The sequence below is a fragment of the Halichoeres trimaculatus genome, unplaced genomic scaffold, assembly GCF_033239565.1.
Source record: "Halichoeres trimaculatus isolate MK-OKI-2021-1 unplaced genomic scaffold, fHalTri1.1 fHalTri1_scaffold_12, whole genome shotgun sequence".
In the NCBI taxonomy this organism is placed as follows: domain Eukaryota; kingdom Metazoa; phylum Chordata; class Actinopteri; order Labriformes; family Labridae; genus Halichoeres; species Halichoeres trimaculatus.
In genome coordinates, this window is record NW_027437190.1 from 26,214,952 (window position 1) to 26,287,040 (window position 72,089).

General features: G+C 40.1%; 2 protein-coding genes across 3 annotated transcripts; one reads left to right on the forward strand and one right to left on the reverse strand.

Annotated features, from left to right (window-relative positions):
* Window positions 1-12,742: 12,742 nt before the first annotated feature.
* On the reverse strand, window positions 12,743-44,145 carry fhl3a (four and a half LIM domains 3a). 2 transcript variants are annotated; one of them, XM_074683400.1, is made up of 6 exons: window positions 43,930-44,145; window positions 18,765-18,937; window positions 17,724-17,898; window positions 14,345-14,514; window positions 14,063-14,249; window positions 12,743-13,900 (listed from the first exon to the last, which is right to left on the reverse strand). In XM_074683400.1, the coding sequence occupies exons 2-6, from the start codon at window positions 18,918-18,920 to the stop codon at window positions 13,749-13,751; spliced, it is 840 nt and encodes a 279-aa protein (XP_074539501.1). In that variant the 5' UTR covers window positions 18,921-18,937; window positions 43,930-44,145; the 3' UTR covers window positions 12,743-13,748. The 2 variants fall into 2 exon arrangements, with proteins under 2 accessions (XP_074539501.1, XP_074539500.1); XM_074683399.1 differs by lacking the exon at window positions 43,930-44,145 and adding an exon at window positions 31,940-32,079.
* Window positions 44,146-49,362: 5,217 nt separating this feature from the next.
* utp11 (UTP11 small subunit processome component) lies at window positions 49,363-51,845 on the forward strand. The gene is made up of 8 exons (XM_074683772.1): window positions 49,363-49,586; window positions 49,752-49,813; window positions 49,928-50,030; window positions 50,132-50,251; window positions 50,860-50,953; window positions 51,080-51,210; window positions 51,362-51,472; window positions 51,579-51,845. Exons 1-8 carry the CDS (start codon window positions 49,527-49,529, stop codon window positions 51,660-51,662), a joined length of 765 nt encoding a protein of 254 aa, XP_074539873.1. The 5' UTR covers window positions 49,363-49,526; the 3' UTR covers window positions 51,663-51,845.
* Window positions 51,846-72,089: the final 20,244 nt, after the last annotated feature.

A 72,089-nucleotide genomic window follows, 5' to 3' on the forward strand; every position in this document is an offset into this window, starting at 1 on the left:
TACTGATCTTAATGAGCTGGCGACAAAAGACAAAGTTAAAAACTGTTAGATCTTTTTTTAATTAATATTCTATTACCCTTTAAGATTGCTTTGTTTATTCAAAGGTCAACATAAGATTAAATTTGTGGTAAATAAAGGCTTTTTTTTATCCAAAAGTCAAGAATTAATTTCTACTAGAAAACAGACTAAGGGATAGACTCAGCTGTTTCAGCTTTCTCAAAGTCACTCTTCTGTATCTAAGATTCTTGGTGTGTGTATTGATGGTGTTTTCTGAGACAACAAGCATGTTTCTTCCATTGTTCAGTTTAGCTTCTTAGTTTATGGTTACAGCCAATGGAAAGGCAGAGTCTTAAGGCAGATATAATTCTTAATTCGTGGTCTTTTTGAATCTCTTTAAATCTGACTTCACTTAACCCAGTGATTCTTTCAAACAGTAAATGCAGTAGAAAATATTACTTTATTAGAGACAGGTTAGTAACACATGTTTAGAAAAAAAAAAAGAAGGGAGGCATTCAAGAGAGGTTGAGTCCCTCAGAAGTAAAGATAGGAAGAGGTTCACTACTATATGAGAGACTGCACAAATCACCATGAGGAAGATTATTATAAAAGCTGTGACAGAATTTAAGTATTTCATTATCTTCATAAGACACAATAATCAAAAAAATTCAGAGAATCTGGAGAAATCTCTGTCCATAAGGACATAAGGTCAAAAACCAATACTAGTGATTTTAAGGCCTTGGAGTGGCGCTAGTAGAATTAAAAACACATAAGACTCTGCAATGGAAATCACTGCATGGGCTGTTAGGATTAAAAGTCTCCTCCACATGGTAGTATGTATACAGCATTACAAATATGAAAACAAAACAAATCAAAAACAAAACAAAACATGAAAACCCACAGCCATTTAAAGAAAATTACTCAACAGGGATTAGCACGTGAACAAGGTGCATTATGGGGAAAGACATTTTTCCAAAGTTTTCATCAGTCACAACCTCAGAGTACAATGGTCAGCATCAAATTACAGAATTAGATCTGGTACTGAGAAAAGAGCACAGAATTAAGCACAGAATGGCTTTGTAAATAAAAAAAAATTCCAGCTCTGTTGTTTCTGAATTTTTAGTGACTTCCAACACATAAAATCATAAAGAATCCCATCATTAGACAGGGAAAAAGTAATTATAATTATCAAGCAAAGGGCTGTTAGATACTTTTAATCAAGACTAAAGTAAATGAAGAAACATAAACTACATAGTCTCTTATAATAGAGTATATACTTTTGTGTACTATATAACTTTATTTATGCTCTTTTTTTTAACTATTTGAACCAATATTTGGCAATAAATCTGATTCTGATTTTGATTGTCTTACTAAAACTAATCAAAGAGTTACAGTGCAACATAATTTTCAGAAATTACATTTTACTTGCTTGAAAAATCTGTTCAACCCAGCTGACCAGTGTGTGAATTTATTTGGAAATGTCCAAATTTTAATTTTCTAAGTGAAAATTAGAAATTTTCAGAGATCTGACCTCTAAACTTTCTAACCCTGGTCTCTTTGTTTTTGTTCAGTGGTGTCTGACTCATGTTGCCTGTGAGAGAACTCTGTCAATTACCACAAATTTCCCGCTCTCATGTTTTCCAGTTCCATTTTAATGCACAGCATCACTGACATAATTCTTGTAGAGATCCTCCTAAGATGTTCTGTCATCGGCTGGGTGAATGAGAGGTCTGGGCTACATGAGGTCACTGGAGTCTCCAGCTGAGTCACCACTGACCGCCAGCAGCATCTAACTGGACTCTACCCCTCCCAGTTTTGTTGTTTCCAGCTCTTTAAACATCAGCCTTCAGAGATGTCCTGTCAGCAGTCCCACTGATCCATGATAAATCCCATTTCCAAACTCCACAACCATCTTCTCCCTATGGCTTGAGATCTGAGAGGTTTATTCTGGAAATCCACAAAGAGAAAATGTCCTTTTCAATTCGACAATATTCCAATGAATTGTACATCAGCGCTGACAAGCTGGCATGTTTTTATCAGCAGCAGATATCTACGAAAGATGGGCTGTTAAAATAACAAAACTATTTTGTGTTTCATTTTCTGTGAAGCCAGAAGTCTGTGTGAATCTGCTTAGTGTTGGTAAAAGACATAGTTCGCTCACATTAAAATCAAAACTCAGGCATCAGGATGGTGTTATGGGTCCAAATTCAACTAATTTGGCTCCAGGGCTAATGCCATATGTTCACAAAGTATGAAATATTCACATAAATTTCTGGGGTGTCATTTAAAAGCTCTGCAGCTGAATCTGTATTTGATGTTTACTGTTTAAAGAAGCTTAGAACAATAGAATATAACTGGGAGAAACATTGACTCATGCAATTCTTTTTATCATAAGTAGATGGAAAACCTGGGCTATGCATGGGACAAGCGGCTAATTTAATGACGTTAAGTTGTTATTTACAAAGCTTAATTTAAGCCAGTTGTGTCCTAACCTGAGGAAATGGTCAAAGAATCCTGATACAGGAGATGATTGTTTGTCAGTGGTAGAAATGATAGTTGACATACACTGCCCCCTTATGGAAGAAAGCAATACTGCATAAAAGAAAAACTAGTGTGAAAAAGACACTTAATAAAACTGTCTGTGCGGTAAATTTCGAGGAACTGATAAAAACCAGTTGGGCAGAGGATTACTAGTGCACTTCTTTGATACCACTGCAATTGAAAGAGAAAGGATCAAAATGCATAAACTCCAAATGTTTTAAAAAAGTATTAAACCATTAACGTATTTACAGTAGAATTCAACATTGAGTATATTTTTATTTTCTTTTAGATTTCGATGATATTATGATTGCTATTTGTTTTAACTGTAAAATGCTGTTTAATTGCCTAGTGCTGCATCTGCAGATAACTGCAATGAAAGACATGACCACAAGAGGGAGCTATTGACGTATAAAACACATGATCCCCATCCTGAAATCAAACCCTAGAATACAGTTGAGTGAGTCCCTATTATCATCTGTAACTAATGCTGAGGATTTCCTGAATTATTCACTGGATCATTTAAAGGCATGATCAAGAAAACTAGAAACAGAGCTTTTTAAAGTCCTTAGTCAGACAGTTTTTGGGGAAGGAGAATAGAAGTACTGCCAAGGATGTTGGGCCTTTTGAAAAAGTACAAATAATTTGATAATAGAGAAAAATATTACTAATGTTCTAATATTTTTGGACCCTCTGAATAATCCTAACTCTTCTCTCCCAGACACTGCCACTGCAGCAAGCTTTAAAGCCAAAATAGGAAAAACAATAAAAAGACAATAATGGATTGAACCATAACAATCTTTGTTGGTTCCGTCCATAATTGCTTTGAAATTTTATGGTTTCGTAGGTTTTTTTCCCCTTTCACTGTGTGTCAAACAAAAGAGGTCTCAAACCAAATCTCAGTCACAAAAAGCTGCTTTTACTGCCCACATGTTTTTCCATCTCTGACACTTGGCTTCTGTTGTGTCCTTGTTGAACTTCTGATGATAGATGTGTGTCTGTAGTTCTCTGCCTTGACTATCATTTTGCACATGCCTTTGGAGGTTCCCTTGTAAGCCGTTTTGCTCATGGGGGTGTGTGAAAAATGTATATGTTGCAGAAATATACATAAAGCTCTTTGCACTGATAAGGCATTTCACACTCAAAACACCACCTTCTTGATATCTCAGACATAATCTTGCTCATTTGCCTTGCCAAAGTCCTTTCATATAACAGATATCAGATGTTCAATCACAAGGCACTTGTTTTTCTTTCATTCCATCCAAACCCAACTTTACTGAGATTACGTGTGGCCAGGCAGAGAATTTGTAATCTGCCCTGTCTTTGGTCTCCTTCCTTCTTCTGCCTGCTAAAGAAGGGGATAAAAGGCACATTGAGTGGCTGGCACCTTTCCCTTTTAGATTCTTTCAGTTAGGGTCCCCAGCTCTTTATGGTTTGCCCATTTGTTTTGGATTATTTGGGTTAATAAAGCCTGTGGAGTTAAATGTCTATTCGTGGTGTCCTTTATTTTATGTCAAAGACTTCCTTGAGCCTTTTTGTTAATAGTTGTATTTAGGTTGAAAAAGTCTTTCATATGATCTTACCTTAGAAAAGAATCATATTTAGACTCGATAAAAGGAGCTAGCCAGATCACCTGCTTCTCTTCACTGCTAAATCTTCTTGACGTTTTAAATTACAGTCAATCATGGTCAATCCACTCCTCAAACTTTTGCATTCCAAACAACTCATCTCCAAACAACTGTTCCAGAGGAGCGGCTCAGCTGCCAGCAGTACAGGATTGTAGTTACGCTGCACTGACCCAAGAAGGAAACAAATGCTGCTGCAGGGACATGACTTTAAGTGGTTATTAAAAGGTGCATGCAATCTCAGCGAACACACTGCACATTATTAACCCTTATCTTGCCTTGGTTTCATCATAGAAGTCTTATTCAAACACATACTCAAGCAGAAATATTTAATCAACACGTTCCAATCTACCTAAAACAGGAAGATCTGTAGCGTTTTAAGTTCAAACAAAGCATTTTTGTCACCACTGGAATCTGACTAATGTTAAAGATAAAAATCTGTGTAAATAAAAAAAAACTAGCACCATTGGCTTCAAAGAAAATTCTGGAGCAAGAAAGAAAGAAAGAAAGAAAGAAAGAAAGAAAGAAAGAAAGAAAAAATGTTCTTGCTTTCCAGCAAGGAAAGGATGGAAGCTAAGATAATAATCTGCTGAAACAAATTCTCTTTCCTGTTCAGGGACATAGAACGAGGTTTAGTACAAAAAGTTCATTGTTGCCTTCATATTTTCATGTTTTTTCAACCAAGCGAATAACAAGAAAGGCAAATTCACAACCACATCGAGACAAAAATGCGACAAATATCCCACTGTTAAAAGGATTTTCATGTTTAAATGGCTTTGTGAGAATTTATCGCATTCCTACGTTCCCACATTAATAGACTGTTCAGTTCCAAAACCACATCAAACCATTAGAAGTGTTAAAACGGCCATAGAGTAAACAAACAGCATCCTAACACATTTAGAAGTGTAGAATGTCTGAAATGCATTGTGGGTGTAAAAATTCATGTCCTCTTTAAACACCTACAGAACATTATCTTCACATAGAAACATTGTGGAGCCTCAACAACTTTTTTGTTATTATTAATATTATCTGTTTCAGTTGAAAAATGTTAGAAACCAGTTGTCTGTAATAGGTATACTGGATAGAATACTGAACAGGGTACCAGCCAGAGTTGAAGTCTCCATCACTCATACTCAAGAAAAGAAGGATTTAAATAAACCTTGGATCAGAGTGGTGGACACGTCTGACCCTGACCTCTGGAAAAACAAGGCCTTGTTTTCCTGCTGAGAGCGCTCATTACACGACAGTAGAGGAGCTTCCCACAAACAACACAACTCCTTGACCTCAGCTGGGAATGAATGGAGAGGATGAGAGCTCGGGGCCAAGCCACAGAGACAGAGTCAAAACCCTGCCAGCGAGCACCAGCCTCCAGAGTGTCAGCTTGGGACACAGATGTATGTTTTTCTCTTTCCTCATCTACAGGGCAGGGAGACGATACAAGTGAGCAGCTACAGCTGCTGTGCTGTGGAGTCATTATGTGGTTGTACTTCATTACTTCAGCCACTCTGGTGTACGCTTCTAAAATCAACTAGAACAAGTGTAACAAATTGAACTTATGAAATATGATACAGCTAAAATTCAATAACTGGATGATTATGTGGATGATTATGTTAGTCTCTGATCCAGTTTGAACTACATTAGCATGCATCAGCCTTTCAAAAAAAAGGAGAAAAAAAAAGAACTTGTATAATCATTTCCCAAACTACAGTAGGCACATTCACATCAACTTTACACACCTCTAAACATCACCTTATTTAAGTGGCAGTCTGCAGAGAACTGTAGCCCGTGCATGCTGTTTCTTCATGCTGTTCCTCATTTAAGGGGTTGAGCTGACCAGCTAGTTCACGTACTTGTAACTCATTCAACCCCAATTTTAAAAAAAACTCTAAACTATCTCTTTAACAAAGTTGTTAATGATATGGATTTTTAATCATTTTCCTGATATCAAAAACTGTATTAGGAAAACTGTATACTTGCAAACCCTGCCACTAGCAGGGTATATCATGCGACCATGGCAACCAACCATTAATGCTAGCTGGAAACATAGACTGTATGAAAGCTGTTTGTAATGTCTTGTGTGTCTGGTGCATAATTCTGAAGGTTATTATGACAGAAGCCATATTGGAAATGTTGACTCAGGGGGCGGGTTTTGAGCCTCCTCACTAACAGCTGTGCAAGACTTCAGCTTGCCATACGCTAAGTAGTAGCATTTAGGAATAACCTATATTAGTGCTAATAATCTCATTCTAAAGCATAGATCAAGATCAGCCATATATCTAAAAGGGACACTTTTTAAAGATCACAAAAGCCCTGTTTCCACCAAACAGTCTGGTTTAGATCAGTACGGTTTGGTACGGGTTTTGCTCGGTTAAGCTTAGCCCAGCGTTTCCCTAGCCAACTGTGCCCCCTTGTGGTAGGCTGTGTGTAAGCTGGATGCCAAAAGCCGCTTCAGTAACATAATAGTGTGATGCCATAGCAGTGCAACACAGTGTACCCTGCTCACAAATCCACCAAAGAAGAAAAATGCTACACAGTAAACCAAAAGCAACAATGCAAGACATCCAGCATTATGTCCTCTTTGTGATTGCCATGTGGCTCTTTGATACAAAGTGCAATCCAGGTTTGTTTCGGAAATACTGTGTGCCGCCAGGAGAAATGCAGCTGCTGTCGCACAGTAAATGACAATTATTTGGGGGTCTGTCCCAGGATAAGTCAGTGGAAACGCCGTAAAATACGTGCTGTGTCGAAATGAACCAAACAGAACCGCTTGGTGGAAACAGGGCTTTGAAAACTCCTCACAGCCCCTTTAACGTTTCAGTATATGAGTTCTGCCTTAAAGAGCTGGCTCTATACCTTACTTTCACTCTGACTCAGCATCACCCCACTCTCTGTAGTAAACATGTAGTTAAGTAGTCACTGAGGTATGCTGAATTACCATTGACAGTATAATCTCCCAGACATTTGGGGTTAACCCACGTCTGCTGAGGTTACAGAATACAGTCGTGACTGCGGTGGATGAGAGCATTTTGTCAAGTGAACACCTAAACGCTGAACTGCATGATGACACAGGCTGGAGGAGATGGAAGAAAACATGGAAATATAGGCTACGGTAGTTCCCACTCATTTGAAAAAAAAAAAAAAACCTATTTCCTTTCAAACACTCTAACCCTGTCTGCACACAGTAAACATATAACACAATGCATACTTATTAAATAAAAAATAATGTCCTTGGATTGCCTCTGTGAAATCTTAAGAAAAATGTTCTGAGTTTTTATAACCACAACATGACTTTCTATCCTGAACTACCATGTGGTCAAACACCTCACTTTCTTTGAAGAATTCCAGCGAGAATGTTCAATTTCAGTCCAAGATTATTCTACAAACACCACTTCATAGAAACAAAGTTATTGTCCAACTTAAATTTAACTTTTCCCTGTAATTGATTTTGCTTTTTTTCAGTGACTCATTCTCTGAAAAGAAAACAAAAATGTTATTCTCAGGTTTTATTTTTCAGCCTGTTTCTTTTTTTTTTTTTACTTTCAATAGTTGAGCTGCAGACTTACGTACTTCCACTTGATAAAGAGATCATACGAAGCTCTGCCAGAGTCCCCTGTGGGTGCCTCGTTCATGGTACTAATGTATGGGAATGACAAGTTGGGGTCTATTTTTGGACATACACAGTGATTGAAACATCCTCAGGAATGCTCCAACAGCTCTTATGACTTCCTCATATATCTACAAGGACAGATTATCCAATACACAATATACTTTCTGTCAGGTTTGTAATTCTAAGACACAGACATATGGGACAGTTGGATCAGATTTATTTTGAAGTGACGTTAATGCCTTACGTGTAAGTCTTTGTGGAAAAGAAGGATCTTGGAACAGGGCAGACTGAGGCAAACAGCTAATAATCTGAGATGAGTTGTGATCTCAAGAACTAACCAAGGGTTAGTTTCAAATGCTACATGAAGATAAACTCAAAATTTCATTAAAGATGTTCCCAGCAATCCCATCACTTCTAGAGCTGAACACTCTAGTGGAGAATGATTGTGTTATGACAAAGAGTAATTTTGTTAACATATCAAAGTCCTAGACTTTAGTCTTGCATTAAAAATTCTAACACACAGCAAAACTTTAAGTCTTTGGATAGAAAATCAAAATACATTCAATGCAGGCTAGTAGCCTATGTTAAAATTAGAGTCTGCAGGATTTTCCTAAACAAACTAAAATGTCAACTTTTTCAGTAATAATCCTGCTCAATCGTCTCCTATGGGCCTCTATGCATGTGTGTCAGTGTCTGTGTCTGCCTCAACCCCCTCCTCTGCCTGAATGTTGATGTTTTGGTTGTATTGGGACATGTCTGGTTGGAGAGTATGTGTGGCTACATCAGCCAGTTACAGAGCACCCAGCGTGCAAGTGACTTTACGTGCTGATAACTGTGAGTAGAAGCTATTTAGAGCAGCTACGTTAGTGGACGTAGCCCGGAGGAAGAAAGACACAACTAAAGTGAACCAAAACGCTAAACAGGTAAAGCTTTTTCCTAAACAAGGGTGAAGCTTGGCTCGACTTTCACTTGCTTTACCTGTGATTAGCTTGTGCTAGCATGCCAAGTCTGGTGCACGGCTCTCGAGTCTGTCCCACGTAGTAACCCAATGCTACAGGTGGTTGCTGGGCTAGTGAGTGTGCTCACGTAGTCATGGTTGGAGGCAGCGCTGCCTCTGGCACTAATCCAAGGAGGAGGAGCCCAATTTGAATGTTGTGTTTACTAACAAGTAACAAAATTCCAGCTGACCCTACCTTTAACTCATATTTCTGGTTGACTTATACCTTTGGCCATCAGACAATGATCACAAGCAAACTCAAAACCTCAACTTTTGGAAGTGCTTCAGCCATATGGTAATCTAAATCCAGAGATGACATTTTTGTTGTTGCATTTTAAGTTACAGAAATGTAAAAAAGTCAAATATCCAGCAACAGTAAAAGGAACAACTTTATGGGGGACAATGTGATTCAGCTTGTGGCATTCAGCAGGGTCATAGTTTGTAGGAATAATGTCAGAAACATTCAATCTTTTGCATCCACGTTGATGTGCACTGTCCGCGTGCCAGTGCTCGTGCATGTAGTGAACCGTGCTGAAGCCTACCTGTTTGAAGCATGCCAGAGCAAAGAAGTTAATTGTGCTTAAGCACGGTACACTTGCGGAAACTTTAGACTTTCCTATTCTTCGTCTTTCTGTGCAGCTTGGAGGTAGGTAAAGTTGTGCCTGGATCTTTTGCATCTGGTCACCAAATTTGACATACAGTACATTAAAACACAGAGGAAAGTAGCGATATAATATACTGGTGCTTGCTGCCTCTGATTTCTTAACTACTGTTCACTTCACAAAACTTGTTAAAACACAAAAGAAAGCTATTGAAACACATCACCATACACACGCCACATTACTCACCACATGTTTATTTGCAAATAGGTAATAACCAGGTGGGACAGTTGACACAGTCTTCCCTCTATCCAAATGAACTGGTTGCTAAGGATTAGGAACAACGCCAGAAATAAATTTATCTAAGAAAAAAAACAATGAGTAATTTTCATTGTATCAGGCCAAATATTTTCTTTATCCTCTCATCTTGTTAACTGAATCTGATTAGGTGTATCTCTCTGGATACAAGACAGTTTAAAAGGCCAACGATAGCATCATCTGGCTGAGTCACACTTTGCTGTACTCGTCTAGACATCAAGCAGGACATGATCTCAAAGCGCTGTAACATTCACCACTGCTGGATTAAGTGTCTGTGATTACCACGATGTTTTGTAAATGGAAAGCAGCAGGATGATCATGCAGTCATCATTTCTGGTATAAAGTCATTAGGGTTTAAAGCAGTTAAAAGAGAGCTGCTTACAAAGTGAATGATCATGGGACTGATTAGATTTTGATGTATTATGTTTTGTAAGAAAACATTTTACATAAAAGCTCTGTGTGTATGATATAATAGGAGAAATTGATTCACTTAACCTTTATTACTATTATTATAGTTACAGTTCAATTCATAGTTCACTGAAATGATTATAAGAATAGTTTAAAACAAACTATACTTTGGTAGTAGATTACAGTTACAGTGCTGAGAGTGAATCACAATACAAGGTCATAAACTCAAGCACTGGTCCATAGTATCACATCTGTCATTTAACATGGAACAAAAAGCTTTAAGAGAAAAGAGTTCAGACAGATTCAGATCCGTCTGTAGAGCATTCTACGTGGAAGGAGCAGCAAAACTGAATGCTTTTTTTCCAGTTTCAGTCCTGACACAAGGAACAAGTAAATGAACGATTTCCCAAGAGCGCAAGACATACAGGCTTTCAGTTCTTTGAAGACAAGTGCATAGGTATGAAGGAACCTAGCCAAGAAGAGCCTTGTAAAGACAGTCAGCCAGTGAGTGTACCTGGGAGCACTCTAAGAAGGACAGCCTGATCTGACATAGAGCTCACAGTGATGAGTTAGAGGACTACAACCAGAAACAAACCTTGGAGCACAGTGACAAACAACATTCAAAGACTGCAAACATTTGGCTGAATTTTTAGCTCTGAGCAAGAAGAAGGAATTACTTCTGTCAAAAAAGCTTACTAACTAGCTAACTTGCTTTGCTTATGTTGTTCATGTTATCTTCAAAGGAATAGTTCCATGTTTTTAGCTGAAGCTGTCACGTACAGAACATCATCATAATCAAGCAATCTTAAGAAGGTTGCAGATACAAGAAGATATTGCGCTCTAAGTGAGAAGCAGGAATTATATCTGTAAAAGAAGCTTACTTTCATCAAGAGATTAGGGACCAATTTGACACAGTGTGCTCAGAGGTAAGTAAGGATTTGTATCTGGTTAAATAAAGGTTGAATAAATAAAAATGTCTATAATTACTTGAGTATTAAGTTGTAGTTTTTTGTTGCTTTAGATTGAACTTTTTATACTAACAGAAGTTTTTCAACTTCACCACTAGTGCTCACTACATTTCAAGCACTGGTCCTTTAAATTGTCACACACATTTTCCTTACATTGAATATGAGTAAATCGATCGTGTGGATCTCAGTAAATGTATCAGATACATTTCCATTGATGGTTAGTTGCTACAGCTAACTTGCTTTGCTGATACTCTTCATGTTAAAGGAATAGTTCTATGTTTTTTTCTTCCTAAGTACCACATATAGGCCACAGATTAACACAAGTGGAAACTGCATGATTCACTTGAACACCCTAAATTGCAGCATGACTCCTGTATGACCCAAGGTTTTTTCTTTTTTACCTTCATATATTGTTCATCATTTACAAAGATTGCTGAATCTAAATTAGGAAGCTTTTTGTCCCTCAAGTAAGGCTCCTATTTATGATTCACTTCAGGATTGTTGATGGTTTTAGATACTCTCTCAGGATGAAGTTTTATAACTTTAAAGAGCCAGTAATGATCAAAAAGTTTTCAAGTTAAGAGTCTAGATAAAAGTCCCAGTGCTTTTGCATTAATAGTTGATGTTTTATTTAAGTTTTTAGCCAAAGCAGCAAAATGATATTTTTCTATGAAACAACACTGTGAGGGCTGTTTGTTCAGCTGTTTATACACTGTAAGTGAAAGGTCAGGGTTACTATGACATGTCCTGCTAGGAGTAACAAAGACAAGATTCAAATACGAAGAAAAGAGTGTGACAGACGTTTTTTTTATAAACACTTGAAATGTCAGTTAAAGTTGGACCTCTTGTACAGGATATGTACCATATGATACAGTAACATCCCCAGAGCTCTTCCTCTGACCCTTCCTCTGAGCTGTCACCTCTCCACCCGCCTCCTCTTTCCAATAAATCCGGAGGGGGCCGTGTGTGGAGCTGACCCCCTAGTGAAAGTGCCATGGAGCAACTCCAGATGTGAACATCCTCCCTCTCTTTCTCTCCTCTCTTTCTCTCCCACACTCTTTTCTCTCCCACTTCCACCACCAGTAACCCCCTCACTCCCTCCCTCCTTCCCTCCCTCCCCCATGCAGCTACGAGTTTTCCATTTCCTTTTTTGGTGAAAAAATCTCAGAGGCAGGGAGGAGGACTTTTCACCAATGCCGACAGGAGAGTGTGTTTGGCAGTCTGTGTACTTCATCAAGGCAATGAAATGGTCGACTCAGCATAAACAATAGTGCATGTGTGTATGTGTGAACACGTAGACACACACAAACGCAAATACAGACACCTATATGCTAAACCTGCAGACACACAAATGCTTTTTAATCTCTTTCATTGCACACGCATGCTTTCTTTCTCTCACACTCATACACTTTCATTCCCTTCCCCCTGTGCACCCACTCATACACACACACGCATACACACACACTGATCTTTCCTAGAAAGACTCTTTTTAACACACTAGTTTTTTCTGGCTTAGACAAAAGACACAAGTCTACAGAAAACTATGACCTCATAAACCAGAGCCAGATCATTTAACACAAACACCAAGCATGAAAAAAAAATCAAGCCAAAAAGTGCAAAGAAAAGATCAATCAGTGTGAATTTATTAAGACTTCACAAATAAAACTAAACATGTAGCATTAAGCCAAATCTTTTTGAAAGTGTCTGACAGTAAGTTCATACTGTTATCGCCTTATTTCTCATGTTAAATGTATGTATGCCAACTCTGACTCACCAGCATCAAAGCTGTAATAATGACTTTTTTTAAAGTTTTCACAAAAATTTTACAAGAAAAGAAAAAAAAATACACAAAAAAAACAGCGTTTACAGCAATGAATTAAGTAAAACCATGGCAAAGACATGCATACTCCTGCAATACACAACTACAGTATTTCATTTCAGCTTCTTTTGGGTTATAAATGCGGCTCTTTGAGCAACAGTGAAAAAAACAAGATTAATTACAACATATGAAAAAGAAAGAAATCAAAAGAAAACTTAAAGTAAAAGTATGTGTCATTGCAAAGTTTAAAAAAGCAGATACATGACATAAAAAGTGGTCTGTGTGCCATGATTTTTAAAAAGTGTGTTATTATGTGCTCATAACATGGGTATCCAAAGTGCAAATGACTCCACTGATCAAAACTACCACAAACTGACTAAGCCACTGAAACATTAGAAAACTTTTAAAATGATCTTTGTTTTAACTTGTTTAACTGTAAGAAAAATCTTGAAATGAAAGCATAAAGGCACAGTACCTCCACCACACTGAAAAACACAGTAATGTTCACATACTGTACAGTATCAGTATTCTGTGATGAAACTTTTATCAAAAGTTTTAGGGATTTTCTTTTGGCAAAGTGACTAGCAGTTTGCATTTCTTTGGTTCAATAGCACATAAAATTAAGGCAATGTTACTTTTAAGGCACTTGATAAACTTTGTTTCAGAGAAGAAATCTTTGGTGGTTGATTCAGACAACGCAGCATCAAAACAGGATATTTAGTGAAAATCTGACCCACGGAGGGTCTGTGAGTGATCCATCTCTTTATATAAAAACAACCTGAGAGGCAGCATCTGTTCGCCTGTGTCACCTTCCTCGGTAATGACTTAGGGGGTTCTTGAAATGCTGTGACAAAGGGGGAAAAATGGCAGGTCTATAGGTTGCTGTTGCACTCGCGACACAAGATCCTGTCACCGTCTGGGAAGAAGCCGGCGCCAACCAGAGACACGGAGCACTGGGAGCAGGTGAAGCACGGCTGGTGCCACTGGCGGTCCTCGAATGAGATGTACTTCCCTCCTCCAAAACCTGGAGAAAGAGGAACATGATGGGGTTAGACAGCGTGTTCAACTTTAGAGAGCTGACTTTGAAGTTGGGATCGAAAACATTAACTAAAAGCTTAACTGTACATAACATGAATTGAATATTAGTTGAATTTAAGACTAATAAAGCTTGATTGAGTAATCTTGCCTGTGATTGGCTTAGTGCAGGCCTCGCACTTTTTCGCGTACAGACTGCCAAAGCACTTGAGACAGTACGGGCTATCATCTCTGGAGGTGAAATGTTGACCTGCCAGCTGCGTCTTACAGCTGGTGCACACAAAACACTCCTTATGCCACGGCTCGTCCCGATAGGTCACACCACCTTTGGCCAGGGTCTGAAAATGACACAGGTCAAAGGTCATTTGGAGATCTTTTCCCATAGATGCAGGAAAGATCATTTCTTTTGCTGTGATTTGGTAGCTTCACTGACCTTTTTACAGCGTGTGCAGCGAGGGGCGAACTTGTCCTCGTAGCACTGCACACAGTAGTGTTCATCTTTGTCGGGGATGAAGGACTTTGAACCGATCGGCTGCTCGCAGCTGTGACAGATGAAGCAACTTTCATGCCAGGTAGAGCCTGAATACTCCAACTTCCTTGAACCTGGCAGAGAAAATGTAAAAGCAAGTGAAGTTAAGAAAATAGAAGGCATAAAATAATACAAAGTATAAGAGAGATCAGAGAGACCTAACTATTTTGCATACTGTTTATCAGATTTTGCATTTTTTAGGCAATTTATAACAAAGTGCAACCCCTAAACTGCATGAGGGCATATAAAACTCTTTTCTTTCATTTTTAAATTTATTTGAAACCATGACACCACAGGCCACAGACGTCTCCCCCACTGCTGACAGTGGCGACAGGCCTTACAGAGAGGGATAACACTATTTTCCCCCTGCATGTCCCCAAACAATCCATCTTCTTTCCCTCGACTGTTGAGGTTTTTATGATACTGCTTGCTTTATTCTATGGTGATGCAGTGGTTTGTGTGGAGCCAACATTTCGCACTGCTGCTGTCTGCGGCTCGCTAACATTTCAGTGCCTCACACAGAGTTCGCAAATCAAAAACTGCAGAAATCCTCTACAAAAACATTTCAGTTTTTATAAGCTGATAGGACGCAAAGGGACTCAAAGGGCAATATTAGAAGTTAGTTTTCAGTATCTGCACTGGAAAGCTCACACTGACAATATAGTTTGAGGGTGAAATTTGATTTGGCTGAATAGTAACAGGAACAAAGAACATTTTGCCTAGAGTAAAATTGTATTACTTTCATATTCAAATGTAGCTCATCTTCCAAATTTGAATACCTCAGTCCTTAGGCAAATATGTCCGCTACATTGTGGGATGTTGTAAACATGCTTTGAGTTATTCTTTTCTACAGTGTGAACTTGGGGTCAACCAACATTGTTTTTTTCAGAGCCAATACTTAAACCAATCTTTGAAACCAAGATGCATTTCTGGTGAGAATCAAACTCTCAAAAAGAGACAGACTGATAGGTGGAAACAGCCTTAAAGGGACAGCTACACCTGCAGCAGTGGCAGCAGCTGGTCACTCAAGGAGGGGAAGCTCTTTTTTTTTCCGGCCTACATCACAAATTTGTTTATTTATTTAAACATAACCAGGTGATTTTTTTCCAGGGATTTTACCAGTGTTCTCTCAACGCTCGTCGTTTTTAAGAAAAGTAAACTCGCTGGGGATTGATAAAGCCTCCAGATCAGTCCAGAACAACTGAGAAGGTGCTCCGGTGGAAGGTTTCACTTCAAGATCACTGACTGGCTCATTCCACCATCAATCAAAAAGGGATTCGGCCTCAGACAGATCATCCAATCATAATGCAGAAGCCAAACATCCAGGCCAGCCCACTGTATCATAGACCCCCAGAGACACTGAGCGTCCGATGGGTGGGACAAAGCCCAGCGTTTATCCAATGACGTCCAGTTTCCACAGTGGAACAACCCACTCTACGCTTCCCTGCTGAAGTCAGAAGATGCCCAGTGTCCGACTGTGTTAAAGCGCTGAGACTCTGCGGGGATGAATGAGAAGGAGGTCGAGCCAGTTACCTGTGATAGGTAGCTGATTATGAACAAAAGATGAAGGAATTCTAGTGCATATTTTGTCAATGAAATGTACACACAGCAGTACATATCACCACTTTTTTTGGGGACATTTTAGAGGAAGCTGAGCTTCCCTTGCAGTCTTAGAGCAATCGCGACTGACCTGCAGTTTAGCCAAAGAGGCCCACCTTTTAATAATTAATTGTACTGACAATCAGTAAAATAAAGTGCCGACACAGAAACTTGACAAATTTTGTATTTTGGCTCCTAATAGCTGGCCAGGTTATTAATCCTGAAACTTTTTGGGGTTCTCAAATTCTGTGTCCTGTTTTACTCATTCAAATTACTTTTTTATTTAAAGGCTTTTCCTGAAGTGGTGCACTACAGATATATTTCATATTTTATTCTGGTTGTTTTATATCTTAATATCACTGCTTTTAGTTGCTTGTATTACCACCGTTTAAAAATGTATGTCTGTATGTCACATTAAAAGTTATATTTTTTAAAAAGTGTATTATAAATAAAATCTAAATATATCACATGCAGTCAACCCCTGTTGTGTTAAAAATGAACCCTTGGTGTAAAGTAAAAAAAGGTGTAAATATTCAGCTATCCACTTGAGACTGGCACCAAAAACCAAAGAGAAGCTATAGAAGAAGAAGAATCTGTAGAAGTAAGTGCTCCTTTTTATATCTCATAACACCCCTTCAGAAAGCCTTGGGTTATATCACTGAGGCTTCATTCATGTTTTTTCCAGCAGAATCAACAGTGTGACAAAACAAGAGGTCCATTGTCTAAAAAAAGACAACATCCTTTGAGACAATCTCTGGCAACAGGAGCGTTACAGCACTTTCATAATCTGTTTTAATCAAATCGTCCCCTGAAAAACGCATTCACATGGTGCTGCTATTAAATTTCCTCTCCTTTTAACCCGCATTAACCACTTCAGCCGAGCACCCAGATATCAAACAAAGATGAGTAGGTGTCTGTGAAGATGATATCACTCCTTTTTCTCTTCTATTCAGATCTATAACTTGAATACATCAGACTTTTTATTAATCCAGTTTGAAGGAATCTGTACCAGAGGCTTTAAAGCATCTATGATATGATCATTGACTTCCTGCTGATGGGGACTCACTCACACAAAGGACTGTAGTACAAACATGAGATCTACAGTGGAATAAGGGGGTTGTTGTACTGAGGTCGTACTCTTCCTGGAATCATGTTCTGCTCTATGAGGGCTGTGTAAGCTGTTACAGCAACGCTGGAATAACTGTGGAGCTTATCTCTTCATATCATCGGACTGCTGGCAGACCACCAGCTCTGAGGATCTAGCTCACGGACAACAAGTCAAGCAGACTGGCAATTACTCTGTCACAGTCAGCGCTGGCTGCGGCTCAGACACTGTGGCTTTAGTTTCTTTCTCATCTTCATCTTTCCCTTCTGTATCGACCTCATCTCCTGCACTAAACTACTGATTTTCCTGCTTCCTTGAGTTTGCCATGTCATCATTTTCCAGACTCATTTGCTTATCTTTCGTGACATTTGAATTTGTATACAACATGGAAAGTAAAATGTGGGACAATGCAAGTGGTGGTTAGTGGTTGAATAAGTTCTGTCAAATGCATTATGAGAAAGATATTTTAGAAGTCACTGCATCTCTTCCTCATGTCCATTTTTTCCTGATTCCTATCGGATTTTTAGTTGATCTGTTATTGGAAAAAAAATCGTCCAGACAGCCCTCTTGCATCTTTACCTGGCATGACGATCTTGTCGCAGGCGACACATTTGGAGGAGAACTCATTACAGTAGCAGTCATTGCAGAGCAACGCCTCATCCTGGCTGGTGAAAGGCTCATCCGCCAACGAGCGGTCGCAGCGGAAACAGCGGAAGCAGTGCTCGTGATAATGTCGATCTTCATAGAAGAGCTCCTAGCAGCAGAACAAGAAGAGAGAGAACAGTTTTTGGGTTGCAGTGACATAAAGGAGGCAAGTTATAAAAACTTCACTGAGACTAAATAAAACACCTGCTGAAGTTTCTCTCTGCACAAGAGCACAGTACTTATGTGAACACCTCAGTTAAAAAGAGCTCTCGCCAGGATGGTAGATTGATTTTCATGTAGAAGTGAGCCAATGAAATGTTTGTTTTATGTATCAACTCCTGCCCATGAGGGTGTAAATGGCTCATTAGCCTCCTTAACTTAGCTAACTGCTGAGCACTTAAGCCTGCCCTGTTCTGTAAACTCCACTAAGTAGTGTATGTCAGTTTTAAATGATCCACTTCATGTTAGTGTTTTCCATTAAGGCTGAATTAAAGTTTAACTCAGCTGAGGGGAAGGAAAAAGAGACGTTCCCTCATGCTGGATTTTTACAATCTCAGACGAAATTAGCCTGTTGGCTTGTGTGGACTAAGTGGTAATTGCCTGTATAATTGCAAGTTCAATTAGGTTTTACTATGTAGAGCCGCACAAAATATAAAGAACACGCCTCATTTAGCGTGAATTATACATCATTAGCATGACTTAACTTCTGCTTGAGTAAAAAAATCTGGCTTATGGCTTTAAGCTGATTAGGACGGCTGTTTGATACTTTACCTCTAAAGACTCTGGAAATAGGGCTATAGCAGAAAAAGTTGGGTTTCATTCAAACACATGTATCAAGGAAATAAAACATTTTGGTCTATGTATATCTTCTTTAATCAAATTTTGAGACAGAGTTGTTTTGATAGATGTTCTGAGGCTCTCTAAATGTAGCTATTGTGCAACAGATATCTGATTGCATGTTTGATCATGCCTTACCCTCGCATCATGGCCGATCAGTTCTTTGCACTCGTCACACGTGTTGGAAAAGAGGCTGTCGTAGCAGGGGATGCAGTAGGGGCTATCATCTGACTGGATGTACTTGCGGCCATACAAGGACTCCTTGCAGTTGTCACAGTCAAAACGGTCGGCCATGGTGATTTTCTCTGAACCTGGAACAGACAAGAGGAACTTAGGTCAGAAACAATGCAAAAAAAAGAGAAAGAAGAAATACAAAAGGAGCTTAGAAAAAGGAGGAAGAGTGTCGAGGTTTTATTCTGTAACCTTTTCTGGCACAGCAGCGTGGAGCTCGACTGCCAGTATTTATGCTGTAAATACTTCAGCTTGTTGCAGCGATGGAGCTGAGCTCAAACAAAGCACGCAGTGCAAGTGGCAGCAAGTGGAAAAAGAGCAAGAGACAGAAGACGAGTGAGGGAGCCTGTTAACTTTTATTGCTGTGTGATGAAAGTGTGGTGGATACGGAGGGTGGGAGGGGACAAAAGAGGGAGCTGTCATTTTCTTTTTTGCTGCTCTCAGCCACTCAGAATCTGCAACCTGCAGATTAAAGACAGTGGGAATAAGGACATGCATCCCAATGCATCACACACACCTTTTAATATTTATGAGGTAAGGGTATAGACTGTCAGCAGATACAGAACACTCGTGAAGTGTTTGTGTTGTCACAGACACTTGAAGCTGTTTGAACTCTCTAACAGGTGTCTTCCTGTAGTACAGTAACATGCAGATACAGGAGACGCAGGGTCTGAGTACATGGTTTTCACTGCGCGATCAGCCCCTTGATCATGACTGAGCACACAACAAAGTGACAGAATAATATTGTGAGAGCATTATGGCAACAATATCAGGTTGCCAAAACATTACAGCATGGCTGGAGTGAAGCCCAGTGATAATGGATACAGGCCTCTGGCTGGGTGCTCTGCTGGCAATTCATTCCCACCACCCAGTAATAATAATCATGTCTGATAGAATAATCAATTACAAACAGGCCTCTGCTGCCTGTCTTACACCCACTCACACATGAGCGAAAAGGTCCACCAGTGCACAAATACAGGGAATGATGCAGAAAAATGAACTCGGACTAAAAGCCAAATCACACACGATCCATCATCAGAGAAAACATCGCTCCCAGACTCTCGTGTTTCATCCGCTGCAGCCAGAAAAAAAGCTCTTAATGAGTCAGGGTGAGAAAGTCAAGATCCAACAGACCTCACCTGCTTGCTGTCTTCATATTAAACCCACTGACAGCTTTCTGCTTACACAGATGAACTTTTTTTGACTAAAAAAAAGACACTTTCAGCATCCTCAGATGACCTTTAAACATAAATAAGAATGTGTACTTTCTTAAAGCTCAGCAGCTGCATGTATGCACTGGCTGAGGACACCTCACATATCTTTCTATCTGAAGACTTAATGGATACAACTTCAGTATCTGATGTCCCTTATTAAAATTTCCATCTGGGTGCTATGGCAGAATATCAGAAACAGCAGCTGTGGTTGACCTACAGAACCTGCAAGTATGCATTTTTCCATCAATTTCTGTACATTTGACACATTATCAGTCAGAAAATGTCTGCAACTTTTCCAACTGGCTCTCAAAACCGCAGCATCAAGATAAGCTGGAGAGAGTAAAGAGCTGAAAATGAACATAATGACCTCAATGTTGTCTGCAGTACCTGGTAGGTATGTGCTGCTTTCACTTGCCAGGTAAGAGGACGAGACGGGGCATGATTCACAAAGCCCAGGAGCCAGTTCTGTGACGTCTGATGTCAGCTTTAATATCCCAAGCAAATCAGGCAGCTGTTTATTACCCTCCCTAAAAGTGAATAATCCATATGGTTATGACGTGCAAAGAGCTTGTAGAAAGTAGGCCAGGAAGCTTTTTGTTGAACAGGTAGACTCTCTGACAAAAGAGTAATGCTCAAACACAGATGATTACCCAGGAAAAAATTCTCCATCATTATACTGTTTATCTGCTCTCAAGAGAGATTAGCTTTTGCTTCATAGCTGCTAGCTTAGCAGCAGTAAGAAGAAAATATCACACTTGTTACAAAGCCTGGTATATAAATGCGAATCAATGGAGAAATGAAAAGAAGGGCTTTTTTGAAACTTGAGGTCTAAACAGTTTTGAGTATCAGGGTTTGAATGCTGATCCTAAGATGAACCTCTGGTGGCAGAGGCTCTCACAGAGAGAGTGTGACGTCAGAGCACCGAACCTAAGGGAGATGGACTGAGACGTGACTGCAGTCAGATATTACTGACCCAAAACCACTGGAGAGGAGAGAGGAGAGTAGAGGAGACGAGAGGAGACGTTGGATGTGGGTCACCATGAAATCTAGTGCAGAGGCTGGTTCTCACAGGGCTTTTTATCTACTACTGTATACGCTCACTTCCAGGCAGAAGTCCATCTCCTTCATCTCCAAGATGACTAAGAACCGCTCCTGGGTTAATAATGTTTCCAAATACCAGAGCTGTGACTGAATTCAGCCCCCTGGGAAAAGTGTGGGCTTTAAGGAAATCACTGCTGCCCTCACATGGGACAATGGTCCAGAAACGTTGCACTGAGTTTAATTATAGTATTACAGCACAAAGCAGGAATCTCTGTTTAATCGGGTAACAGTGAGCTCTATTTTCTGTAATGATCCAGAGGGAGTTCATCACAGAGAGCACATCTAAAGCTCTTGTGAGGAGTTTTACGCTAGTCATGAAACACACTGAAAATAATACTGATGCCTCTTTATGCCCTAAAAAAAGTGAACACAACCATCCAAAAGAAAAGGGACTATTCCTAGAAAGTTATTTTTAATTTTGCAGGGGGTATATGTCAGATGACGTGATAAACTGCATACCATTGACACAATCTTTTTAACGTTTCATTGCAACAAATTTTCCATAACTGATACATTTGACTTTCAAAATACAGTAGGATGATCTCTTTTTTGGTCATGACGCATAACCAGCAAAAGGTAAAAATATAAATAACAAAATTGTCCACAAGGGGCACCAAAATCAATGCAGAACAAAAGATCTTTACAAGAGCTTTCATTTTATTTTACAGGCAACTTCAAAAGAGCCAGCAGCAGAGACCTAGTAAATGTCTTAAGGTACTGTTCTGCTGCAAAGCATTGCATGGGTTGAGAAAAGTCTATGAAGCTACGTGAAAGTTATTTTCTTTTGGGGATCGCTTGACTTATAGCGCAATAAGAAAGACGATAACTAACTGGTGAATTGTTTGTAACTTACAGTATGTGAGATAAACCCTTTACAGATCTTTTTTTTAAACCAACCTGGTAAGGTTCAGAATGGGTGAATATTTACCTTTTTATCCATTTTATCATGATAGAAACAAACATCACTGACATTTGGTGGCTTTAATACACTTTTTTACTACTTAAAGCTACAGTTAGGAGTTTTTAATCATAAAACTTATCATGACGCAAACTGAAATTAATGCTGATGTCTCTTTATAAATGACAGATACGTGTAAGGATTTACTATTTCTGTGTTGTAATAAATGTCTGAAACCTCTTTCTGCTGTAAGTGTCAGATTTAGTTAACAAATGCATGCTACTGAAATAGCCTTTTTGACATTTTCAATAGCATACATTGAACTGCTGAAATCAAGAAGGATAGGATATTTTGTTCTACTTATTCATAGGACAAAATCTGCTTGTATCACTAAGTCCATAGGGGGCACCAAGTCAACACAAACCAAAAGTTTCTCACAGAAGCTTTAAGTCATACCAAGTGAAATGAAATTAATCTGTGTGACAGTTTATCTAACTGATATTTTAGTGTTTACATGAAGCATTGAGGGGGCTACTTCACTCTGTACAAACAGGTGTCAACTCTCCCCTGGTATTAAGGGGTGTAATGAACTTGTACTGCAAACAGGACTTTTCATCTGTTTTCACACATCTGCACAAAAGATAGCAGAGGAATGCCAAGGCTACATTCCTCCAGTCATCACAACCCTCTCTGATTGGCATAATGAGGTGAAGTTCAGGGCCGGCTGTGAGACACCGCAGAGCGACAGACCAATGCAAGCAAGCCGGCTGTACGCTGTTTCCAGGCAACATAGTCACGGTTGGTTACTGAAGGTCTAGCATATACACTGTCCAGTCCAGTCCCAGAGGCCGGCCTGTTAATCCCCAGCTCAAACTTTGCTTACGCTCCGGATGATTTGAAATGAACAGTTCACACAGACCACTGGGAATAAGCCCGACAGTTCAACCCCCCTTGTCTCCTGAGCTTAAGCAGAATATTCTCTTGAATAAGCTCCTGATATTATGTTACACTTAAGAGGAGTATATTCATATTGATATATCGACAGTGGTACTGCACTTGCTTAACAACAATGACAAAAACACCAAGAATTACAACATGGGCTACTTGAAAAACATCCTACACCACTTAAAATGAGCTTAAAAGAGGAATTTGTTCCAGTTCCAGGAAAGGGTTCAAGATGAGCACACTATTAATGCTTAAGTAATGGAAATAATTAAACTGTTAAGCTGGTATTTCTTAACATCAAAAGTTCTGGAGACACCATTTGTGTGTCATTGTTGAGGTGTGAGTCAGCGCAACTTAAGACTGGCTAACAATAAAAACATGGCCTACGGACAAGAGCTAATTTCAGTGAAATCACACTAGTTACAGGCACTGATCAACAGGTGTGCAATGATGTGCTGAAAACAATTCATTATACGCACTATAAATATAAAGTACTGAAACAGACATGCTTCATTATTAACACATGATCACACAGACCTTAAAGCAAGTGTTTTGGGGATTTTAATCAAAGTTAATAAAGTATTTTTATTTCTTTAATCCACACAATCAGTACTTATTAAATGACTAATACGCCAAAATGTCAAAATTTTACACAAACTACTAAGTTTAAACTACTTCCAAGGATAATGAGGCATGTTGATGCTTTTGACAATTCTACAATTTTTTACCACATTTTCAGCTACATTATGTGAAGCTGTAAAGTTAAATGATGCTGTGTTTAACCCAAGAGCCAAGGATTTCCCATGAGTTCATAAATCCAGTCTGTAGAGCTGCTGTTGTTTTTTCCCTTTTTGGGCATAAATAAGTAAAAACAACAAGGGGACAGCTTTTTTCTTCTTCAGAAAAACACTGTGGTTTGATATAACAGAGCCAATGCAGGAATGTCTGATCTCCATCATGAAGACAGTTGGACTGAAAGTGGTGAAACTGTGTCCTTCCTGATAAGAAGACAACAGGGTTGGAGGAAATTACATCAGAGTCTGTAAATGAAGATTTGTTTGACAATTGGTTTGGTTAATTGCCAAAAAGGAAAACGGTTCAGTTGTGGCTAAGATGTTGCATGTTTGAATATGTACGCAATGAAATACCACAGAGGCTGCTCTATTTGCAAGGTCTGTGTTTACAATGTGCTTTTATGACAAATGGTACACTTTAACAAGTGTGGATTTCAGTGTGCACACTAAGGTCAGATTCACCTTAAAGTGCCTGATCCCCTGGCAACAAAAAGACTCACACACCATGGGAAGGAGTGTGTTATTGAGCAGGTCCCCTTAAAGTACACATTTACTTTGTTCACTTTTATACAAGTCCTGGAGAGAGTGATGAGAGGACAGAGCAGAAATCAAACACAACAGTGGGATTAGACAAAAAAGAGACAGAAAGAAGATGGTGACATTTTGAAGCAAATGAACACTGCGGCAGGAACTTAAAGTTATGACAAGTCTTAAATCAAACTAGAGGAAAAGTGAAACGGTTGCGTTTGGATAAACACATCTCACCGCCCTGTGTCTGGTGTCTGGACATCTTCCAAACACAGTAAAGCTGCTTGGCTGGCTTAGAGATGGGAAAAATCATAGCACTGGACACTTAAATATATCATTTGAGGGCCTGGTTGAGCATTTCAAAAATAAAACAAAATGTCAAAACCATACTTCAGAAGGACCATTTGTGTCCCAGTCTGGTGGCTACTTGAAAAAAGCCTGACGTAGATGTCATCAAATCTTATTTATTTCAGCGCCTTGTGACCATGGAAGACTTTCCACTCGGTGACTAATGTGAAAAGACAAAGGCATGAAGCACACTCTGATGTTTATGACACAGTTTCAGAGGGATTACAAATTTTCTCTTCAAGGAAATGGAAACCAAGGTCAGGACCTTTGAGAGAAGAGTCCAGATTCACATTTTCTAGGAGACTAGTCACTCCACAAGCCAAATCCCATCAACATGACTAATTGCGGGCACGGACATCTTCTGAAGTGGTGGGAAGTATTCAGGTCACAAAAACACATCAGAAAAGTTAGACATTGAAGTATTGATGCATGTTCACAAACAAGTTAAGCCAGACAGACACATGGTTCAGTCCATATCTGCTGATATAGACATGGCACAGAAACATCAAAACCCCTGTTATATACTTTTTTTTCATCAGTACACAGATATGGAATCTATTTTTCAACCACATAGGTTCTAATACTTTCAACCTACATCACAGGCATCATAGCTGTGCAGATTGTATTCCACATTAAAACTGTTTGGTAAATTATAAAATCTTCTTCAATAAATTCACTGAAAGCAACCCTCTAAGAATGTCTATGGTGTCATATTGCTGAAAAATCAGCACTTAATCCAAATGCGAACCATTTCTCAATGTAACACTTGGTTCCAAAACAAGTGGTGTACACCATGCTACATCTGCACCCTGCTTCACTAAAGCCTAACTTGTGGACAACAGCTCAGAGAAAGACTTGCACGATCAAGTGACTCCACAAGATCACACTCGAGAATTGTGATCTAGTGATAAGGAACATAAACAGAAACAAATATATGGGCTTTGCCTTTCTAACGCTGATTTACAGCACATTTGGGTTTTCATATCTTCCATGACCAGAGGTGTCAAAAGTATTCATATTCATTACTCAAGTAGAAGTACAGATACTAGGGTTTAAAAAGACTTCTGTAGGAGTGGAAATATCAACTCAAGCTTTTTACTTAAGTAAAAGTTTAAAGGTACTGGTTTCAAAACTACTTAAAGTATAAAAGTAAAAGTAACTCAAAAGGGGGAGAAATGTCATTAAGGTCAACAGTTTGGGCTGTGCCACAGGGGCCTATAGTTCATATAGTTCATCCCCCCTGCTGAGTCTCTGCCACGGACATCTTTGTACGATGCTACATGCGTCTGTTATGTCCTTGCTGAAGTGTGGCGTGACTTGTGTCATGTCAGATGTGACCAATAGGGTGTTGGAATGGTATTATGATTTGATTCTATTATGATTTCTGGGGGCTGATTCGATTTAAATCGCGATTCTTTGATAATTATGATTTTTCACGATTTTTAGTTTGCTTTTTGGAAAACCAGACTATGAAAAAAAAGTTAAATGATGATGATAATGTGAACAGACTGCATCAGGAGCCATATTTTACCATAAAATGCACATCACATGAATCAGAGAGAAATATTACACCCTCTGCTGGAGGAAAGTAGTAACTTTTTTTTCCAATCCAGTTTATAAACAAAGACTGAAATATTAAATATAAGAATTTGAATTAAAAAAATAGATATTTTGACAAAGAATCCCAATTTTGATATTGCCAAACAAAAAATCACGATATATTGTGTAACAATTTTTTTCTCCCACCCCTAGAGAGTACACATATTTGCCTGAAAAATTAAGGAGTAGAAGTAAAAAGTTGGCTAAAAATAATTACTCAAGTAAAGTATAGATACCCCAAATTTTTACTTAAGTAAGGTAACAAAGTATTCTTAGGTAGTTACTTGACATCACTGTCAATTACATAAGAATAATTATGTCTCACTGAACTGTGAAGTAACCAACAAACCTCAGAGCATGGATTCAGGGTTTGTAGCTGTTTTGTAGTTGTCAACATATAGTTTATATTCATCGTTTCTCATGTCATCCTATCCAGCAGCCGATGTCATATCTGAAAGTGACCAGATGTCATTACTGTCTCTGACTTCCTGTCAGGGTTGACCTGCTCTATTCAGCTTCAAATGCTGGGTGTGGGTTCCATCAAAAATAGAAACATAATTAAGATTAAGCTGAATAGAGCAGAAATGTGCTCCTGGGACATATACGAGAGGCACTGTGATGCTTCCAAAAGAAAAATTAGCAAGGACTACAGTTGATATGATTTACTGTGGAAAACTCGCTACATCAATTGTCTTATCTATAATCAGTCAGTTTCCACATTTAAGTTTTACATTCATGCCATTTTTCTAAATCCTTCACTGGACAGGATCTGTGTGACTCAGTGGTTTGGTATTTTGTTTCATTTTGATTACTCTGAACCAGATAAACAAGGCTTAGAAATGGAAAGGACACACACGGGTGATACGTCTTATCACAGGAAGGAGAGGAAATTGTTCATGAGGGTGAGATAATGCTTCAGTCTTATTCACAAACAGTTGTGCTTATTTAAACAAGCTTACAAGAGCTGGTTTCGCACTTACATAAAACATCTTAATTCTGATGGATTTTGCTTACAGATAAGTGATGCAAATGGATTGCAACAGCAGTTTAGTAAAGCATCATCATGACATGTAAAACCTAGAGCAATCTGTGCTCTCCAGTTTAAATGATAAGGTGCTGCTGGAAAAGAAGAAGCAGCTTTTCTATGAGTCTTGCCATTTTTGTAATCTCTCACTCTTGTACCAAAGGAGAGCCTGGGCCACCCACAGACTCAGGACACTGAATGAGAGCATAAGCAGGAAGCAACTGAGAGGAGTTTCAATTTACTGAGTTTCTTTGAACAACATCAATGAACAAGCTGCAGCAGAGCGGAGAGGATCAAGGGTGGGGGGCTGGTGAGGGGGCACCTGAGACCGCTCCTCTGTGGGAGCTTGGGTCAGACTTTACGACAGAGTACAGGCTACAAGACCAGACACTAGAACGCAAACCTGTTATTGTCCCTGAGCGTTTAAACACCGCCTGGTGTGGAGTGGGAGGCGACAGAGGGCTCAAATGAAAGCCAGCATCATAAACATAAAGGATGGAAATGACTACCTGCAGCAGAAAATGTCACCGCAGCCTTTGTAATTTGTCCTTTCTTGGCAACTTTTAATGACAATGTGAGTGCAGGGATGTGGCTTGATGTCTTTTAATATTAGCCTTGCTCCTGTTGTGTGGTACATGCTGCAGTATTAGCGTAAGCGCTACAAGTGAATAGCAGCTGGCATGAAAACACCGCACTGTCAAACCCCTAGACTCATTTATTAAAGGGATTTGATATGGTAGTTAAATACAAAGATAAACCAAAGTACAGCACAAGCCTGCGCTGACGCATGTTTAGTTATACTTAAAACACAAATTTGTCATAATCTGACAGGCACTTGGCAGGATGAGACTTGAGGACGTGCAAGTGAAGGGCTCTAAATGCATATGGAAGACACTTTCTTGAGAATAGTGCAGCTGAAATTGCATATGTTGCATCTAATCTGTCACCTTCCATAAAGCAGTCCGAATCTCAATGTTCCAACACCAAACAATAACATCGCAATTATTGTAAATCATACAGCACTGTCTCAACCACCATGAGGCCTGAAAGCTTGGAGCTCAGGAATGAATTTATTTTTGTATCTCTGTGTGCGCACAGCCAAAAGACTACATTTTTGGCCTACATTTGTCTTCCTTTGAAGGAAAAAAAATGCTGCCATACATTAGTGCTTCACATCTGGTTTGCATCGGGGAAACTATGCAGTCAACTCCTGTGTGCCAGTGGAGCTTTTTTGGAGAGTCACTGCTTGCAGAATGCAGTAAGGTATTTTTTTTTCTCTCTTTCTCTCTGTGCTGGTATTTGCCGGTAAATGTTTGGATGGCAGAGGGAAAAATAGAGCTACAGTGAGAAAAGAGAAAGCAAGTGAGAGAAGAAATCTTGGCTGTTTGCGAGCCAAGATTTGGAAACACTTTGAGGTGGTAAACCATTTGTTTAGAAGAGTGGAAGGTGAGGAATGCAGAAATAATAGAGTAAGAGACAATGTGTGATAAATAATAATTTGGCATAAAGATTAAAAGCTGTTACCACTCAAAAAAGGAGAGAACAAACTTGAAAGGGAGCTTACAGCTCTCACTGTAACAGTTATTTTCTGAGATCTCACTCAGTCTCTTTCCTCTGGCTCCTGGTTGCAGAATAAATAAGTCGAGTGGGGTTGACCTAAGGTCTTGGTACAGCCGTAGAAGATGAAGAGTATATTATTTCTCTTTGAACAAACATGGACATTAATCCTGGAACCCCTTTACTACAAAGTTTCCCAAGGCTGATCTGTGCCCAAAAATGGTTATCTCAGTCACTGTCCTAAAATTTTCTCACATCCTCCCTGTCATGCTCCACTCTGTGATCCAAGCGATAGAGCATCCCTTTGAAATCTGAATCCCTCACTGTGTAGTGGAGATCCCTCTTAGTGTTGACACCTGCTTTGTTTTTGCTGGGGGCTGTGGACCTACATCTTGTTGGAAATCTAGATAAATGCCAAATGCTGCTAGTTTTGGGTCCCATCATTTAAACAGTTAGTTATTTTCTCTCTTTATTAAAAATATTCTAATTAAAGTTTTGTCCACTTTTCTGACATTGGGGGTGTAAGGGCCTGTGTCCACTCACAGCATCTATTTTTTTATACAAAACCAATGACGTTCACCTCTTCAGAGTGAGGCAACTCAATGGCAGAAACACTTCCAATATCTACAATTTTCAAATGCACTCAGAGTTGAAAATAGTGTTGGAACACAGCCATGCTGATCAATGTCACATCTATTATCACCAACCAACCAAAAGCAAGAAGAAGCTTTGTTTTATCAAAGATACTATTTCCATACGTAGTATCTACAGCTAGATAGGGATGGGTACTTAATTAGGTACTTATATAGGTTTTGACTGGATTCTGTCTGTAGTACTTGGTACATAAAACCAAACGGTACTATGTCTCAGTACCTAAACACATCCTTGTGACTGTGAGGGAGTAGGTGATTTTCTATGCTGGACATGAACACAGCATTGCAAGTATACATTACATATTGAGAAATAAATGTGTTAAATTAAAAAATTTGGGGATTTTATTATTAATCAAATCAATATTTATTACCACATAAACACACACAAAAGAACGGAAAAATTGGTACTGTCCAGTACCGATGCCGCCAGGTAAAGGGCATCGATACCATATTGTTTTAAATGTGAAAGATACTCATCCCTGGGGCTAAGACAATTTTAATACTTGCTTTTATATCTCTTTGATAAAATTCCACCAAATATGAAGCATAGATAACATTTTGAAACAAGACTTGGCGGTTACTTTGAAAGAATCCAGAAATGCCACAGGACAAGTCTTATTAGTTTGCAACAGAAAGCGCCAGTTAGAAGCATTCTAAAATTGAAGCCATGGGCACTGCACATGCAAAAAATAGCATGGGAGGACACAGGCCCTTTATGTTTGCACATTTGTTATCAAAATCATACCACCATTCAAGCAACCTAAACAAAATTGAAGAAAATTGCAGCTTATTACACATAGCATTGACATTATATTGTTTTACACTGCGGGTGTTAAGTGTCATTCCAGAGTTGTCTGTTTGGAGTATTGGAAATGGATTGGTTTAGTAAGACCATGGAAATGACTGACACAAAAAAGTCATCATTTAGCACTGTGAAGTATCATCAGCTAACGTATTTGAAAGCTAACTGCTAATAACAAACAGTAGAACAAGTCATTTTTTCCCTTAACATTTAGTAAAAGGTGAAATTAGCAATTTTAGAGGAAAGCTGTTCTGTCTCCTCCTCTGTTCCTGACTCAAGCAAACATAAAGACTGACTGTGCTAGCATGCTCATGCTATTGTTGTGTCTGAATGAATAATATGGATATCAAAATGTGACCTTTCAAATGCTCTGGGAAATGTTCTAAACAGAACAATGAGCTATTTTGGGACTATGCTTCCTGAAAGTTATTTATTTTGAGTAACAAAAGGCTTTACACTTTTGATTGTCATCACACTTAATTCCAAACTACATTTTACAACATCCTGGTCAATCAGAGCAAAATGAGAAGCATACATAGTGAAGGCAGGGCACTTTGACTTGCAAGCTGGCTGATTCAGTAACTGGTTTGCGAGCCCCTGGAGAGGAAGTTGTTTTCATAAGACCAACCTCCAGAGGGGGAACAGAAAGAGCCTTTCTGATGCAATAACTTCAGCGGGAACATAGTAAATCAACATCTGCTGGTTTCTTTGTGCCTTTGCAACAGGCCAGGCAGACAAAGCAAATGTCTTCCAAGTCACCACAATGGAAAATTACCTCGGTAGTGCTCTTATAAATAAAACAAACCTTTTGAAACTACCGGAGCTAAGAGATTTAGGGCCTCCTTTGATTTACACAGCTCCTAATATGGATTTAAGCATGCACCTTTGAGCTGGTGCAAAGGAGTCCAGAGCATGAAATCAGATCATAGAGGACATAAAGGATGCTATGACTTTTTTGTCCATGCTTCTGATAAGATATGATCAGTCATGGCCTAGTTCCTGTCTTTCTTCTACGTCTTTATGTCTTCAATGTTTAACTTTGGATAACTGTTTGGGATCTTTTTACAGCCTTGATATATGCAGACCACAGCTGCTAAAAGCTTCATGGCTAACAGCGACCAATAATGACTGAACGCCAAGGCTAAGTGTGAACCAAAAGATAGAAATTGGCTCCAGCAGACCGGTCATTTCCAGGTGGTCTGCTAATGCTGCTGAGTCAGCCCAATGAAGCAGGACATAAAGGAGCAGGGTTAAGGTTTCACTGGCCGCACACTCAGCAATCTAAGCATGCCACACACACAAGTGTGCAGCACACACCCACAACTGCTAGCAATTATATATAACTCATTCAGACTTGCAACTCGTGGCTGCAGTGATGGCACCTGACCCTGAGGTTAATGCCCAGACAAGAAGGGCATTTTTTCAAGCATACATCCCAACATCCCCAGACATGAATATTCAACAGTTGTTCTGTTGTTCTAAGCAAGTGGATGCTTCAAATCATTGGATGCACAAGGCTTTCATGTGTATTATACTTTATAAGCAGCAAATGTAATCTACATTCTTGGCAACAGCTGCAGGGATTATCTCCCACAACTGCAGAACACCAAAATACTCACCTCTCCCTCCTTGTCCGACTCTGTGACCCTGGGAAGATGGGTTCATATGAAGAAAAAAACAAGCATTACGTCGCCTCAGAAAATTGAAAGCGTTGCTGCCAAATGCGAAGAGTCCGGGATGAAAATCTAAGAAGTCATTTCCAGTAGATGCAGCCATTTTTTCCCTTCTCAGGCACATCATCGCCTTAGCAACGTGTAAACAGTGCCCTCATTCTCCTGGACCATAAACCTCCTGGCAGTGATGTTTAGCTCTCGTTTTGTCTTGTGCGCCGATGACTGAGGGTACAACCAACCGTTTTATTAGGGATGCTGAGGTGATGTGAAAATGAGTATGTTGTGCCATAAAAAACGTGTCATATTCCAACATCCTAATTTTAGATCACTCAAGGAGACTTTAGCTTTTCTTCAAGGCTTTTTCCAGAGGAGCCTTTTTAGCACTTATAGAAAATCTGGTCAAAGTTACTTAAAATAAATTTGAAAAATCACCAGTGCATGTAGATAAATGCATACTATAACATGTGTTTTTTAACCCGCTGCATAGTAAAATCCCGAAGCATAAAACCAGCAACCCAAAATAGATGTGATAATGAGGCTTGACCTCTGAAACATCCCTCTGCACCATTTTCCTGTCGTAAAAGCATAATGTCTTCATCCTTTACTGTGGTTTGCGCTGTGAGAATCAAATGCAGTTCCACTTCCTATCGGGCAATAACCCCTTTCACCACAGAGGAGTTGGTAACAATGAGGGGTCCAAGACAGAGTTCACAGACTCACTGTGGCTCTTCCTGTTGCCCCGAACAGAGTTGTCTCTGGGACTTTTCAGAAAGACAGTCACATACTTCTTCCAAACACATGGTCACAATGAAAAACAGGCTTACTATGTCTAAACACACAGACAGATCAGAGTCCTGTAGAGGGTAGAAGTTGCAGAGAGGCAGACACACCTGCAGACGTGTGCAAAGTCACATCTCTACGTCGAACAGACATGCACACAGTGAAGAGGCTTTAACTCTTGTATCAAAATTCCTGAGGTTATCTACAGCTGATGTAAACACTATATGCAATGTTGTAAAAGTTTAAACAAAGTGAAAAAACCTTGGACACATATTTCAGGGATCAATTTCTAACTGCCATTCTGGGACTGACTTCTGCACAGTTGCCATTTTTTGATGATGGAAGCTTTTCTTACTCAAACAATGATGTCATCATTGGTGAGACTACTGTCGAGGCTTTAAACTGCAAGGGATGATTTTCCATTCAGACTGTACTGGAGATACTATAAATTCCCCCTGATAATTCTGCACACTGCAGCGAAAAGAGAAAAGGAGTTGGAGTCTAGAAGAGAATGTCTCTCTTGACCCAATTTTTGTAATTCCAGACAGAGACCACCTTCTTCTCTTCTTTGTCACTCTCCCTGTTTGCTTTCTGACCTCCTAGTAGGTTCCTGAGAAGTGAGTCATGTGTCCATTAGGTGCCTGTGCAGCCGACGTTTTGCTTGTTGGAAACCAAAACACACACTGATGAAGTGCCACATAATCAGGAAGTGCATAAGCCAGTGGTGCACTAGTGGAGGTTAGTGACCCAAAGGTAATTTCTCCCCCTCACCGCACCACCAGGAGAATGTCCCTGCTCTAAAATGCAGCAGGCAGGGCGTGTGGCTGGAATGAGCTCACTTCAAAGGTGTCTATAAATCATGCTGCCATGCATCCCAGGACTGCCTCCACTCTCCATGTCCCTGAGTTGTTCACCCACCTACCCCTTTTTTATCTTGCTTTCCTGCAGATCCTGCATCCTTGTGTTACCATTTCATACTCTTCATGTGTGCTTGGAGCCAGAAATACGAGAATAGTCTTATTGGATGGTGTGCGAATGGCAACACACAGGTCAAGTAAATATCAATCATATTGTAGGTAAGCAATGGAGTGGCTGTGGTAGATGTCAGCATTGGACTCATCTTAGCATCAGTATCACAAAGCAGTACTCTCTTTAAAACACAATAGATCTTAATGGATTTATCTTGGGTTCATTGAGTCTGCAAGTTCAGAAATCCTATACCTAGTTGCTCGACTTTGCCAGAACAGACCTGCAATCCGTCAGGTCCTTATCTCCCACTGTCAGACACTGGGATCTCTTTATCATGCAGCCATGCAAAACACCATTCATCTTCCCCGCCTACTTCATTATCAGTGATAAAATGCAAAATCCCAACTGCAGTTGTTAAATGGAGGGACGACGTGAAAACAGGTGCTTTGGTAAACACTGATAGTGCGCTTGAATTATGTTGCTTCCTAAGCAGACCTGTCCATCTTTTTCAATCTATTAACCAAGACTCAGGCTCACTTTGACCTTACTCTGTGTTTATCCTGCTTCTCGTTCCTATAAAAGATCTATTCTTGGCGTTTCATGGATGCTGGGACACAAAACAGGCACAAACAAAGTGAGAAGCTTTCCAAAGGCACGAGGTTCTCATCACATCCCCACAGTCTCTTCATTGATCAAGCGACCTGTAAATGTGCATCGTGGATCATGTAAATTCACAGGATATATTGCCCTGCTTTGATTACTGCAGAGGCAGAGTCCAGTGGCTCTGGTAGATGAATGGTAAAAGCTTAATGGTTGCAATTTGCACACAATGCTGCTGCTAAGGCACTGTATTACTCCCTCTGACAGATCAACCCATGCATCACATGGTATGTCCATCACTATGCATGACCCTTCATATTATAAGACACTTTGTCTTCTGTTTTTTTCTTCAGCAGTCATTAAACCTTAAACAGTTTCCACTCACCATCCTTGTGAAAGCGTGCAATAAGATGAGGGATGGGGGTTTCTGAAGGGGGGTTGAATACTTTCACAGTGAAGTCACGGTGCTTGTGTCATCAGCTCTTCGCTGTGCTTTGCTCACCGTCTGGCCCCCATTTTACCCATTGATCTAATTTCCATTGCCAACACTGAATGTGGTTTGGTTTGAAGCTGGATGTTTAAGCCCATTAAAGCACTGGCAGAATTGCAAACGTATGGTGGACTTTAGGAAAAATAAAGAGGAAAACAACTCTGTGATGTTTGCCAGACTCTTGCAAGAATTTATACAAGGAGGAAGAGACGTCTTGAGTTAAGTAAGGTGGGAAAACGACCCAATTAGCAAGAAGTGGTTTGGTTCAGGGGATTTGGTTGTCGAGGATTCACTGAATAGTCCTTTACTAAAGGAGCAGAATCATTCACATACAAATTCTCTTTTAAAAAACAAGTGGTAAATCTATTAAAGGAAAGGAATGACACAAAACCTGTCATTCATTCATCAGTCATTTGTAATGTTAATACATGTCAAAAGATGTTGTTCAATTAATATCCAGCTGATTTGATGCAGGATTCTGGCACATTTGCCTCATTAAGGTGAAACATGATGCTCAATGAGTCCAGTCCAGCCCATATATTGACTGTACCTTGATGTCTGAGCTGTTTGCCTCCTGCTCAACCTGCTTTCACTCTTGTTGGGTCAGCATGTAACGGTTTATGTCCACTTACATATATCGCTTATACGCAGAATACTGGCAGGGATATGTTACATTTGCACTACGTTGCTGCTAATGTGGTCAGGCACCATCCCTGTAGGTGGTTTGGCTGGACGCCCAAGACATATACACTACAGCTGTCACTTCTTGTAGGGTTGGTATCTGTCACATAATTCCTCAAACATCTCAGTGACAGCTTCATTTCGAGGAATTACTACAGGGACAAATACAGGGACACTTAATGCTCAGAAAAGCTAGAGTACACAATGCTATCTGTAGCTTTAAGAAGTGAAATCTTCACCTGTCAAAAGACTTTATGAAGTCCAAAGGGCCTGTTGTTTTTGTAGTGATGTTCCACATGATAAAAGGTTTGAACTGCACAATGAGTGATTCTACATTTCCATCAAAAAGTTCAGAGTTAGGTTAAGGCTATAATTTACCTGTGAGTTTAACAACTTATTTTTTCTTCATGCACAAAGATGCAGAAACAAGGGAGATGTCAAAAAAGTAAAACCAGAAAATATTGAATTGAAGTTTGCTCCATACTGGAAGTCTGTAAATCCTTGAGAGCAAATGCACTAACCTTCCCTTGGACTGAGTAATGTTCAAATCCTGAGCTCAGTAAGATCTTCTGGTTGTGAAAACACTGTCAAACAAAGCAGTGATTCACTTTAATTACTTCACAGCACCTCTCTCTGGAACTTAATTGCATAAGATGAACAAGCGCTGACGCTGGGTTCTCTGGGGGAGTCACAACATGTTCTTTCTCTTGTGTACATTTGTTGTGATAAGGGTAAATAGTTGCTGCTAAACTTGCATATGTCTTCTGATTACGCTATTCCGTGACACCCAGTTGACAGACATGCCTGCAGGCCCTAGTAGTGTACACGGGACACTCCCCTCTCCATCTCATCCCTTCAACTGAAGAAGGTAAGAAATCCCTCCTTAGTTCCTTTATAAATCACCTTCACTACTAGGAGCTGGCATCCTTTTATAGCCACACCAAGGACACTTTCTGCCATTTATGGTTCCTCCAAAGCCCAATACACAGGCCAGTCAATGAAATCAAGAGAATGCAGGAGGCTGAGGAGCAGTCGGGCTGCTGTCTCTTTGTGCTCCATGCAACTTTATAGGGTTTACAAGTTAGTACCAAAGTTTGCCCAAGCTGTGCCAAGTGCCCTCTCTGTTCTGTCTGATTGACATGAATCCACACCTCCGTGTGTGTAGCAAGTAAGGCTTGTCTCAGCCTGTCTCTGTCTGTAGACACTGTTGTCTCTCCAACAGAACCATGGAGTTGGAAGTTAGAGGGTGAGATAAAGTGTGTGTGTGTGCCTTTGCCTGTAAATACTAGCAGGGGAAAAACACACTTAGAGAAAAGACAATGATGAGACAGTGATGGTGCAAGACCTCTTGTGTAAGGAGGCACATTCTTGATCGCTTGCTAGTTTCATCATGCAGAACAGGCGTTTTAGCAGTGTTTACTTTCAGTGAGGGGAATGCTCTCGCTCACAGTTGCACCCCAAATAAACAGTCTGTATCTATCAGTGACAAGATAACACACAGCTAATCTGAACATGTAGCAGCTTTCAGAACAAGTCGGGTCCTTCTGATTCAAGACGGTCATGGTGCACACTTGAATAACAATGTGCACATTCTGAAGGCAGACACCTTGCCATTAACACCCACATTCTCATGACTGCACTTCCTTTGCCAGTGATGTCACAGTCTGGGTTCATTCTTTGCAGATGTGGGAGCCAACCCTATAAAGCGTTTGAGAAGCAATCAACACTAATGCATTTGGCACTGCGGCAAACTGAAGTTACTGGCCATATAAAGACACAATTGCCACAGCGGCAGGGGGTGAGTGTGGGGATACAGGAGTGGTACAGTGGAACAAACAACATGTGTGCATAGTGCCAAGGCAAAATTATCCCTCCAAGACATCTGTTATGGGAACAGGGTCCTGCATGCATGCTGTTGTGGGGGAGTACTTTGTTAACGGCTCACTCTCTCTGGGTTTACAGTGTTATGAAAGGTGTCATTTTCGGCCTGAGGCATAGTTGCCTTGTTTGAGGCCTGCTGTGTATCACCGAGTGGTTAAGAACTGTATGCCACATGCTCTCAAATTATTACCCAGTTAAGCCAATGTGCAAGAAGACCCAACAGGAAGGGTAATAACGTGTCCCTTTCAGAAAATGAAACCCCCGTGGTATGCAAGTTTAGCATGTGCACCATACAGAGAGGGGACAATCCTCAACTCAGTAGTTAGAGTTTGACTGACCCCAGCCCTTAGGTGCATTTTATCCGCCAATGTCTCCTCAAAATGTTTTCTGTCTCCCTTCAGCTGCATTTCTGCCTGATGTACCAGACACTCTTAGTCCCAGTAGCTGATTTAAAGTGACCAACAGATTCCTTCAGCTTGTTAGTGTAAGCATTTCCTACTTGTTCAGAAGGACCCTTCAGAGTTATATACTTATGTGTGAAAAGTCACATCTGTTTAACAAAGGGTATGGGAGTTACATGTACAGCTCTTTTCTTGGTAAATCACATGCACAATTTTCTTCTTTGAAATACATACTTTTGCTGGGGTGTAATGGAAAGCCATGTGTACTCACAAGCTTTGTCCGCATTAAGGCATGGTAAGGCAACAAATTTGAGAGGTCTAAAAACAAGGGCAGAGTGTACACATTTCAATTCTTTGGGTCACAATTTCATTCAATTCAGTATTGATTAATACGCTTCAATACTGAATCAAATCCAACTATTTGTGGCCAGCTGCTTTAGCTTTAGCTACAGGCTGTAAAACCTCAGCCAATGTCAGCTGAAATGTTTGTGTAGGTTTGACTTATTGTTGTAGTATTTAAATACAGCCTCCGAGAGTTCACACCAGACATGACTCCTACTGATTCATTCTTTAACTATTTTGCATCACAATCCATCTAAAAATCAGCTTTTAATGCTGTAGGGGCTGACTTTGCGTTACTCCCTGCCAATGCTGCCATTTTAGTGGTACCCAGTGTACCCCCAAAGAAGTGGGATTTCAGTACAATGTAAATAGTTGATTCCAGGGTTGTTTGAATCATTCATTAATTTAAAAAAATATATACATTTCAATGCATCGATAAATCACTCAGTATGTTTACATGCAGCTCAAGAGATCGGACTAAGAGCTTAGTCAGCAGGTGATCTGACTATTAAGATGCATTTAAAGAGAATGGACTGAGCATAGCTCAATTAACACTTGTTCATAATATGATTGCTATCGGACTGCAGTTGTATTCAGCAGGACTTGGCAGGTCTTGGTATCTGTCAGCTTTCAGTGTGAGCAAATTTCACCTGGAAGAGGACACTCCAATACAACTAAAAAACAGCATGTAATCTAATTAACATACATAGTATGTAAGGCTGCAGTCACACTGGCCATTCACGTCAAATTGTTTCCTCTTGAGTGACTGAAACCAATTCTATATGCACCCAGCTTCTGCATATCAAATAGGACACAGTGCTGCTAATTGAAATGGAGTGCACACTAAAAACAGTTGAGTTAAAAATATTCTCGTCTGCATGTATATGCAGACAAGACAAGATCCCCGCTGTGACTTTACAATGGAGCTATGACCGCAGTCAGACCGCTGCATGCATGTAAACTTACTGAGCTTGCTTTACAGAGCGTCTGAAAGCTACAAACAATCAACCAATAAGTGAGGCCCAGGAATACAATGCACACTCTCAAAGTACCTGTACCTCCAAGAATACTTCCCAGACCTTTTCGAGAGTCAACCCCTGCAACTTTTGAGACTCAATGAAAATACTTACTACTTAAAAAAGTCCCTAAGGCTCCTGAGGGGAGTAGTCCAACTTGTTAGCGTTAGTTGAGTCAATGACTTTGTAAGTCATTAAGGAGTCTATGACCAACATACAGCAATTTCAACAGAACCAACTTTGACAGAAGCTATGGTAACGAAATGTTAATGTACCAGTTTCTTGTCCCAGATTTGAAAACATGGAATTTAAGTACGAAGTGAAAGTCTTTGCCTTTTGCTTTGGCATCTCGCTGTAAGCAAAGATCCACCAAGGGACAACAAACTGTTATTACTCTGTGTATTGGAGAACCTCCTAAATTGAGATTCTTCCCCTCAAGTGCCTCCATTAACCATAGGTTATCCTATGATTTATCCATTAGCCACAGCACAACATAACCATAAGTTGTAGGTATTAAAAGGGCACATCACAAAACCAGTTGTATAAATGCCACAGCAGTTTGTCTGCTGACTTTATATCTGCTTCTCTACTTCATGCTGCTTGATACGACCATTTAACAAAAAAAAAGTACACAGATGTGTTTTTATGGATTTTGATACACTTAATCCCTGTGAAGATATGTTCTGTTTTCCCAGGATAACATCTTCATGCCAACACATTGGGCAATTCTGAATGGATGAGCACACTTTTGGCAAAGTCTCTTTCCACCCACAGCAGAGGTACGTGAGTTCCAAGGAAACACAGACAGGTTTATCAAGGATCCTGTTCCCAAGGGCAAAGCAAGGCATGTTAGGTACATGATGAAGGTAACCGCCACACTTTTTGCATTATATTATTCCTCTCACTGGATCCTGTGAATTTGTACATGCCATACACTTCTGTTGGAGCATGACCCTGCCCTCGTCCCTCTAGGCAGGGGTGCAGGGTAACAGTCACATCTGAATCACACACTTCCTTCAGCAGTAGTTCAGAATATGACAGATTGTGATGATGCAAAGGTGAATGGACTGGATTATTACACCCAAACAACATCTGTTTTATGTGAGACAGTGTAGAGGAAACACTAATAAGGCCAAGGGGTATCAGTAATCTGAAGCTAATAAATAAAACAGACGTATGAGGTGAAACAGTGTAGTGAAAGGCAGAGTGAGCCAAGTCTTATTCTTTCATAACATGTAATTAGTTTGTGTTGAACTAGTAAGCGGGTAGTTTTGAGGCATCTCCAGTTCTGTGCTTACAATTGGGTATTTCCTTTGAAAACAGCCCTTCCTTTGAGAGTAGCAGGTAAGTGCTAGGTATAGGTCTGTAATTGTATCCCTTGAAGAATGTAATTGCCCCATTAGCACAGAGTCACTTACTTTTTACACTGCTTAGCTGCCTACATAAAGTTTATGTTCCCTGAGCATAAACTTCCACATGGAGTGAGCAATGTGGCATGGAGGGAGAGAAAGACGAGACAAAAAGGAGAGAGGCAAGATGACTAGATTGTGTGTGCAAAAGTAGTGGTGGTGGTGGTGGTAGTGGGGGTATATTGCCTCCCACAGGGGCCCTGTCTCAAGGATCAAGTTTCAGACGTTTACCAACAAAGCATCCATGGAGGAAGCCTTGCACTCCTCACAATAACACCACAGCACCTGGCCATCCCCACACAGGAAACCTGAGGTCATTTCCCCCCTTTCAGGGAGTCCAGACACACTACGGCTGCCAGCCACGTGCCCACACAGACTATTGAAGAGGCGGCTGGCTAACAGGAAAAGATTCTGTGTCAAAAACTCAAAGGGAAATCTGATTAATGAGAACATATAATACCAAAGGCGCATGATTCCACAAGTTTTCACTGATACAGATCACAAAAATTCTTCACAGATCCGTGCCAGAAAGGTTCTGTTAACACCAAAGCAGAATTTTCCTTTTATGGTCTCACATGTAGCACAGATGTGATGTTGTTTTAATCAGCCTGAACAGCTAAAAGCTGGATCTGGTTGCATTGTTTAATTATGGTTGGAATCACATGAAGATGAGGTAGAATTGAGGTATGCACGCTAAGAGAAGCACTGGAATGTTCCAATTTTTGAAGTCAAAATAATCTATTTAACACCATCAGGTACATAAATTATTAAATCTCAAGTTAGATGACCAGATAGTATGAAATTTCCTATAAAAACTTGATGACTTAATGTGAAAAAATATGAACAATGTGAACTATGTCCACTGTCCTTCCAAACACCATGGACAGACAGGCAGCTGCAGAATGTCAAGTCTAAATTTTGCCCCCTAACCACCTGCGAGCACTTGACCGCCAATTCTCCATCATTATGGTTGGCCTGAATTCAAACGATGCCAACTCATAAAACCAGCCACAACCAGTCCGAGTCGCTTAGTTGCAGTTCTACTGCATCTCAGAGCTGGCCAGGGTCCAACCACCATGCAGGGAAAACCTTTGGAAAACACTGAGACCTCTGAAGAATGTGACCATGGTAAATGAAACAGAGAGGCAGAGAGGAAGAGGAAGAAAGCAAACAAATACATTACACAGCCCGTGGGTTTTGTTAAGGCAAACTTCCCAGATGCTAAATAAGACAGGATGACCGGCTGTTAGCTGGGAGAGGATTATCCCTGCACGTTACTTTGACAAATAGTTTTGTAAAAACAACCTGTCAGTGGTGAGAGCACAGCGTGACAACTGAATTCCTGCAAGGTGTGATTTCTGCATTAGCAAACAGAAAAGAGAGGTGTGACAAAGTTTTTCCAATGGGAATGTTCATTTCAAGAATGCACTGAAAAATGCACAGTTGTAATTATCACAAAAAAATGTTGTACAGGTCTTTCTGTCTCAGTCAAAGCTGTGCAAATCAGCTTTAAAAGCCATCACTGGTCAATATCCTTATCAACCAATGGATGATTCTTACAAAAGAGTTTTTAACTGAAAAACTGATCCATACAGAACTATTGACCATTGTACAGATCACAAAGCATTTTAGCATCTCTTAGCTTACTGTTTTGGTTTAAAGGTGCTATAATTGTCTTTTTCTTCCATTTCCCTGACATTGTTGGTCTTGTTTTGAGCATTAGTGGACAAATAAATTCAGCAAAGTAGCAATGATGAATCTACATTATATGCCTGCAGTTGAACATAGAAGCAAGAGAAGCATTTAGATAGCCAGATATCACTAGCACAAGACAGAAATGAGTGAAAATGATAGGGTTTCTGTGTATTACACATGTAAAAAGTAAGAGTTTGTTGACAGGTTTACTGATATGTCCTTGTTACATCAACATCTGATTTTCGTTGCCCCCATGTGGAGATAGTTCATGTCTGAACATTTAAAACCTCAATGAGCTTCTGAATGTTGGAATGAAATAAGTTTGGCTCAAAGTCAAAGTTTTTTGATTCTCAGAGCTTTGTTGGTACAAGTATAATCATATGCTAAAAAACCCTAAAGCTAAAATCCTAAAAACCACTCTCGAGCTTTTACATTCTTCTCTTTTGGGTCATATCAGTTTAGTTAACATCACAGATGGGAACAAATAAACCAAACAGTCAATTTCCACTGTTTTTAAATGAAATTTTTTTGAAAAATAACTTAAATTTTTAACTTCTTCAGGAAAATGATAAGTATGTTGAAAGAATTTTTCTGCCAAGCCCCTGTCCTCACTGCACCTTAATGACGCAACAGGTGGGACAGCAAACGTCATGAAGATGACTCTACTACTACAACTACTACCATAGTGTGATGATGTCTGCCCAAAACAAACCTTGAAGCTGCTGCACAGACACACCCTTCCCAGACCCACAGGCACACATGCTGCCCACTTCCTGCAGCAAGAGAAGAGTCAAGTTTAGCCTGAGGGACTTCACTCTCTGAGGCCTTCACGCACCGCTCAGCTGGGAGCTTCTGTGACACAACAGTTGTTCCTTAATCCTTACTGTGCACAGTTCAGTGGGTCACGCAATCCAATGCAGAGTGCTCCTTCACTGCTGAATTGATGTTTGGGTTTTTTTCATGCTCTACTTGTGTGTGTGTGTAATTGTGTATTATAAAACAAGGGAAGTAAGTGCAGGTGTGAGACTGTGATTAAAGTGACAGAGGGAAAGAAAAATAGCACAAACAAAGAGCAGGAAAAACACTCTGTTAGGCCAAAAAAAGAGTCCAGACTCTCCTCAACTGACACAGGAAATGGTTCTATTTTTTAGTCAGGCTTCACCCCAGGCAGTGTTTGACTAAGGTGTGAAGTATCAAGGCTTGTCATAATGTCAAGCCCATGCATGCTGTAATTATTGCACTCACTTAACATAAACACAAAAACACTCCAAACTTCATTGGAGGAAGAAATTATTCCTTTGTTTATACAAAACACATGAATATCTATACAACTAATGCTAAGTTGATTTTGGCAACTTTGTACAAGGTTATTTTCATTCATTTAAGATGTAAACAAGTTGCCTTTTGCTTGTTATTTTAAAGTTCAAAGCTTAACAACATTTTTGGTTCATTATGTCATTCATTCTTGTATGAAATCACAGTCATATTAAGTGGGATACACTTGTTAGTGACATTAAATTTAATACTTTCTCTGTGTTACTGACTGTTACTGACTGTAAAAACATCTTCATTGTTTTTCAAGACCACTGAGGTCAAAAAGACAAACACTTGAAACTTAACAAACTCAAGCTCGACTTTTTTTCTGGAAAAGAAAAAAAAAGGGAATTCCTACCAGGAGTATTGTCTGAAGTCTGGGGGCACCTTCAGTAGCACACCGCCTCCCTGTCGCGCGCTCAGATCAGGACTGGGATCAGTTTGCTGCTAGCTACTCCGGCGGCTCGCGCGCGTCGCCCTTCAGCTGTAAAACTTTCTGTGTTTCTTCTGACAGTAGTCAAATCTCTGCCGCGGAGAATGATGCAGCTTGCCGGCTACATTTGTCCTACTACTGAGGAAGTTGCTAGTGAGTCACAAGATCCCGCCCCCTTAAAAAAGCTTTTTCCCTCCCTCTTTTCCAGCGACTTCAAACGAGTCCAGAGTCCATGCAGTGGAGGGAGTGATGGAAGCACTCGGCAGGGCCCTATGTCCCTGGGGTCGTTTTGTGTAGTCTTTTTTAATTTAATGAAGTCCTTATTGATAGTGATGTATTAGCAGGGTCTGCTTGTCCACAGATATCTATAAAAGAATCTAAGTGCTATAATTTGGCATCTTTTCTAACTAATTGGATATTTGTTAAGCTTACTAATAAATCCAACCAACATCAACCATTCTTAACTATTTGCCATTTTAAGTTATATTGGCCAAAACTTTTTTTTAGAGAGAGCTACATTTCACTTCTTCAAGCACTTCTGATTTTGAGTCAGCTTATCTTTAGATTAAGGAGCAATTAATTTAAAGTGAAGGACAATAATATGCATGCTCAGAGTCTATTTATATTGAACTCTTGCTAAGAAAGTATTCTTTAGCTAAGTTAAAGGTCTGTGAGCCTAAAGCTGTTTCATACTTGCTACACATTTTAGGAAAAACAAAGAACAGACAGAAATATTTTTGTTTTCAATGTGTGATTAATTTTATTTGTCTGGATTCAGTCTTCTTTATAAGTCTTGTTTTGATTAATAATATAAATGTGCCCTTAAATGACTCTTTATGCTCTCTTACTTTACCAAACAGGGTAAAGAAGCTTGTTGAAATTTTACTTCCTTATTTTTCTCACAGTGGGTCCTTTCTCCATGATGTTTCACTTTGTCATGACTCAACATGTGGGAGTGATCGTTCATCCTGGATGCAGCTGGTTGCCCCTTTAAGGAGTGTTACATCTGATTGTTTGAGTCATTGCTGATAATCAGTAGGTGCCCACTCTTTGAAAACATGTTGGCATAAGCAACGCATTTCATGACAGATAGGATTGTTTTGCGGTTTCCCGTAACATTAAGGATTTAAGGTGCTCACCATGAACTTTACACAGTGGTTTTTTAGCTCATTGTTAATGTTGCACTAAAACCCTCAAACAAAGGTTGTTTATCATTTATCTATGTATAAATATGCAAAAAAAAAGTTGCCAGTTTTTGAATTAGCAACTAATACCATACTACCATTGTGCTATTTTGGCCAATTGGACTCTTATCTTTGATAATCCTGTGAAAACTCAAAGAGTGACATCCAAACTGATCTGACCCCTGTGTGCCCCTACAACCCCCTAATTATGAATTCTAATTTTACACTGTGAGGCGTGGTCCTGTCAGACTCTGTGCAACAAATTAGAGGACGGATGTCTGTCAATTCACCGTGGCTGAAATGGTCTGATGACTCTCTCCCTCTTTCTTTATATAATATCTTGATAGAAGTTTTACCTTTCTCAATAAAACGTCTGCAAGTTTTAACAACTTTGGTTAGCAGGGGTTAACTGAGTTGGACAAGTTAAGAATGAGCAGAATGAAAACAGTGTACCACTGGAAGCTGGAAAAAAAAGTATCTTGTGGAAAGCTTACCAAATTTCAACTTAAGATAATTTTACACAACACACAAACAGTGATCATAGTGCATCAGATAACTGTTGTTCCTATACAAGTAAATTAAATGAATTACTAAAGATTAACCTTAATCTCTTCTGTGAATTTCTTTTTTTTTTTCAAGAAAAACTTGAAAAAACTCTAAATTGAATCACATCATGTGCAAAAGAGCAATAAACTGTTATATCCATCCATTGTGTGAACCACTTTTTCATATTTTGGGTCACAGGGGCTGTAGCCTAACTTAGATGTCAATGGGTGTGAGGCAGGATACACCCTGGACAGGTCACCGGCCCATCACAGGGCTAAAAATATACAGACAAATGAAGAAAAACTACACACACTTGTGCGCACACACCCACACACTCAGACTTTTGAACAATTTGGGCAACCAATACACCCGACAAGCCATGGATAACCCTGCATGCTCCTGTTATAAAACACACTTTTAGACTATTTTGATGATCATAATAACTCTAAAAACGGATTTACAGTGTCGTCAAAAATAAGCACACGGATAACTCAGAGACAAGGTATCACAAGCTGAGTCTAATGACAAACTTGTGATAATGCTTGTGCCAAACTCATTTTTTTACAAAGCACTTGAAATTTATTCTCTCATCTGAAAGCCATCCACTTCTCTCCACTTCTCTCCACTTCACCTTTATTGTCTGGAGTATAAAACAGGTCATGCTACAGTATACACTTCAAGACTCTAGCAGGGAAAATAAGCAGCCGCACCGGCACTTAATTGCAGACAATTTTTCCTTTACAAGGGTCCGCGGTTAGAGACTTAAGTGAGAATCCCACCTAGGAGAGCACTTACTGTATTGTTTGGGGATTGTAAAGCAGAGAGAAACAGTTGGAGGTGAGGCTGGATATGTCTAGTTCTGAGCAGTGAAAGGAGCATTCAGGTTCATTACTTTGTAACTGAAAAAACAAATCAAATCAAACTTTATTCATAGAGCACTTTTCATACCTTAGAAACCTAGCACAAAGTGCTTTCCATATCTATAAGCTTTGTTGCATCAAAAGTGCAAATATGGGATCATGTGAGTTACATTTACAAATATGTTATTTGACTGGAGCTAGATAATAATTCTAAATCAATGTGGTGACAGTCACTTTTAAAACCAAGTTACAAAACAACATCAGCAACAAGGGCTGCAGTGAAGGTAAAAAAAAAAAAAAAAGCACAATAGCAGTTAAAATAGAAAGAAAAAAAGAAGCTACTTCTTCTTTTTTTTCCCTTTCCTTTTTCTTCTACTTCTTCAGAAGCAGAAAAGCGAACTAAGTATTCACATGGTGGTCATTTGGTAACTGTACTTGTTTATCAACATGTTTGAAAAGCTGACTTCCTCATCAGCCTGATTTATTTGGCAAAACTAAATGGCCAAACAGGAGGAACTACAGGATCTTGCTTTTTTTTTCCTGGGTTAGCCTGGCGTCTTGCAGCAGATGAGGACCAACCATGGTCAGAGGAGACATACCAAAGTCCTGAGCTCAGCCTCAATGCAGCCATCTTACAGTATGTCAGCGGTGTTATTTTTACAGGGTCATATTAGAAAACCGAATGGATCCGCATCTGCCCCACTTGGGCATTCCTCCATCACTGACCCTGAACAAACCCACAACCTCTTGTCACCCTGCTCTTGAATCAGCTTGACGCAGGCCCCAAGTAGTATTTACCCCTGCTGTGGCTCACCAGGCACTTCACTTGTATCGATAAATACTCCTAAGTTTGAAAGCAGGCGTTTAAACCTGTAAATCTAGGCTGCTCTCTGTATCTGCTTAGTTAAACACGTTAGTGGGTGAATGAATCTGTCGGGGCCTTGGGCTGAAACTTCACAGGAATTGGGGTCAGTAGCTATCAGACTGATAAACAAGTCGGTGACATAATGTGGAAACACTGATCCCATTCATTGGTCTAATCACCCGCAAAACATTCTACATACCGGACAAATCTCACACATATAAAACAAATTCCTCGCGGTCGGTGGGGAGGACAGTGAGCTGCTATGGGGGGAAAATTCCTGTTAAATGGAGTATCACTCTCTATACTACTGGCTTCTTCTCGCATGCACAGAGAGTTGAGGATCTGGGTGAGATTAAGGCTCTGGTGCCTGTTGTGGCTTTGTCTTTGTCTACCCTTAACCCAGAATATCATGTCAGGAAGTGAATATTCTTTTTCCCCTGAGTGGAGCTATGACCTGCACATCTTTTTGGGTCCTGCAGCACTTATTTCCTCTTAAAATGGACTGAAAAGAAGCTTACAGAGTCTTTATGTGTATGCCTACTCTTAATAGCCTGAAGTGAGATGTGAGAGCCAAACAATTTAGTGTTTGAATTAAAATAAGTTTATTACCTGTTTGAGTGTGTAGGTCTAAAGATACATTTAAGCTCTATTGTCTGGATATGAATCTGAATAGGGATATAAAACCTCAACGGGAGCTTGCTATATTTGAAAAACATTAACTTTTTTATCAATTATTGCTGATTATGTGCTTTGAAAAGTGCAAGCCTTCATTAAAATGGCCAATACAGTTTGGGTTATTTTTAGAGCAGCCAAAACATATTAGATCAGTAGTTCTGTGTTTCCCCTCACTTGTTCTATGATGATTCTTTGCCAAACTTTTTCTCATGTAGCCTGATACTAATTACAGTTACCAACTGTTTGGATAAATACAATTAAGTCATTTCCTTTCACTAATATCAAAATGCTCCAAATACCCACAGTTATGTTTGTGCTTTTTGCCATTTGAAAAATTACAGGGCTTCAAACTGATATGGCATTGGGTCACAAGACTGAAAGGTTGTTATTTTCTACTCACTTAGTCATTTATTGCTTATTTACATAGTTCCCCAAAAGTCAGATCCCTAACTTTGGTGAAAAACAATTAGAGAGGCAATGGATTGAAAACCTCATGCATGGAGACTGAGTACAGTCTGTAAAAAAAACAAAAAACAAACAAAAAAAAAACGTATGTATCATATGTAGCAGCATATTTCACTGTAATGTACCATAGCTCGTTTCTGTTTGGGGATAAAAAAAAAAGTTGAGGAAAATAAAGTTTGGAGGGAAAAAAAGAGTTAATCAGTTATTAAGTAATTAAGTCAGAATTCTTTTGGATTTTTTGATTGGTTGTTACTGGCGGAATTATGACAGGAAATATAAAAGTGTAGCACAAAACGTGAGATTCATCTATATCAGATGATACACGTAGGACACGTTTTACATCATTACACTGTTGAGGTTTGTTAACTCATGACTTGGGCAAATAAAATGTGTCTGTGAATTTAAAGAGGTATCAAAAACCACTTCAGTTCATACAAAACATTCACAATCTTACAGGTACAGCTCTAAAGTTAATACCTTTGCTGTCGAGACAGCTTTAACAGTTATACATAAGTGATGTTCTGCAGGTTTTTGTTCCCCAAGTTTAAAAGTGTACAACAGCACCCTCCAACGTTTACTATGCGCTCTTACAACGCATACAGTATGGTGTAGTATAGTTTACACGTGACCAAGTCATCGTTTGCTTCATTTCACTACATTGAATTTGTAATGGTGTATTTTTTTATTGTTTTTATTTTTTTTTTTCCACAAGGCTCATAAGCCGTTTATTTGAGGTTTCGGCGGGGTTGAGTGACGAATCTGCCGAAGCGATTTACACTTAAAGAGACAGGAACCCACGTGTCCAGCTATCAGGGAAGCAGCACAAGCCCTGAAGCAGCAGAGTGTGTACATGAGTGGAAAAAAGGTCTAATATACCCGTTTAAACTTAAATCGTTCACTGGACTAAGCTCAAGGACGCTTTAAACAATGTCTTCGTTCAGGAAAGCACTGAAATCCCAACAGAGGAACCACCATGAAAGATCTCAGGTGAGTATTTCACTGTTTTGTTAGCTTGTAAGCTAACACTTATCTTAACCCTTGATAGCATCCATACTTAACGACACTGAAAGGAAATGATCACCAACGCAGGCCTTCACGGTAATACTGTGTTACGAAAATGTTTAACCCAGTTGTTTTATTTTGTTCAACCAGCCTGGTTTTAGGAAAACACTGGGACTGTTGGAGAAGAAGAAAGACTACAAACTTCGAGCAGAGTGAGTTTGAAATACATGTTTAGTGCTTTCACTCATGAGAATCAAAGCGTTGCAGCGTTGTCGATATGTTAAGACATCTCTTTTATTTTATACCCTTTTGTTTTGCCTCTATAGTGACTACCACAAGAAGCAAAACACTCTTTCTGCTCTGCGAAAGAAAGCTTTGGAAAAGAATCCAGATGAGTTTTATTTCAAAATGGTCAACATCCAACTGGAGGTAAGATGAGTTTCACTCAAAGCAAAGGTTCAAGCATTTTGTTACAAGAATCTAATTTAACTATGAGTGAATTTGTGTGAATTTATTCATTATGTTGACAGGATGGGGTGCATACTATTAAACAAGAGGCGGGGGAGCCGGAGATGACAGAGGAGCAAAAAAAAGTGATGAGGACACAAGATATCAAATATGTGGAGACAAAAAGGGTTGCAGAAGCTAAGGTAAGCACTCTCTGTAATGGTTAATGCTAAATGTTTTTAGTTAAGTAGTTGGGAAGTAAAAATTTAAAGGCAGTAACTCAATTAGTTAAAAAAAAATCCCAGGGTTGTTTGTGACATGGAGTTTTCCGTAATGTAAGCCTGAGTGATAAAAATGAAAGAAGTTCTCCACTTGATGACACATAACTATATATTGTCTCTTATGTTGATATGCATTGAATGACTCAATAGTTCTATATTACTTTGGTTTGGTACCCGACAATGTATTCAGATTAAATATTGTCACAACACTAATAATTAGACATAATATGTACGACAAAGAAAATATTCAGTTTGTTGGAATGGGTTTAACAAAATAGCTTTAAGCTGAACCTGTGTGAGGATTATCCACCATTTTTAATATTAAGTTATTTACCTTGTTAAAAGCACAAAACGCTAAAGCTCAGAGTTCAGTTCTTGTCGGGTTTTTCTTTGTCTTAGCATTTTATCTGAGAAAACAGAGACTGAAGTTGTTACTGAAGCAATTGCATTACCAAATCTCCCAGAGTTGAAACTCTTATTAAGTCTGTTTTTCCCCTGCCATCCGCTATGTGTTTGATGTTTGTTTTCAGAAAATTGAGAGGCTGAAAGGAGAGCTTCATCTTCTGGATGCAGATCGCAAACAGAAGAACAAGCATACATTTTTTGTTGATACAAAGAAAGAAGGTAATTATGAAAGAATAGCTCATTTTATTGTTAACTAGTAACACCAGACATTTGCATTTTGGTATTTCCCAGTTGTTTTTGGGGAAGCTGAGAAATTTTACCCTTGGTTTCCCTTTGTCTCATTAGTGGCAACATTTAACCTGGCAAAACACCTAAACACCGCTCCTGAGCTGCTGGACAGAGTGTACAACAGACCGACACTGCAAACTCTGGAGACTAAGGTCATCCAGGCAGCGGCAGATCTTGGCACAGTGAAGGTCAGTGTTTGTCGTAAATGCTGTTTTGTGGGGAAATGTATATTGACTGATGGCTCTAAATAAATTCTGTATACATTTTTTAGTGTCTCAAAGGTTGAATTACAGTGTTCCAATCCACTGATGATTTTTAGTTTTTTCTCTTAAACTGCAGAAGTTGGCCGAGCAGAGGAAGCGCCAGTATAAGGTCCTCTCTCAGAGGATAGACAGAGAAAAGCAGTTGTTTGTTATCAGCCAGAAGATTCAGACCCGTAAAGACCTACAGGTAACGACATTAAAGAGAGGACCTTCTTTCTAACCAGCATCCTGAGCTTCATTTGAGTTGTTTGTGAACTGTCTAACACTAAGATCTTTTTTTCTCTTCCCATCAGGATAAGACACATAAAGTGAAAGTAAAGAGGGAAACAACAAATGCAGCAGCTATCTACAAGTTTCAGACCAAGAGGAAACGCTAAAAGGAAACCGACAATCCTAAGAAAAAGTGTCAACTTTGCAAAGAAAAACCAGTGAAAGAAATTAAATGTAGGTTGTGACCATAGACATAAGTTAAACATCTTTCCCTCAAATACTGTTTGGATATTGTGGTTTTGTACATATAAGAATCTTAGTTTCTTTCAAATAAATATCAGAAAAAAACACACATTTATGTGATTATTTACTTATATATTCTGTAATTTTTACACGTTTTGCGACAGTAGTTCATCCAAAATTCCTGTTCCTTATGGTCATTACCTCAGAGATCTGAGGATACCTGGAGAGAAAATAAAGAGCCTCCAGGCTGATTTTCAGGTCTTGTGATTGTACTTCTCCTTGCCACCAGATGGCATTGTTGGTCTTTTTAACAGAGAAATATTTTGGGGGTTTAAGCAGCTGTAACATGCACAAAGGAAAGTGGAAGTCAATCATATGACCCTAAATTTCAAAGTATAATCCCATTTGTGATGTTTTTCATATTTCTGTTTTGAGTTGCGATAACAGTTCTCTAGATGATTGTGATTTGAGGATCCAAAACCCATCATTTGTGCTTGAATATTTTACTGCAGATAACATGTTCTATTTCAGAGCCTTCTTCAAAAATGGGCTAAGAAATGCATTTTTCTTCTGCCAAACTTTTAAGAACACAACTTTGGCATCTCACGGTTTCTTACCACCTTTGGAAAGTGACTCAGTTGAATTTATACTGTCCTTCTAACCAACAAAGTCAGCAAACATGACACTGCAAAATGTTATTTTTCAGTTATTTACTGTCAGGTGTTCCTCAGTTGTGGGTAAAAGACACTTTTGGAATCATTACAAGATCCCTCCAAACTGTACATAAAGGAGACCTGGTTGAAATGTGACTGTTTTGGTGAAAAACTTGTAAATTCTAACAAACAGTCCAATAATTTTTGAATCACCAAAAGGACACATTGTTGCAGCACAACACTGTTTAACTTTCCACATGTCACAGCAGGGAAGCATCTGCTGCTGCGTCTACTATTCAGCCTGATTCAGGTGTCAGCCAGCAATCATATTTAACAATAGGATTGTTGATGCTTGCTAATTGATCCATCTTAATTAAAATTACCCTTTATTAATTGATTAACTGCAGCTGTGCTTTAGCAGAAATGCACCTTGAAAGGCTTTAATGAGACACAAAGAAAGCTGTTACATTTACACTTGTTTTAATAGTCACTATAATTAATTTTATTAACCCAATCAGTGCCATAACTGCAACTTCTTGACATAACATCACGAAACTGCAAAGTTAATTAAGTTCATAACAATGTTTTATTCAGGCATCCTAGTAAGTCAAGACAGTGAAGATTCATACGAGCATGTGGGTTGAAAATCCTTCATAACAAAAGGCAATAAGTGTTCTTCTTCTACATGTCTATTTAATTTTTGTCCCCTGTCCCACTTTGTCTTCCTGCCCAGTTGTTTGACTGTTTTCCAATGAGTCTGGTTCTGCTCAAATTTTCTGCCTATTTATGTTTTTCTTGCCCTGTTGCAAAGTTTCCCCCCCTAGATTCACATTTTGTCTTTCCTGAATAAGTGATCTTTTGTAAGGTGATCTGAGAAAGCGTTCGTTATGCTTGAAAAAAAAAAAAAAACTCTGCCACTGGTGTATGGTTTGTCTTGTTAACCTGGTTGGTCAAAGATTAGCTTTGATGCCTCACTACTGTCCCCCTATTCTCCAATTGAAGCTGATCAAGACTTTGACATCTTAACTGTATTAAAGCACCATATTCAAGGCAAGAAAAGTTTATTTTCAGATAATATTTCATTTTTTCTTTTTCTCCAATGCTAGCTTTTTCAATTAGCACTAACAGACTGTATGTGTGGTTCCCTCACTAGCAATAGACTGAAGACCTGGCACCCAGAAGCAGATCACAGTGACCCACGTTTGATTGATCACTGTGGTGGCAGCAGCTTCATAAACAGGGCCCATCCATCAGCCTCTCCTGGGAGCTACTGGCTGGAAAGAGGGGAGAGCGGAAGCCAGGCAGAAATGTCACCAGGCGTTGTGAGAGGTGGAGGGGCCGGAGGAGAGCAACCAGAAGCCTTGGCCTGAACACTGCTGACCAGAGCAAAGGTGAGCCAATGCCCCAGGATGGGCCAAATGGGGTTAAGAGTGATGGTGGGTGTCCACTCTGATTGTTTGCTCTTATTTCAGACTCACTACAGAGCAAACAGTAACTTCCTTATTACAGAATCCAAGTTCAGGGGACAAGGATGAAATAAAGTAAAGAAGGAAATAGAATCTTAACAGTACAGTAAAATAAGACTAACACAATAGAGCTTGAGAGGAGCTGTGTCTAATAAAGCAACATTAGAGCTATAGAAAAAATATAACATATTTTTACACAAGCTACTGTACATGAAATAAAACCAGTACTGATAAGTAAAATTGAATACAATGAAAAATCATGCTTTATACACCCTGCAGAGCAATGGGGAGATGATAGTAGATATAAACATTTAGAGCTGTACTTACAATGCTAAAAAAGTCTCAATGTAACATTTCAGTTTTGGTGAAAGAACAATTTTACTGTATTCAGTGAGACAATCCTCTTTCCGTACGCCCCCCCACCCTCTCTACCCTCAGCTACTGCGTCACATTACTGAGCAAGCGTGCGTCGAACCGGGACCCTCAGGCCTAGCGTTCATAAGCGGAGGGGGTGGAGGTCACTGAGGAAAGCCCAGGGGTCAAAACACTATGTGCGCAGTTCCGGGACCCCTAACCAACTGTGTTACCCAAGCACAGACAAGCCACTGTTCCTCTTCAGGCCCTCCTTTCTGTCCCCCGGGCAACAGGACTCGTACGCAGGGTGCAGGGGCAGAGCTCAGGGGTGGCCAGTGGGCGACCTTCTGATTTTAAAGATATAGACAGGCATTTCTCTTTTGTCTAAGGGCTCATAACTCATTTGACGACTGGCACAGGCGACCCTGTCCAATGGCATGTCTAAAGTTAATGACCCTGGAGGTTTGCTAACAAGTCGTCATTTTGGGAATGGGGGGAGTCAGACATGGATAGCTATGTGGCTGTCACACAGCTGCAGGGTATGACATTGACCCTGATATATAGTAAGTGTTTGAGAGTAAAAGTGAAGCCTGGTTAAGAAGGGTTCAGTACAACAGATCGTTGTTCTATAATTTTAGTTGTTAAGCATATAAAGGTTAAAATAGGCTCACTGTAAAAAAAAAAAAAGAATATATAAGTTGCACTGGTTGGATCAACCACTCTATGTTTTAATCATCAGGTGGTGCTTGCTTCCTAAAGCGTCGTCTTTGTGGTAAAATATCAAAACCCAACAGACCTTGCTTATACTGGTATATTAGTCACAGGCTGCTGACTTTTAGATGACGGAAGAATATTTGTGCGCTCTACTCCAAATTTTATGGTAAATTTTGCTAAAACGTGTTTCTTTTCTTCCGTCCCTTTGTCTATTCAATGTGTAAACTGTACACGTATCTCGATCAGCGATCTCTTGATTTTTAGAACAATCCTCAAGAGGTTCGTGTGATATGCATAGGCTGTAATATATAATCAGTGACATCATCCATTTGTTTCTCAAACAGAGTTTTGAAGCCTATCGTCAATGGACATATTAATAATGCTGAACTCAGCCTTTTTTTAAACTTTAGATGAGGTAAAAAGGTGGACGTTAAGCCTATTTGCAGACAGCTACAAGGTACCAGGGTTGTCATTATATGGGCAAAACTTGTATTTTTGATAACTTTAAAATAAGTTATAATAAAATATCCCCCTTCCTGTACAGCATACCTTGACGGAGAAATAAGCTATTCAGATCGGATCATGTTTGCTTTTTGGTGTAAAAATTAGCTTTTTTGGCTGGCTTGGTGTGGATGTGGTTTCCAATGTTTCAGCAGCCAACCTTTTTTTTTTCCCCTCATTTCGAAGAACTAAAGTCTCAAACACCTCTGCACAGGTGTCACACTTTAAGACTGGGGCTAGCATTCGGTTAGGTGACAATGAATCCTGAAATACCAATGCATTACCTTTTCTTGACTTTAAACTTTTTGTTTTGTTTTGTTTTTGTTTTCCCCTTTTTTCCTGGAAAAATGTATTGATTTTATCTGTGATATTGAACAAATCTCAAAATTCTTTTGTTCTAGTTGATCAGCTCCTAAATGTAACTGAATGAATGATTTCACATTTCAATTTATTTATAGTTAAATGAGGTCAGAAATAACACATTTTATTTGGATGGTGGCTTTCAAGACACTCAAGGACACCTCACAATATAAAAGTACAAGAGTTAAAATACATAAGTACAAAACATATGATACGTCAATGTTACGGAGGTCACGGGGGAGGGAATTTCAGAGCTATATATTACCCAAGATATATTAGAACACCGTTGTTTGAAGTATAACATCATGTATTCAGTGAGACAATAACATGAAGTATCATATTAATACAATATAGGAACACATTCATTCAAATTGCCAGCAGGAGGCCAATACACTTTTTGTGGTCCCATTACATATAACTAGATTGAAAATGATGCTTTAGCTCTCCGATGATAAATTACTTGACAGCATTTTCTTATAAATTTATGGCCCCAGCCACTAGTTTCAAGTTTTGTTCAACTTAAAACAATGTTATCATTTTAATTGGCATCATCTTTAGAGTAAAGTTCACAACATAGCCAGGTGTACTGTTCTGCATCGCTACCTTTGATTCAAGTCCCTTGAAGTCCCTAACACAGCCTGTCAAACAAAATAGAGATTTGAGAATGTACTTTAACCATGTTCCTCCCTGCTTGGAAAAAGCAGTATAGTGATAGGGACAAGAAACACCAATTTTAAGGCTAAAGGACATTAATCAACACACCGTCATAGCAGCTTCATCTTTTCTTTTCTTTCTTTTTTTTAACACATTCTATGAATCAGTTCCAAACCACTACCAGCACTCCTCGCAGTTTTAACCTCGCACTTGATCCTTGTTAAGCACATGTGCTACAGTCCCACCTGCTTTATTCACAAATACACTTCTGCCCTGCTCCAAAGCCAGCATGCAGAGCTGAGGTTAAGGATGGTTAAGGACAATACTAATCGATCCCCCAATTACAGAGAGCTGGAGAGCTGGAAAGGTGGGGAGGAGAAAGAGGGAGAGGTAGCCTGGGGATTGAGTGTTGGGAGGGTGTCTGAGGATGCGAGGGGATGGGAGGGGGGATGAGAGGTAGTCTTTATCTTTGGATCCCTCTCTTCTTTAAGTTGAAGCTGGGTGTCATGGGGCTTTTGAAGTAGTGGATAGAGAGGAGGGACAGAGAGAGGAAAAGGGGGAGGAGAGGGGCTGGCGTGCAAGGCAGAGTCCCTCTCCATGCCAGGGGGAAGACGTCTGAAGGAAAATCTTTACAGCCTTGACAGTGCCCCTGACTCCCGTGTATTTCTGTGTATTTTGTGTGTGAGTATTAAGATTTGTGTGTATCTCTGCGTGTTTGTGTGTCTGAGTGAGTGTGTGCCTGAGTTGAAGTCTAGCTCTGGCAAAGAGGTGGGGATCACAGAGCCCCCTTTTTAAATTGCTGCTAATGAGCCCTGGCTGGCGAGAGGTACTCGAATTGATTAAATTTGCATGGGAGCCTAAATCATGACGGGGGCCTCATACTTGTGCCCCCCACCTCTAGGTACACACACACACACACACTCATAGCACCCCTGGTAACATCCCCCCAAACCTACTCCACATCAGACCTACAGGGGGTCTCTCACTGCAGGAGAGTGGGACAAGATACAGCAGGGGGAGGGTGTGTGTACTTGTGTGTGTGTGTGTGCGGTGTTGAACGGGGCGTGGAGGGCACCCATCTGCCCCGGTATTACTGTCAGTCCATCATTCAGGGGAATGCCAGGCGCGCGCCTCGGGGACGTGTTCATTACGCTTTAACTACCGGATCTGTCCTTGTCTCAGAGCCTCCTCGTGTCATTGTCTGCCTGAGATTGCGTGTGTGTATATTTATGCATGTGTCTCCTTGCATCACAATTGAACGCGCCCAGTTCTTGTCTATAGGGGGGTTGGTTGAGTGCTTTGAAATTAGAGACTTCAGATATCATTTATTCCCTGGATATACCTGGACTTGAGTATCATCCACAGTTTTGTTTTAAACGACTTTATTGATCTCTTCAGGGGCAACTGAAAAAAAAACACATTTGTTCATTTACACTTGGGTTTAACTATTGTTGATTCTGATTCTGATTTTGCTCTCCCTCTGAAAAGAAAATATATCCATTTATTATGAAATATAAAACACTCCCTGCTGATATTTTGCTAGCATTAGCTCACATTAAACACTCAGCTAGCAACACAACCTAGTCGGTGTTTGAGTCCAAGCCACCGAGTTTAGTCAAAGCCAAGCCCTGACTGTGTGTGACTTTTTGGATGTGTAGAATACATGTCTTGTTTCTCAATATTAGATTATGATGGTAAGATTACTACAGGTGTGTAATCAACTAAAAAGCACCAACAACAAATTTGTTGTTAATCAGAAAACTTACTGTGCATCTTAGACTAAGGGGTGGATTTCGTTTAATTGCTTACATCACCGTTGACTTGCCAAAGTACCATAATCAACACTCTTTTTGGGCTTACTATAGCATCTCTCTTACTGTACTCATTGTAACTGGTTAGATAAGTGTTTAAGTATGAGCTTGTCTCTGATGAAAAGATGATGTTGCATTGCTCTCGCTTGCATTGGCTGTATGAATTTAGGGGCATAACTCACTATCTGTGGCACCTCTACAGACCGTTGCATTGCAAGACAGCACGTGTACATGCACATAGGTGAACGCACATGACAAAGCAATCTTGTCAACAGATAATTCAGAGTAGATTCCTAGAAAATCAGAGCCTAAATCAAACTCAAATCTGAGTTAATGGGAAGAATAATGAATCAGAACCAAGAATCTGTAGCATGTTAAGCCGTGTTAGAGGCTGGTACCGGTGCTGTTATCCCTATTAGCCTTCAGCTCTTGTAGTATCAACCCTGGTATCAGTGTTAAAACAAGTGTTTAGGAGCTTCACTATATTCTTACTACACAGTCACAAGACATCCTACTTGAAGTAAATAAAACTGTCTATACATTTTTTAAAAGTGTCATTCTGTACTCTGTATCACACAAGAAAACCTGTCCCTGTGACACACCAGTGTGTTGCTTCTCTAATGGTTACCTCTCCAATAGCAACTACATGCCGATGTGTGATGAGAGCTACTTTTTGTGTGCTTGTGTGCATTGCATCTGATCAAGAGTAAGGTGGATCAGAGTGAGTGTGCACGGGTGTGTGAGTGTGTGCTTGTTGGGGACAGCGCTTGTGCTTGTGCGTGGTTAGCCCGGGTGATTGCAGTAATCAGATGGGGGTGTTAATCAGAGTTTGTTCGTCAGTGGTCTGATGAGGGGCGATGAGGGCCGCTGATTGTAATGCGATGCTTCAATTGGTCCCTCTGACGACTACAGAGACAAACCACCAAGAGAATCATTATCATACCGTACACTTTTTGTTTTCTTCCACTTTTGGAAACACCACGGCACACTGCGGAAGCGTAAACAAACAAGCACGACATCACACTCAAGCGCTGGGCTATGTCAGACTCTATTATTATTTTACGGGATGTTTGCATTCCAGTGGACACAATGAAGCAGTGCATGATGGGTTATATATCACTACTGAGGTGTCAGGGCCACCCCCTATTGAATACCACAAACAAGGAAGGGGTGAGTTGGGGTTGGAGGGAAGGAAAAACACAGTTGAGAGAAAGGTTGGGGGGTTGGGGAGGTAAATGTGACCCCATGGTTTATAGTCCTGTCTTGTCACAGACAGGCTCACATCAGATCTTTTTCTCCTTTTCTTTCTTTTTATTGCGGAAGGGGGGGGTGATTGCTGATGCTATTATGGCTGCCTCATCAGCCAAGTCCCTACAAGGGCTGATACAAATTAATTAACCTAATTAGGGGCTGCGATTGCGGGTGTGATTATAGGGGCTGGAAGGGGAGGTAGGGAGGGAGGAATGGTTGGTTCACTGAGGTGGGGGTGTGCTGGCAGCCAGGGCCCAGGCGATGATGAGCCGGGAGGTGTGGGAGACGAGCCAAGATGCTCTGCATGGCTAATGAGGAAAAACTAGCTAGCTTCAGCCTTCCTTTCTATTTCTGTTTCAATTCTCTCCCTTGTTTTACTTCCATTTTTTCTTTTCTTTTCTATTTATTGTTTTTCTTTTCTTTTCTTTTTCTTAGTTTTTATGGAACATTTCAAACAACTGTTGTCTTTCTTGATTACTTTCTTTGAAATAAAAAGATTTTCAATTTTCTTTCTGTCCTTAACCTTTGCGTTGTCTTTCAATGGCTGATTTAGGCTACAACAACTTCCTGATGCACCTGTTGCAGAGTATTAAAGCCACTCAGTTCCAAAAACGGGACTGTCTTCTGTTTCAGGGCTCAAAAAAGCGAACAGTTTTGCCCTTCAAAAGTGGAGTGTGATTTCAGATTTCCTGCAAAGCTACTTTTGTTGATGTTCAGTAACATCACACTGCATAGGGTGCAGTGCAGCACAGCCTATTGTTCACAAAAACTGTACTCCACACACGAAACAGAATTACCCTCTGGGAACACACACAGCCTAACACACACTTGCATATTTTTTTTCTCATCCTTTTGTATGCACATCCAATCGCAGCTCAACCCACAGATGCATACAGTACACTTAAACACTCTCTCTGCCTCCCTCCCTTACGCAGCCGCACAGAGGGGCAATATTTAAATCTCCTTCTATTTGTATTGGAAACAGAACAAAGATATTCTTCAGACCGAAGCAAAATGTGTTTTCTTGCCAGCATCAGCATTTCTAATGTTTTTAATGAGTTGTAAGGGAAGACAAGCGACTGGAAGTAGTAAGCTATCAGTTAATAAAAAAAGATTAGAAAAGAATAAAAAAGTTCCTCTGAAGTGCAGCTGTTAGGGCTTCTACCTCCATGGCAGTGCAGAAACCTTCTGTTAGTATTGTCCATAGATTGCAATGTCACTTCTGAAGTTTGTTGCTGCATCTGTGCCATGCTAAGCTTGTAGCATTTGATTTCTAACATACTGCCTCTGGCTGCCTCTCTCCCTTTTTCCTTTCTCATCTTGTAGCTCATCTTCCCTCTGTACACTCTGTTTCTGCATCAGTATCAGTTGCAGGGTTGTGATTAGAGAGCCACTACCAGACAGTGATACGGAGGTGTTCAAATCAGCGATCTAATCTGGAGCCTGAGGGAAAAAAGGGACCTTTCTGTTTATCTTCACATAGATTTCACAAGGCAAATGGCTAATTCTAAACAAATGATGATCAAAGACAGGTCCAAATCCCTTCAAGTCTATATTAGCACTAGTATTTAGAAATCTTTCAGATCATTGTTTGAATTAACTGTAATGATATATAGAGCAGTTTCTGATACAAGTTGTTAAAAGACGAAAATGAAAGAACCAGCCAATCACCCGCCAGTAGATGATCTAGGAAGTTGCTACTGGATTTAGTGAAACATTTAACAAGTTATAAACTGGATGTTTCCTCCAGTACAAGGCCATAGGAGGACTTTAATTTGGCCTTCATCTTTTAGCTTTTCAAGCGTATTTGATTGCCTCTAAGAAGACAAATATCGCAGTGAGAGATGCTCTATTGTTATTTTTTTCAAACTATTTTGTAGGGTTATTCATGTCTTTATTGAGAGTAAAAAGTGAAGTGGATGTAGTCAGAAAAAAGGTGAGTGATGACATACAGGAAAGGGGCGAGGGTTTGAGATGAATCCAGGGTCATCTATGAGGACTGAGGCTTTTGAACATTGGGTGCATTGTATTGCTGCTTAGGCAACCTGGCGCTTGAATATAGAGGGATATATACTATACAGACTTAAAAAAAATTTAAAAGTCTTGAAATGTTCAAATTTAAAGTCAAAACTTAACAAAACTAAACTTCTGCATCTAGTTTTTTTTTCCTGTGAAATCAAATTACAGAATATGTGATCATGTGAATATGGTGTTTAATATGTTTTGCATTGGTACCTATAGTGAATGACAGATTGCCACAGTACTCTCACCTTTGACATTGGAGTTATTCTAATTACCCAGACGGCAACCTCTGGTCTAAGAATATGATACAATGAAGAAGTTCTAAAATCTGCTGTTTCTCGAGTGTTTGCTTGGGGCTGGCTCCAGAAGTACTGGAAGTCACATACACACCAAGCCAAAAAAATTCTCATTTTCAAAGCAGAAGTTAATCTATTTACAGCCTGGTTCAAAAAATGTCTCCTGTCTGAGTCACTAATTTTACAATCCGCACCCACTGTACTGGGGGTGAATTTTTTCTAACTCGGCCATTCAGAGGATATTCAGATCGCAAGCTCCCCCAATAAAAGGCACAGCTGAGGGTCACGTGACTGACAGGCTCCCTATGGCTGTAGGCGAAGCCCTTGCCACTACCAATATGGCCGGCCGCTATAGTCGATGTACTTCATTTTCCGTTTCAGAAACAGATGGGTGACGTCGGCGAGACTAGGTCCATGTTTTATACAGTCTATGTAATTATGTTTTTGGGAGAGTCTGTTTATTTGTCTGTGAACAACATGACTCTAAAACAGGATCTTCATGAGATTTTCAGGGAATGTTTAAAATAGGATAAGGAAGAAGTGATTACATTTTGGAGGTGATCTGGATTACTGTCTGCATACAGGATTTTTTTAAAGGATTCTTTATCATTGTAAGATAGCGTCGTTTTCACCATATGCGTATATATTCCATGATAAATGGTCAGATTGCTTTGCAAAACAATACAAGACAAGGTCATAAAAAAATTCCGACTGATGTAAAAGTACGATCCTGATCCTGGCAATATTTTGGATACTAAGATCCAGAATATGAAATATGTACTGGGTCATTCATCATAATTTTCAACAGTCAGGTAACAAATTATCGCACAAACCTGCAACTAACACCAAATTGTAGCAGACAGTCTGCTATAAGGGAGTATAACATTAAAGTAGGACTTGTTGCGTGAGAACCGCAATATGCTCTCTGAGTGCTTTTTCTAGTTTTTATTTTGTCATCTTCTCTTTGTGACCACTACTCAAAATGTTTATCACTTCATTTCCCAAGTTACAAAGTGCTTCCTGATGTTGCTCACCAAACTCAATGTGGCCAATTTCAGTCAAATTTTCTAGAAAACATCCAGCTGGACTGTCATTGAACGCTTAATTTCTCTACTTTTCTTCTGCAGTACATGGCTACGACAACTGGTTCTTCTGGTACCGCTTTTAGTGCTCACTAAGTGTCATTTAAACTTTTCAATACAGGATCCTTAGAAACTTAAGTAGGGAAATAGCAAGAAAAAAAAGATTTTATGAGTTTAGAATTAGTGAAATAATTTTGCATAAATTTCTAAAGCAACAGAGTAGAGCACAAGACATTCCCTTTTTGCCTTCTTCAGTGTTTTGTTTTGTCTTAATGAGGTGTTGCAGATGTTGCTTTTTCCCACTCTTTGTAGTTATTGCATGTTTCATTAGATAATTCACAATCATGATACCAATGAGATCCAATGGGAAGTATTTGTATTCCGTACGCATCTAACAGGGAACAAGCCATCACATGATCCGCGATGCTCAGGTTTAGGAGGTGTGTGTGTTAATGTGTGTTTGTGTGTTGAGGGGGAGAGGCCCAGGCGATTACTCAGGGCTCTGAGAAGTCCCTGTCTCTTAGCTCTGGTACTCTCCCCAAGCTGATAAGCATGAGCCCTGTCAGAGGGAAGGTAAATACGGCACTTAAGAATTCTTCCCTCATTTTGTAGTCACACATACACTTTAATTAAAACCAGAAAAAGAGAACAAGAGAGAAAGAGATAGTCCTGCAGTGAGTTGATGCTATCAGAGGGCAGGGCAGGGAGAACCACCAAAAGATGTGGGGCAGATACAGGGCATTAAACCTTGACATGAATTTGTGTGAAAGAGAGAACAATTCAGTACATGTTTAAGTATGTATGTGCACATGAATGCACAACCAAGAAAAACTGTTTGTTTGTGTGCGCGAGTGTATGCACGAGAAGCTTTACGTCGCTCTCTCAGCTAAACAGCTGTAGTGAGGCTGCTATCAGATATTTATAAGCGGCTCATGAATATGGATGGGCGGCGAGATGGGACTGATGTTTGTCCTCTAAGAGGGGATGAAAGGAGAATGTGCCTCTTTCCCTGAGAGACCCATTCAGGGCCGCTCACAGCGCTGGGGATTGGAGCTCTGGTTTCGTAGTGAGACAGGGATCGGGTTGGGTGCCTGTGATTCAGGACAGATGGTAAAATTTAATGAAATCTGATGTGGATATTCAAGGAAAAGAACATCCCTTATGGATTTCCAAATTAAAATTTTGTAGTCAACTACAAACACTTCCATTGGTATGACCATGGGTTCTTGATGCATTTGTTTCACGGCCTGTGTTACAGAGTTTGACTGCTTTTTAAATTCTGGATTAACTGTAGTAGAAATGTTCAGAGAACTTTTTCCATATCTGATAACTGTCTAAAGTCACTGTCATAAGGAGTTCCCCTCTGATGGTAGTTTGAAGAAAAGTATAAAAACTACTGGCCATCAAACAACTGGTTGTAGCTTCGACTAATATTTTTTTGCAAGCATCATGTGTTTTTGTTTATATTGTCACAGACTATATATGTTGACGACTATCCCTCGGACACATCATCTCAATGGCATTAGCTCTTTGATGTGCACTTTAAAGCACTAAATAACACACTGCTTGTGGGTCCATGAGACCAAACTGTAAGACTTAGTCAGTGTATAAACCTCATATTTGTACCATCTTGAGTCCTTACCGACTTGCACATCCATGAGGGTTTAGTTCCTAGGCTTGAAGACGGGCGCTTGAGCAGTTGACTGCCGTCTTATTAATACCTGAAAACAGCATATAAGGCCGTAGTGGAGCCAAATACTAACTGTAATATGGATTCTTCATGACTGGATGAAAAAATGACAGTGCTGATGATAAACATGGAAGACAGCATAGTAACATCATGTGATTTTGGTTCACATTTCTTGGCAATAACAGTTCCTTGTGCATATGTAGTGCTAAGTGATAAAAGCCCAGAATGTAATGCTCCTGTGTTTCAATTTGCACACATGTCCAGGTCTATTTATGTAAGGTTGGATAATCAAGAAATTATGTGCCCTCCATTCTTTTCAAATCTCAATCGCGTCCCTTTGGCCTATCAAAAATGAAACTTATTATTCCGACCTTCAGGTAAAAAAGTTGCACTTTCTCATCTTTGTCACTGTGAATAACTCGTGTCCTTGCTCAAAGCGGTCACTCTGATTCTCAGTAGCAAACATTGGTCAGGGACATGCATAACTGACCTGAGTGTCCACAGTAGAGGTCAGCACACTGAGAGACAGGATCAGAGGAGGCTAAGCACAAGGCCAAGCGGCAGTTCTGTACTACAATGTACCTTTCAATGCTAATCACTGAGTCATCTATCAGAGCTAAAACATGGGCACTAAGCAACCTGTACATGCATTAGACCTCCCCAATTACCATAATGGGTTGATTTTTAATATGGCTAATAGGCTGGCACGACCTTGCCCATTCACTAAGCAGGTACATGCACCCAACCAATGGGAAATGGACATATTTAGAGACTTAATGACCATTAGGTACTTTTAGCTGTTATGGGTCCACAGTTATGCATTCGAAGAGGGAAGAATAGACAGATGGACAGATGGATAGATGAGGAGCAGGGACATTTGTGGACAAAAAACAATCACATAAAGAGAAAAATAGGTTGAAATGGGGATGTATGCAGAAGAGAATGGATATTATTGTTGGTTATGCTCTTTTGGAGAACAAAACACAAAACATCTGTTTTACAGGGCAACATTTTCACCAAGTAGTCATCTTCATATCTGAATGTGCTCATGTAGGAGTGCCCCGTGGGCACTGCTTGGAAGTACGTCAATGTGGGTGCAATGTGGTAACGGTGGGGCGGATGGGCTGTGCGGAGGAGAAAGGGGCAGAATCTGAAAAATGTGCCTCCGCAGAACCCCGGGGGGTTAACATTTTGGTTTTCTCTGAGCCTTTGTGGTAGTGGACAAATGATCCCAGGAGCGGGACAATAATGTTTTTATGGGACTCTAAATGTTGAGCTCAACAAAGTCATTGTGGGAGTGTAATGGCCAACACGTGGCCAGGCTTGAACTCCAGCAGCCTTGCAGTTGGTTCAGGGGCAGAGGGGAGAAGAGGAGGTGGAAGGAGATCAGGGACTCAACCCCCTTAGTTTCCCCAACAAGCCTGCACTTTGTTCTTAAGGGAGACAAGAGCCACTCAGAACATCAAGTACCTAAGTGACCAAACCATGCCCAGCCAGCCTAGACTGGGTCTTGTAAACTGTCCCAGAGAGATAATGTTTCCCTGTAGCTAATCTGTGCCTGGGTGCCCACGCTCTGGCATCTGGTGAACAATAACCCCTTCCTGCTTCAAACAACAATCCTTTTCTTGGTCTCTCTTGGGACATGTCAGTCTTTTACTGTCTGTTGCTCCCATGTGTGTGATTGTGTGTGTTTTGTGAGAGTGTGTGGGTCTGAGCTGGGGATTTATCTGTTTTCTGGTCTGGATAAAAGACTTTATTGTAGTCTGGCTATCCACTTCACTGTCACTGATAAAGAAAGGCAAGAGAGCACAAGGCACCTTGGTGGAGCTAAGGTGTATGGGTGAAAACATCAGTGTTCTAATATTGTTATATCAGTAATTCATTTGTTGTTAGTGTTTTAGCTGCCATGCATGCCTAAGAGGGCTGTCACATGAACTGGTATTGATGATAACTCTTTAGAAAAATAGATATTGATATCATGTTCATATCATAATAGAATATAACTAATTGGTTCATAGTCTGGGGCAGTACAGGCTCTTTATGCTGTGGTCCACCTGCAATAAACAGAGGGTCAATTGGGAAGAAGCAGCAGGGGCAAAAGAAGGAGTAGATTCAGTTACCAGCTAGCCATCTAGCCTTTACCGCAGTGTGTTTATTCTACTAGATGGGAGGTACTCTACCTGAACCCAAAAACAAATTGATCAAGACATAATCAGTGGACATTCAGCCAAAAATATCAGTTATTTACCTGATGTCTCACACACAGAAACTCTCCATTCCTGCATACTGTTACCAGCATTGTTTGCTAACTTTGACACCATATATAGCAACTTGAAGAATCTGGCGTATATGGTGGGTGCTGCCATGGGCCTTCTCCCTTCCTAAAGCACTCACTGTTGGCCTGGTCCTCGTGCAGCAGTCCTTCCCAGGTGCAGTCATAGCAAGAGATGTTTACCTCTTCGTGCCCAGGCTGAAAATGAATTGCTCATAAGTGCTGCTGGCTGATCCTGCCCTGGTTTAAGTTAATTTGTAGTTCTAAACCTATTAAGGTTTTTTTTTACTCACTTTTTTGTTTCTCTCATAACATTATTCCACTCTCCTATAGAGTCCATTACAATTACATGCACACTGCAGATTACGCAAATTAGGTGATGATGTCATGACATCATGGATTTTTGGACAGCTTATACCTTCTTTCTTTGCTGAGGAGTCTACAACACAGGTTTTCAGATGTTGGACCCTATAAATGTTTTGTTTATCTGATTACGTTTTCACAGTGTGCTTGTTTCTTACTGTGTAAAATTATGGTTTGACTCTCATTACCACCAGATACTCCTGTTAAGAGAAATTTAATAACTGATGAGAAATAACAGACGGTCAATACAGCTGATAACATTGTTTCCCCAAGTTTTCAGTAATTATTGTGATAATATTGTCACCATGAAGTGAAAATCTAATATGACAGCCTTAGTGCTAAGATTCTCCATTGTTGGCTCATGGCTCATAATCTCACTGTTTTTACAGCAATATAGAATACTTTCCAGTTTATACTCATTGCAGTTAAGCTCATAGCACAACATGTAGGGCCACAATCACAATCATGGATGTATAAGAACTTCAATTAAAGAGCTGAGAATTGGTGGCAGATGCCTTTCATGCATCCTTCTAAGTATGTGTGTTCTCATCTGCATCAGATGATGTGTGAAGAAAATCAAGGTGTTAAAATACCCATGTCTGTCTTTTGTAAGTTGTGTGTCACTGACATGTGACACTAAATTCGAAGATGCAAACAGCCTCCGAGACTCGAAATATGTCCAACCAAGCATCGACTTGAACAGATGTTTAACGGGACAGAGCTTGAAGAGGAAGCATCATCCTGACGCCTCATTGTCTCAGAGTCCTCATAGTAAACAGACAAACCCATGTGTGCCTTTGAGGCCCCAGCTTCACGGTCCCCTGAGCAGAGGCGTATGTCTGCTGTTACGTGGAGGCTGGAGCAGCAGACAGCTAATCAATAGATCAATCATAACATTTCCACTTAAATCAATTACCTCTTGACTTCCTATTCATTTTTGTTCCTTTGTTTCGTCAGCTCATGCTTCATTTGGCATTATTTTGCTTCATTTCATGGATAACACAGATTTTCTTTGACGTTTTTGGGCATATGTTTTTGAAATTTCTGTAAAGCTACCATTAAAGCTTCACATCAAGGTTAGATTATCAACACTGTGAACATTGCAGCTACATTTACAAAAGAGAAATGATTGAAAGCCAAAGAAAGAGAAGTGAGAGTGATAGCCAGAGAAAGTTTTACAAAGAGGGCACTTTGTTTCCAGTCTGCGTGCATGAGCTTGTCTTTTCGACCGCGTTGAATTCCAGCCATTCAGATGACTTGAGTGCGTAGGCCAGGCCTCCAACGCGTTTCCCCGTCACCATCACAACAGTTGCCATTCATGAGGCTCTGCTGACTGCAAGGACATCTGCACCACAACTCTTGTCACCTCAGCCCCCCTCCATCCTCCCTTCTCCACATCCCCGCTGAAACAAACACACCAAAACACTTGCACGCACACACACACTAAACTTGCTGCTAAATGCCAGCGGGGAGAATCAGAAGGGCATCAGAGATGGCTCTTGTCTGTGTACGCCCATGTGTGGGTTTGTGTGAATGGGAACTCAAGGGTGGGGAGGTCCCTGATACCACAGGGGTGCCGGCGGGGGTGGCACATTGCTTGGCCTGCTCGGGTGTGTCACGATGGTTGGAAGGTTGAGCGAGTGACAAACGCAAGGTTTTCAACCGGAACGACCCCCCTGGCATTCAGCATGGGCTCGTTACACCACAGTGACGTGGGTGGGCCAGGTGACCTTTGAGCCTATGGAGCTCCTTCTCATGTGTGTCCACTGTGTCCCGGATCCTGTATCAATTTCACACATCTACACTGTATGGATGTCAGTGGGCTCTTATACAAAGTTCAGAGTCCAGACTCGAGACAAAATACTGAGGGTACGGCCATAACTTCAATTTTTAATGTCCAATACATGATCTTATGTGGAGAAAATATGGCCAGTTATTCTCTGTCTGATATTTTTCTGTAAAGCTAGAACTACTGCGCTTCAGTGAAAGAAAATTTTCTATCAAGCTCCCATTCATGCTCTTCCCAAGTTGGCTCTTCTACTGGTATTTCACACCATCGCTTTCAAGCAGGCGTCACACAGGGGTTTGTTGGATAAACAACCAACGCTGAGTAGGAGCGCCAAGCATCACAGTTATTGTTACTGCTTAATGCCATGCACCAGCATTGTTGTTTTGCTGCAATCAACACATACATATGTAATAAAGCTGAGAGGCAGCGAGACAATACAAGCTATTGTTACAGCAAACTCGGATCAGCACAAAGGCCCCCACCAGTCTAGATCGGCGCTTGCACGGCTGTTTTCCACAACTGGGAATGACTGTTTCCTGATGGTGACTGCGAGCTAACCTGATTAGTCCCTGTTGGGAGTTACCTGGCATTTGCCATGGCCTTATTGGTTTGGAGCCATCTGTTGAGCCTGTTGGCATTTTTGTGAATGATGAGGGTTGATGGATGGTGATGAGAGTTCAATAGAGGGAAGGACAAGAGGTGACGGGACATTTTGGAGTGACTGCAAAGACGTTGTGGAGCGTGTGTGTGTGTGTGTGTATGTGTTAGCATCTAAGGGCAAACATCGATGGCTGTGTCAGGGGTGAGTGATAACCGTGGTCTTTTCAGCTCTGCAGGCGGAGTCAGACGGATGTGATGGATGGTTAGCAGTCTGGCCCCTTCTTCACGCCTCCATCCAGCCCAGTGTCTGGAGGTCTGGGCTGGGGTGGAGGGCTTGTTGGGGTTGGCTGCTTGGTGGTTGGTTGGTTGCAAACCAGTCTGTGCTTCGTTAGACAAAAGTTGTCTGAGCGTGTACACACACACACACACACACACACACACACACAGAAAAAATATCTTTTCAAGGCTATCTTTTATTTAATGGAATGATTGCTATTAGCTGAACCATTAGACCTCTGGCTGTCAGATGTTGAGAGTAGCACTTGGAACTGCTCTCAGTTTTGACATTGACGTCTAACAGATAAAAACAACTCAAGTATGTGCAGAAAGGATTTTTTTTGTCTGGCTCTGTTTTGCTTTTACCTATGTTGAGATCTTAAATGTTAAACAAAGAAATATATAATTGATAGCTTTTTCTTTCTTTTCAGCTGAGGTGGAAAACATTGTTTCTTCTTATCACTTATTGTCTTGGTTGGATTTTTAGGTTGCAGAAATTTCCTTAACAGAAATGTTCATTTGTGTCCAGTGTTGCTCCCAGGCTGGTTGTTAAAAGCTAAGTGGAAGGCGGGTGTTTTGTGAAATCTGCATGATGAAAATAAGGTTTAAAAAATGTCAGTTAAAAATCAGAAACTGCAGTTTCTGGGCCTCATTTCTTGGACTGCATTTTCAGGGCAGGTCTGGTTACAGCAGTGGTTACTGTTAGGGTTCAATTAGGTGCTTAAAATGCAGTGATAACATGCTAAAAATGTGCTTCTTAGCTAGCACAAAGTAGTGCAGTCACAAACACTGAGAGTTTTAAATGTTCAGCCCCAGAAACACAATCCTAAATCTGCATCCTTAGGGTCAGCAGACACATGCCACCTAAAATAGAAATAAATATAACTCTATCTTTATGCTCTGTTACCTTCGCCAAGGAGGTTATGTTTTTGGGAGGGTTTGTCTTTTGTCTGCAACATAACTCAAAAAGTAACGAACAGATCTTGATGAAATTTTCAGGAAATGTTATATATGGGATAAGGAAGAACGGATTAAATTTTGGACTTCTATAAAGGATTCTTTATCATTGTGAGATAGGGCCATTTTCAAATAAGGCCACATGTGTGTATAACTCCATGATAAATGGTTGGATTGCTTTGCAAAAGAATACAAGACAAGGTCACCATCATTTTTGACAGATGTAAAAGTACGATCCAGATCCTGGCAACATTCTGGATTCCAAGATCCACAATATAAAATATGTACTGGGTCATCATCATTTTCAGCACTGTCAGGTAACAAATTATCATACAAACCTGCAACTAACATTAAATGGTAGCAGACAGTCTGCTGAAAGGGAGTATAACATTAAAGTTGGACTTTTCCAGTTTTTTCTTAATTTTCCTTCATAAATTCTGTCCTTTATGTGATTGTCTCTTTGCCCTTTTTCTTCCTTGCATTCTCCTTTTTTTCTTCGCTTTGTTCACACCGTTTACTTCTCTCTTATCCTCTTTCCCTATGTATATTTTCTTTCTTTCTCTTCTCATCCACCCCCACGTCCATCCTCATTTGTCTCCCTGCCTTTTTCCCTCTGCAAAGTTCCAGCTTTTCTCCCACTTTCCCATCTACCTTCACCCACACCTTCTATAAACTTCACACAATATGCATATAGTGCGGACACATCTCAGGGGTCATCCGTGTTTCTGCACTGGTGGAGGTGATGGTGTCTCTGACACAGCCTTTCTTTTTCTGACAGAGGTTGGCTTTCCATGGTCGGTCTTGTGTTGTCTCTCCTGTGTTTGAAGACTCTGTGGACACTGTGGTCTGCTGCTTCAGGCCCAGGCAGGCTTACGAAGGGGCAGACAGCAACCAACACCCCAGAGATGAGCTACAGTAACCTGCCTTGTGTCTTTCCTCAATCTTCAAACACGGGGGAGACAGAGAGAGAGGAGAGAGGGAAAAAGAGAGAGAAGCAACAAAGGCTCATGTGAAAGAGCACAAGGCCTTCACACACCCAGCCTCACTAATTGACGGCTGCAGGGAGTGGGTGAGACGGTGGGAGAGATAAGAAAGCCACCAGACCCCTGCTTACATTCTGCACATAGTGTATTCAAATGTCCCTGCAGAGACACGAACACATTAACACCAAAATATCCACATTAAACAAACTCTGGGGAATTTTTAGCTCAAAAGTACATCATCCATGTCACTCATCTAC

Excerpts from the sequence above, each read along its gene's own strand:
- fhl3a (XM_074683399.1), bottom strand. The coding sequence starts at position 31,985 with ATGAACCCATCTTCCCAGGGTCACAGAGTCGGACAAGGAGGGAGAG. Across the intron at positions 14,515-17,723 it reads CGACAAGATCGTCATGCCAG|GTTCAAGGAAGTTGGAGTAT; the intron begins GTAAAGATGCAA and ends TTTCTCTGCCAG. Across the intron at positions 14,250-14,344 it reads GCTGCACACGCTGTAAAAAG|ACCCTGGCCAAAGGTGGTGT; the intron begins GTCAGTGAAGCT and ends TGTCATTTTCAG.
- utp11 (XM_074683772.1), top strand. The coding sequence starts at position 49,527 with ATGTCTTCGTTCAGGAAAGCACTGAAATCCCAACAGAGGAACCACCAT. Across the intron at positions 50,252-50,859 it reads AAAGGGTTGCAGAAGCTAAG|AAAATTGAGAGGCTGAAAGG; the intron begins GTAAGCACTCTC and ends GTTTGTTTTCAG. Across the intron at positions 51,473-51,578 it reads AGACCCGTAAAGACCTACAG|GATAAGACACATAAAGTGAA; the intron begins GTAACGACATTA and ends TCTTCCCATCAG.